This window comes from Miscanthus floridulus, chromosome 14 (genome assembly GCF_019320115.1).
Source record: "Miscanthus floridulus cultivar M001 chromosome 14, ASM1932011v1, whole genome shotgun sequence".
NCBI classification, from domain to species: Eukaryota; Viridiplantae; Streptophyta; class Magnoliopsida; order Poales; family Poaceae; genus Miscanthus; species Miscanthus floridulus.
Genome location: NC_089593.1, coordinates 90,544,665 through 90,616,753, shown reverse-complemented (window position 1 = coordinate 90,616,753; position 72,089 = coordinate 90,544,665). Strand labels below are relative to the sequence as shown.

At 45.7% G+C, this 72,089-nt stretch overlaps 1 protein-coding gene across 2 annotated transcripts; it reads right to left on the bottom strand.

Annotated features, from left to right (window-relative positions):
- Positions 1-30,494: 30,494 nt before the first annotated feature.
- Positions 30,495-37,604, bottom strand: LOC136505264 (uncharacterized). 2 transcript variants are annotated; one of them, XM_066500412.1, is made up of 10 exons: positions 37,409-37,604; positions 35,981-36,101; positions 35,169-35,215; positions 32,736-33,217; positions 32,012-32,172; positions 31,721-31,886; positions 31,435-31,521; positions 31,173-31,310; positions 31,021-31,077; positions 30,495-30,913 (listed from the first exon to the last, which is right to left on the bottom strand). In XM_066500412.1, exons 1-10 carry the CDS (start codon positions 37,507-37,509, stop codon positions 30,585-30,587), a joined length of 1,689 nt encoding a protein of 562 aa, XP_066356509.1. In that variant the 5' UTR covers positions 37,510-37,604; the 3' UTR covers positions 30,495-30,584. The 2 variants fall into 2 exon arrangements, with proteins under 2 accessions (XP_066356509.1, XP_066356510.1); XM_066500413.1 differs by having other exon boundaries at positions 37,382-37,507.
- Positions 37,605-72,089: the final 34,485 nt, after the last annotated feature.

Genomic DNA, 72,089 nt, shown 5'->3' with positions numbered 1-72,089 from the left:
TACTTTTGCAAGATATATTAGCGCATCAATAGCACGGAGATAATGGACCACATGTCCCAATATCTCATCTCAATCACTATAGCATAAAACAATCTTCCTCTTTCTAGAGGTAGAAGAACCATAGGATACCTTCATATTGACTCATTCAATATGATCTGGATATAGATAGCTTTTGTACAAAATTCTAAGAGAAGATGCTTGTATCATAAACACAAAATGAAATTTTGGTTTAGTCCATATCTTCAATCTCAAACTCCGTCTTTAGATTACCATGTACTATTAACAGGTGCTCATCACCAATGATGTCAAGATTATTGACCATCATATGACACTATGAAATCCAATCAAGGACTTCAAAATGAACACCCACGTGTAATCAATTTTGTATCCCTTTAGTTTAAGGAATACACACAAAGTCGATTGTACCAAATTCAACTTAACTGCTTTAAGCCATATATTGACTTAAGCAACAATATGTCGGGTTCATAAACCCGGGGTCCCTAATGGGCCTGCTTCCCAGCAAAAAGCTCGGCCTAGCAGATGACGTTGCGGACGACGCGCAACTCCTTGGCCGGCCTAGATACCTAACGACAGGCTGGAAGAGCGATACAGTCTCCGACCGGAAGGCCAGGCCAAGGAGGGGACGACGCTCGCTTCTGACTTCGACCCGCCTCTCCGACCGGAAGGCCTAGCCAAGGAAGGAACGACGCCCACCTCCGCCTCTGTCCCGCCTCTCTGACCGGAAGGCCTAGCCAAGGAAGGAACGACGCTCGCTTCTGACTCCGACCCTCTTCTCCGACCAAGACTACATCGAACCTCTACTTACAGCTCTTCTCCGACCGGCGCGGTCAAAGCCAACTGGGAAATGACCGAACGGGGACGCCCGCTCGCTAGGGACCCAAAGAATCAGGCGGAGCAAGTAAGATAGGGTGCTCAAGTCAACCGCAATACCAAGGACCCTACCCTACACACCTATAGGACAGTACTGTCAGGTCATGTTGGAAGGGTACTTTATAACCTTCTAGACATGTCAGAACAACGAACAATATTGTGGGCTCCGACAAACCACCTTGTACCCAACGGCGTGGGCAATAAGACTAGGTAGCGCACACTCTCTCTCTCTCACTTGTAAGGTCGTCCCCTTCATCTATAAAAGGGGATGCGTTCTCTCCCAATGAAAGACAGATGATCGACGATCTATTCAATGAACAATAGACGGATCATTCTGACTCACTCCCTACTAAGCTTTAGACTTTCTAAAGCTACACAGAGCGCCCGTTCCAAGACTTAGCGCACGTAGGAGCTCCCGTCACTCTCGGCCCTTTGGTCTAGAGTCTGACCAGACCTCTGATGCCCCCCATCTTACTCCTATTCGTTTGTAACCCCACAGCAAACTTCCAGCACTTGGGCTCAGGAATAAAGTCATCAACCGACTCAAACTGGACATAGGGCACATTGCTTGAACCAGTATAAACCCTGTGTCATTGAGTGCTAGGCCACATCCGATCACAACATACGGCAAAATGAAAAATATTTACTAGTTGGTCACTTTTCGCACCAACAGTTGGCGCCGTTCGTGGGGAGGACGCCGTACGTTCACGCTTTTGGTCAACAGATGGCCCATCTTTCCGCCATCTTCGGCATGGTTGGCTCAAGCAATATGACTCGCTTCAGCTCGCTGGAGTTTCCCACGCTCCCACCTGTTGGGATGTGGGTTCCTCCCGTCTTTGAGCCATCCTAGACCTTCCTCTTCGGAAGCTTAGACTTCATCGCCGACCAGCTCGGCGTGCTTTGCCTTCACGAGGAGGCACTTGTCCTAGCACCGGTCGGAGGAGGAGCGCCCTCCATCAGCTAAAAGACACCCGGCGACCTCAACGACGAGGCACCTATGCTTCGCTCTGAGCCTACGCTGGGCTCAAACCCCACTGTGAGTAACGTACATATTGTTCTTTACTCGCTATTACTATCTTCCGCCGACTCTCTAGAGGGACCCCGTTGTCCCCGCCGCAACTGCCATGCAACTGGTTCCCCTACGGCCTCACGTCCCTCGCGGACGCATACGCATGGGGGCTCTGAAAGATGCTGACGCCGCCCCCTCTCACATCTGAATTCGTAGGGATGGCGGGCTACGCTTCCGCCTCTTTAAACAACCTCATGGATGACGAGGTTGAGAGCGACGACTCCAGCATCGGTGACGTCATGGCACCTAGCCTCCCTCTGTCCTGGGAGTATGCTATGGCGGACGCTCTGGGATAGCCGCCGGTGGTACCGAAGTCTCTATAGACCGACACCCCTCTAGACCCTCGTGCGGAGGCCCTCGCATGTGCGTAGGAGCACGGAGAGGAGCTATGACAAAGGCAGCAGGACCAGCTGCCACATGCGCTGGAGCGCTCGGGGCAGCACGCTGTGCCACGCGCGTGTAACTCGTCGAGCAGCGCCCGAGGTCACGCCTGTCAGGTCCAGCACAACAACATGGACGGGAGGAACAATCCCCCATAGTTCACTCGGGCTGGCCAGAACATCGCTGCTGCGGCGATGCTTCTGCACGGCCTTCCAGAGCCTGTCAACCCCCAGGAGCAGGCGATCCACCAGAACCTCCGGGCGCTGGTGAAAACCACCGCCGTTCAATAGGCGGAGAGCTCCGCGTCTCGACACCGACTCGTGGCCTCTCTCCCCACTAGGGGCATGGGGCTACACCAGTCGAATCGCTCCATCTGCTCACCACTACAGCCGTTAGGTGTGGAACAGGAGGCCGCATCTGCACCACGGCCTGACCCGGTGCCCGGTCCACACCAACCACCTGTGATCGAACACCTCGGGTCGAACCGAGACGCTCACAGCGTCATCAACAACCAGCGTCAGGCCCAGCATGATGATGACGTCCATCATGCGGCGGTAAGAGCGGGCGGTATGGGCCCCGGCCGGACCATCGAGGGGAGCAGAGAAACGCACCCCAGGCATGGTCGCCATCCAGACGACTAGAGTACCAGCCTAGATGGCCCGAGACCACGGGCCTTTGGCCATTGCATCCAGAGAGCGCCGTTCCCACAGCGCTTCCGACTGCCTACCAACGTCACCAAATATACCGGGGAGACGAATCCCAGTATATGGCTCGAAGACTTCTGTCTCGCCTGTCGAGCCGGGGGAGTGGATGATGACCACTTCATCATTCAGTACCTCCCCATCTGCGTGGGGGAACATGTTCAAGCATGGCTCGAATTCCTCCCGCATGACAGCATTCGCAACTGGGCGGATCTCAAGAGGATCTTCTTCAGGAATTTCCAGGGGATCTATGTCCATCCTAGGAATTCCTAGGACCTCAAGAGCTGCTAGTAGGAGCCCAATGAGTCCCTACGGGATTACATCCATAGGTTCTCAAAACAATGCAACTCCGTTCCTGATGTTGTTGACACAGACATCATCAGCACGTTTCTCTCTAGGACAACCTGTGAGTCTTTGATTCACAAGCTTGGCTTTCTAAAGCCCTGGACCACCCACGACCTGCTCGACGTCACCATGAACCATGCTTCCAATGAGGAGGTAGTCAAAGTGGTCTTTAACGGAGGCCAAGACAAGGGCAATGCCAAGCGTGAGGACTAAGACGAGGGCCCCTCCATATAGAGGGGTAAAAAGAACAAGAAGGATCAGCGCCGACCGGCCAACTCCGTGTTGGTCGCCGTGGCTGATCGCGTGGGCAAGCAGCCCTAGTAGGGCCTACCTGACCACTTCGACAAGCTCATGGAGAGTCCATGCACCAACCACGCCTACCCCGTCAAACACCTTTACCAGGATTGCGAACTCCTTAAGTGCTTTCTACGATAGGTCGGCGGGCCGAAAGAGGGAAAGGGCAAGGAGGCAGCGGCCAAGAAAGGAGGCACGGTGGGCATGGATGGGGATGGTTTTCCTAATCCCGAGGAATGCCTCATGATATTTTTGGGGTCTGATGCCGTCTACTCCAAGCGCCAGCACAAGGTGCACTACAGAGAAGCATGCATCGCTGAAACAGCTGTCCCCTCCTTCCTCAGCTGGTCAGAATCTTTGATCACTTTTGATCAGAGGGACCATCCTTCCCATGTCGCCAGACCAGGTCGCTACCCATTCATTATCGACCCCATCATCCGCAAGAAGCGCCTCAGCAAGGTGCTGATGGACGGAGGCAGCGGCCTCAACATCCTCTACATCGACACCCTCGACGCCATGCACATCACCCGGTCAGAGCTCCACCTAGTGAGCTCTCCCTTCCACGGCATGATCCCGGGGATGCAGGCGTACCCACTCGGGCAGATCGACCTGCCCGTCACATTTGGCGACCGAGCCAACTTCCGCTCATAGGTCCTTACCTTCGAGGTGGTGGACCTCTCGGGGTCTTACCATGCCATCTTGGGGTGGCCATGCTATGCCAAGTTCAAGGCGATCCCCAACTACACCTACCTCAAGTTGAAGATGCCAACACCGAACGGCGTCATCACTATGGGTAGCACCTTTTCACACGCCTACACATGCGACCGCGAGCATTACGAGCTCACCACTGCCGTCATCAACTCATCCGAGCTCCCTCATCTCGGGGAGTTGTCTACCCTAGCAGTCCCGGACTGCAACAAGCCAACCTCCTCAATTGCCTTCCACCCACTCGAGGAAACTAAGGCAGTAGGGATTGACCCCACCGACCCAACCAAGACGACGCGGATTGAGACCCAGCTCCCGGCCAAATAGGAATGCGAGCTTGTCGACTTTCTATATGCCAATCATGATGTCTTCACATGGAAACCTTCTAACATGCCAGGCATACCATGGGAGGTCGCCAAGCACGCATTATGCTTGGTCCTAGGCTCAAAGCCTGCCAAGCAACGCATGCGTCGCTTTGACAATGAGAGGCACATGGCCATAGGCGAGGAGGTCGCCAAACTTCTGGCAGCCGGATTCATCAAGGAGGTATACCACTCTGGCTGGCTTGCCAATCCTGTTCTTGTTAAAAAGAAGATAGGGAAATGGAGAATGTGCGTTGATTATACTAGCCTCAACAAGGCGTGCCCAAAGGACCATTTTCCTTTGCCACACATAGACCAGATAGTTGACTCCACCTCAGGATGCGAAATCCTCTCCTTTCTGGATGCCTACTCAGGCTATCACCAGATCACGATGAAAGAGTCCAACCAGCTCGCAACCTCATTCATCACCCTGTATGGTTTGTACTATTATGTAACCATGCCTTTCGGTCTGAAGAACGCTGGCGCCAACTATCAACGGTGCATGCAGCAATGCTTCACCGATCAAATCGACCCGCTCGACTAGCCTGACCAAGTCAAGCGGCCAAAACCAACAATCGCCGTCTATGTTGATGACATAGTGGTCAAAACGGCTCAAGCTTGTGACCTGATCACAAACTTGGCCGCAACGTTCACGAACCTTCGAAGGTTCAACATCAACTTGAATCCCAAAAAGTGTGTTTTCGGGGTTCCAAAGGGTAAGCTGCTTGGATACATCATGTCCGAACGCGACATTGAGGCCAAACCCAAAAAAATCATGGCCATCTCCAATATGGGCCCTATACGCAATGTCAAGGGCGTATAAAGGCTCACCGGCTGTTTGGCCGCCCTAAGCCAGTTTATCTCCTGGCTAGGCGAGTGGGGGATACCTCTCTACAAGCTTCTAAAAAAGACGGACGTGTTCATCTAGACTGAGGAAGCACAGCAGGCTTTGGAGAGCCTCAAAGCATCACTGACATCGACACCAATTCTCATCCCTCCCAAACAGGGAGAACCCCTCCTCCTCTATGTCGCGGCAAGCAACCACGTGGTCAGCGCTGCCCTAGTCGTCGAAAGGGAGGAGCCGGGACACCACCTTAAGGTCCAACGACCCGTATACTTCGTCGGGGAGGTACTCACCAACGCCAAGGTTTGGTACCCCTAGGTGCAGAAACTTCTATATGTCATGCTGATGGCAACCCGAAAGCTCCTTCCCTACTTCACCGACCATGAAGTCCTGGTCGTCACTTCATACCCACTGGGAGACATCGTCCGCAACCACGATGCCATGGGTAGATCTCCAAGTGGGCACTCAAACTAATGGGCCACGACATCAGGTATATCCCCCGCACCGCTATTAAGTCTCAAGCTCTCGTGGATTTTGTCACCGAATGGATGGAGGTCCAGCTACCGACCCCAGACATCACCCACGAGTACTGGATGATGTACTTCGATGGGTCCATAATGGCACCTGGCTCGGGGGCTGGAGTGGTTCTGATCTCCCTGGACGGGAGTAGGCTCTGCTACATGATCTACCTCCACTTTTTGGCCTCAAACAATGCCGTGGAATATGAGGCCCTCATCAATGGACTGCGCATTGCCATCGAGCTCGGCGCTATGCGGCTCTACGTCCGTGGCGACTCGGAGTTGGTCATCAACCAAGTCATGAAGGAGTCCTCTTGCAAAAGCCCCCTCATGGCAGCATACTGCCAGGAGGTGCGCAAGCTCGAGGACAAATTCCAGGGGATCAAACTACATCATGTCCCTCGAAAGGACAACGATGCCGCCGATTTTCTCGCAAAATTGGCCGCCAGGCAGCTTCCATCTCTGGATGGGGTCATCATCAATGACCTTCATGAGCCGTCTGCCCACATCCTGGATGGTCCAATCCAGACACACCCCGATGCCAACCTGGCGGTGGGCCTTCGTGATGACGTCGCCCACCAACGTCACCGTGGTAGCACTCGATCAAACTGACTGGCAAGCACCGCTACTTGTCTACCTCCTCGAGGAGGTTTTCCCACCCAAAAGGACTGAAGCGCGATGGATCGCTCGACACGCCAAGACGTTCGTCGCATTCGGTAACGAACTTTACAAAATGAAGTCCATCAGGAGTACTCATGAAGTGCGTCCCTACCAACCAAGGGAAACAGCTCCTCCTCGAGGTCCATGCCAGAATCTACGAACATCACGTGGCCCCAAGGTCGCTGGTCGGAAAAGCCTTTCGCCAAGGTTTTTATAGGCCCACCGCGCTACGAGATGCAAAGGAGGTCATTCGCAGGTGCGAGGGATGCCAGTTCTACACTCGATAAACTCATTTGCTGGCACAGGAGCTTCAAACCATCCCTATCACCTGGCTATTCGTGGTCTGGAGCCTTGACATGGTAGGACAACTCAAAAAGGGTTTAGGCAGCTTCACTCACCTGCTCATAGCAGTGGACAAATTCACCAAGTGGATAGAGGCAAAGCCCATCACCAACATTCATTTGGAAGAGGTGGTCAAGTTCTTCCTTGACATCATCTACTAGTTTGGTGTTCCAAACTGTATCATCACTGACCACAGAACTAACTTCACCGGCAAGAAGTTCCTGGACTTTTGTGATGGATACAGTATTAGGATCGACTGGGCCTCGGTCCGACATCCATGTACCAATGGTCAGGTCGAGCGGGCCAATGGCATGGTCCTCTAAGGACTCAAGCCACGCATCTTCGACCAACTCAATAAGTACACCGGGCGATGGGTTGTAGAGGTCCCAGCGATCCTCTGGAGCCTGAGAATGACCCCGAATCGATCCACAGGGTTCACACCCTTCTTCCTGGCCTACGGAGCTAAAGCAGTGTTGCCCTCCGACCTCGACCATGGCGCCCTAAGAGTGAAGGTGTTCGACCATGACCAAGCTGCTGAGGCTCAGTAGGACACAGTCGACCTGCTCAAGGAGGCCCGCGAGATGACCGTCATCCGTTCTGCTCGCTACCAGCAAACTCTCCGCAGGTACCATGAAAGAAAAATTAGAGGGTGGATCCTCGAGGTCGGAGACCTCGTGCTTCGAAGGTCCCAATCAACCAAGGAGAAACTTAAGCTCTCTCCACCATGGGAAGGACCATATATGGTGACCGAAGTGATCCGACCGGGCACCTACCGACTCAAGGATGACAACGGCAACATTCTCACCAACACTTGGAACATCGAACAGTTACGTCATTTCTTCCCCTAAAAAGTTTGGTCTTACCACTTTCTTTCATTTAACGTTTGCTCTGACAAGTACCCCACCCTGAACACTTTCGGCCCGGGTCGCTCGGGGGCTCCACGAGGGTGCGATACCACCTCTCTTTTTTGCTATCATATAGTAAAAACTTTTTGCCCGAACGAAAGGGTAGTCCGTTCCTTGAATTACCCTACATAACTTTGTTTTAAACTCCCGACTGATCACACCCCGCCACGACCTACGGTTATGAGCAGCTGAGCCTCTCAGGCCACGCCTGGGTTCTTAAGGTTGCAGCCTACGGGTCAAACGGGCGGGTGCAGAAAAGAAAGGATAAAAAACAGAGCTATGCTAGGATAAAAACAAAGAACGGATGTGACATGCTTCCCCTTAGAAGTGATTCCATCACAAAACAAAACTGATGTATTCATTAATATGAACAATTGTTCACATGGGGGCTCCCCCATGAACTTATCCCTTACATTTGCTGACTATTTCTACCCTAAATTCTATTATGGCCGCCCGGCGGCATCGGCTGATGGCGCGACCGACGAAGATAAGGGCTGCTCGCTCTCCGATGGGGTGATGTTCGGTTCGGTTGGAGGCGGGATGACGCTTGCTTCTGACCTAGCCTCCACTCCATCCGCAGGCAGGATGATGTCTTCCTGGCGCGCGCCTTCAGCCACACTCGCACGGCAAGCCTCCATCACCCACTGCGCGGATACTTGCTCGGCCACCATCTGTGCGCATGTCATCAAGCTCTCCCCAAGCGCATGGATGGTGTCTTCGCTCTAGCTGTCGGCATAACCGCTATAGATGGCGGTGAAGTCTAGGTCCGGGTGGTGTGTCGCCACTGAGGTCAGCACCCCCAATGTCCTGTAGAACATCCCGTCGGAGATGAGCACCCGAACCTCGTTCGGGACCTCCGCTAGCTAGATGGCGGGCGTGCTGGTGCTTGGCACCGACCCAAACACCTCCAAGACAACGACCTAGGCGACATTGCGGATCTAGTTGAGCTCCCCCTCGAGAGCACACCGCTCCTCAAGGGACTTAGCCAGCGCCTCTACACTCCGACCGATTGTCGCCTTGGCTGTCTCTAGCTCCCGCTCTAGTGATCCAACCCTTCCGCCCAGTTTTGGAAGAAGGACGACAAGCTCAGAAGCAAGGGAAAGGAAAAACTAAGGCATCAACCAAAGGCAGAACAGATACATACCTAGGCGAGTGTTCTCAAGGATGGAGAGTCCTTCCTCCTACCGAGTCACCTTCTCGCGCAGCCGAGCGTTCGGCTCCTTCGTCCCAAGCACCTATCCCTGGAGCTCGAGCACTTCCTAGTCGACCTCCGACTGGGCCTTCCGCGCTGACTCCAGAGCCTCTAGGGACTTCTAGAGTGCCACCTTTGTCTCCGCCAGGGACTTCTGGAGCACCTCCTCTGTCTCCGCCTGGTGGACCTTTGCCGCATCGAGTCCCCGCTCCATGGCAGTCGCCCGTTCCACTATGAGCAGTTCCACTGCCCGCGCTGCTGTCGCCTCGGCCACCCGGTCTTGGGACTCACGATGGGTGAACTCTAGCTGGCGCTCAAGCTCGGCAACCCGCCATGACATCATGGCTTCCCACTCCATCCGACCATGTTCCTCCTGGAGGAAACAAGACTTGTGGCTCGACATTTCCTCTAAACCCTGCAAAGCGAGAAGCAAACACACTAAAACAACCAGCGAAAGACCAAGGAGTCAAGGAAGAACGCTAAAAACATAGAAAACTTACCTCTGCGATGCAGGGAAGATCGACCATAACTACCTGATGGACAGACTCAACCCGCTCCAAGGCCTCCTTGAGCCTCGCCTTGGTTTGGGCGAGATCTGACTCCATCGCGAGTCCTCTCCCCCCAAGTAAGTCCCAGAGCTGCACCTCCTCCTCATCCCGAAGGATGAACTGAGCCTTCCTCGGGTCGCTAGGGTAGGGCCACACCAGCTCGCAGGTCGCCTCCACCCCGTAGGAAGGCCTAGCCAACAACCGGACCACCGCCAGCTCCTACGATGGTAGGATCACCGGTGGCTCCACCCTAGCACCTGCCTCGCTGGGGGAGGGGATCTCCATTGCCTCGACCCCACGGCCCGCCGGTGGAAGTTCTGCCTCTGGCCTGGCAGTGTCGCCCCCTGACACCTCTAGCTCCAACCAGGAGGGCGTGCAGTGCATCCCTCCACTGGGTGAGGCAGGGAGCTCAGTCTCCCTCCTCTCTTCCACTGTAGCCGGTGTGGGAGGGATTGCGAGGGTCACCTCTAACCCAGCCTCCGCCGTGGCCACCGGGATTGCCGCCATCACCACCGCTGCTGCTGCCGCTGTGCCCGGGACCAGCTAGGAGGGCACAACCCCTAGAGGGGAAGGTCACACCACTGCTAGCCTGCTTTCCCCGCTGCTCATCATGACTCATTGCAGGCTGGGTCTCCACTCCTCCCGCACGGGAGGTGGGGCGATGCTCAATCCAGTCAGTATCTGGCCACTGTAAAAAAGGTACAGGTCAGTAGCGCTCGAAAAACTCAAACTATGAGATCAAAAGAAACATGGGTACATACCTAGACAAAAGGGGTAGGGCCCTGAAGCCCTAACCCACTGGTAACGAGCCTGCCAGACGAGGACCGCTCATGGGTCATGACCCACGCCCTCTCACATTGACCGAGGGGGGAGTCGACACGGCCGGTTCCCGATCGGCCCGTGAGCCGCCGCGACCGCTGGCTTGTGACGCGCCCACTGGAGCAGCTGGCGGGGCGTCCCCCCATTGTAGGTCCCAAAGATGCGGGGGTGCGAGCCCGCTCCTTCGATCGGCCATCCTGCCCCGCCATGCATGGAGAAGGGGAAGGCGATGCCAGCGATGTCTCCGAAGGCTACGGTGACCGCGTCCGCTTCGCCTCTCGCTCGGCGGCGGCCTTCGAGCTCGCAGCACGCTTCCTTGACATGGGAACATCGCCACGCCTCTCCATGTCCCACCCACCACTGACGGATGCGACCACAGGCTCGCGACACTCCACCGAGGTCACGATGACGTCTCGGCCTACTCCATCCTCGAAAGAGCTCATGTCGCCACCCATCTCCGTGGGTTCCTCCGACTCGAGCTCCGCCTCCACGTCGCTCCTATTGTCCCCAGCCCACACCCACCAGGTGATCTCCTTCTCCTTCTCGTGCCACCTCCGAGCCTTCTTAGCTCTCTTCTTCTTCTTGGCATCTGCCGCCTCCTTCAAGGTAGCTTGTCGAGCCATGCCCTCCGGCCCCCTCGAAACAGATGACTCAAAGTTAGAACAAAGGAAAGCAAGAGAAAAAAGGTCATGAGAAAGGAGGAAGGGAGCATACCAGATTGGATAGCTTCGTGGCGTGGAGAGGTCTGAGCTTCCCTTCAAGGGACTCCTTATTCCTCAGTTGCAGCACCCGGTCGAGCCGACTCTAGACCTCGTCCTTCGCCAACTCCTCCGGTGATGCGCGGTCGGGATCCATTGGGCTGGAGTACATCCACATCGACTGGCTCCTCTCCGCCAACGGGGCGACCCAATGGTGGAAGAAGGTGTGGAACACCCGCAGCCCATCGAGGCTATGCTGCACCAGCTTCTGGAGCTCTGCCTCGATGACCTCTAGCTTGTTTTGCCGACTGGAGGGCCCCATGACCAACTCTCCTGCCTCTCCGGCCTCCTTCCAATGAACGGCGGGAATGGCGCCTCCGCTGGGTTCTTGATATAGAACCACTCCCCATGCCACCCCCAATTGGAGTCACAGGGGGAGTACGTGGGGTAGGAGCCTGATGGCCTCGACTTCTTCTGTAGGGCGAAACCCCCCACCGACATGGTCCTAGGCGGCTTCCCCTCCGACAAAGCTCATCTGATGAAGATCCACCGGAAGAGGTCCACATGCGGCTCCATCCCAATGAAGGCCTCGCAGATGGTGACAAAGCCGGCAACGTGCAGCACCCTAGTCAGATTGAGGTGCTATAGCTCTAGGCTCCACTCATTGAGGAGCCCACGCAGGAACCAGTGCGTAGGATATCCTAGCCCTCGCTCATGGAAGGCGAGGATGGATACGCAGGAACCAGTGCATAGGATATCCTAGCCCTCGACTTCCCCTGTTGCAGGAACCCTCCAGTGCGCCACCTCCTTCGGTAGGAGTAGCCCCTTCTCGGCAAAGGCGGCCAACACCACCTCATCCACATTGGTTGGCCTCTAGCTCGACATTGCGCTTCGGACTAACGAACAGATCTATGAGTTCTCCTCTCCCTCGCTTTATCCTCTCTCACTTAGGAACCGCCACAGCATATGAACACGCTTGGCGAGAAGGAAGAACAAGGAGAAGCAGCAGTTGGAGAATAGGCGAAGGATTGGGGCAAAAATCCTCTCCCTTCCACTATTTAAGGAGGAGACGCGACAGTTAGAGAAAGACAAAGGATTGGGGCGAAAAACCCTCTCGCTTCCCCCATTCAATGCGGATGGGATGCGGTGGGACGCGTCCTGACTAATGGGACGCGCCCTGCCCAACAAAACGACGCCTGGTTAGATGGGACATGGCCTGGGCATGGCCCACCACTACCACACATCGGGCGTAGGAAACAAAGTGCAACCACACGCAAGCGGCCCTCTGCCTTCCCAGGCAGGACTTGGAAGGGCCCAACGACGGGATCTCCATCGAGGAGAGACCAACGGACTTCCTGAGTTGATCAGATGGCTCAGGCAAATGCTGAGAGACAGGTAAGGGGCAGAGGGATGCCCCATGCGGGCTATGCCGACTCCGCCACGAACGACGGACATAGATCCTGTTCGGACATATCCGATAAGAGCTCCACAAACCCGTCACTCGAGTCATCAAGGTAACTTTACCAAATGTTCTTACTTTATTTTCTAATGCATGATCATTCATTCATCCATTCTCATTCAACGCATTCACAAATGCATTCATACCATCATTCATTCATCCCATACATCCAAAGCATTGCATATGCAAATTAATGCATCACAACGCTTTGTGTTGTGTCACGAGGCGATAGTTGCCTCATTCAACATGAGCAACGACCGACCGGGGTTCGAAGGCCAGCCCACGAAGGGCTTGAGGCCACCTCATGTCAAACAGAGGCAGGGGAGAAAATGCAGATGAGCCCTAGCGGCCCTCGCCTAATCTGCTCAGAAGCAAACAGGGTCATCTCAACCTTCTCGTTCGATCCTAACCTCGAGCCATGCCCACATAATCTCCATCAAGGGGAGGCCAGCGGGCCACCTAAGTCGGTCTCCAAAATGACCCAGGCATCTACCAGGAGGTGGGTTAAGGAGCAGCGAAATGCCACATGAGGGCTATGCCGACCCCATCATGAATGACGAACCTGGATTCCGCTCGAACGCGCCTGTTAGTAAGCTCACCAAGCGCGTCACTCGTGCCATCGAGGCAAGCGACATTAGCTCAGCCCTTCTAGTTGCGAAAACCACAGACAGGGTAATGCACAGAACTAGACCTACCCCTACCAAACCCAATAGGGCTCAGGGGCTCAGGTCGCTCGATGCCGACCCGGGAAATCAACCGACCGCGTAGGTCGTGGGTGGGACGAATATGGGCGAACACCACGAATGATAGAAACACAGAAATCCATGGCCCTAGGAAAGAGTACCAAGATGCTTAGCCTCCAACCAACTCACCAATCGGATGCAGGCTCGGGGGCTAAACCCATCGGGTGCGCTCGTGCGCACCCGCTGGCAAGTCAAAAACCCCCAGACGATTCTACCCAAATCGCCCGGGAGCTTAGGGGCTACACCCATCAGGTGCGCTCATGCGCACCCACTGACAAATCGAAGAAATCCCCTAGATGATTCTACCAGAATCGCCTAGAGGCTCGGGGGCTCCTGTCGGGTTCATAAACTAGGGGTCCCTAGTGGGCTTGCTTCCCAGCAAAAAGCTCAGCCTAGCAAATGATGTTGCGGATGTCACGCAACTCCTAGGCTGGCCTAGATACCTAACAATAGGCCAGAAGAGTGATCTAGTCTCCGATCGGAAGGCCTGGCCAAAGAGGGGACGATGCTCGCTTCTGACTCTAACCCACCTCTCTGACTAGAAGGCCTGGCCAAGGAAGGAACGACGTCCGCCTCCGACTCTGACCCGCCTCTCTAACTGGAAGGCCTAGCCAAGGAAGGAACGACACTTGCTTCTGACTCTGACCCGCTTCTCCGACTAAGACTACATCAAACCTCTACTTACAGCTCTTCCCCGACCGGCGCGGTCGAAGCCAACTGGGAAATGACCGAACAGGGACACCCGCTCGGTAGGGACCCAAAGAATCAGGCAGAGCAAGTAAGACAGGGCGCTCAAGTCAACCGCAATACCAAGGACCGTACCCTACACACCTGCAGGACAGTACTGTCAGGTCATGTAGAAGGGTACTTTATAACCTTCCAGACATGTCAGAACAACGAACAGTGTTGTGGGCACCGACATTTGTCCTACAATATGGTAGGCGCTGACATTTGCCATACCAGAAGAACACGATGAAACCAACCACATGCATCTGGGCATCAACAATATTGTGGGCGTCGACAAACCGCCTTGTACCCGATGACATGGGCAACAAGACTAGGTAGCGCACACTCTCTCTCTCACACACACTTGTAAGGTCGTCCCCTTCATCTATAAAAGGGGATGCGCCCTCTCCCAACGAAAGACAGACGATCGATGAAAGATGATCGATTCAACGAACAACAGACGGATCGTTCTGACTCACTCTCTGCTAAGCTTTAGACATTCTAAAGCTACATAGAGCGCTCGTTCCAAGACTTAGTGCACGTAGGAGCTCCCGTCACTCTCGGCTCTTCGGTCCAAAGTCCGACCAGACCTCTGATACCCCCCATCTTACTCCTATTTGTTTGTAACCCCATAGCAAACTTCGAGCACCTGAGCTTAGGAATAAAGTCACCGACCGACTCAAACTGGACATAGGGCACATTGCCTGAACCAGTATAAACCCTATGTCATTGAGTGCTAGGTCACATCCGATCACAATGTACGGCAAAACAACAAATATTTACTATTTGGTAACTTTTCGCACCGACACAATATATGTTGTGATTTTGTGTATGAGGATTGGGTATGTGGAGTCCTTCCTGAAAACTTCACAAATACACCAAATCAAGTGATCATATAAATATATGCAATCACTACATCTATCAATTATCAACTGTAAAGATATATGCTTTTGTACTGCCAATCAAAAGATAGTATTGGAAATTCATAACACTTACTATGGAGAATAATTTGCATTGAAAATCAATGCCTGGGCTTTGCATAAATCCCTTGTGCTATTAGTCTTGCTTTGTATCTCACCACCACATTGTTCTCAATCCATTCTAGGATGAAAACACTTTTGTATCCCACAGTAAAGATACCTTAAGGTGTTGGCATCACAGCCCCAAAACACCTATTTTCTGGAGAGCAAGATTATCTCTGCATGTATTACATCACTCAATAAGTTCTAGTAAGAGTGAGAAAAGCACTCTGCCATGGTCTTATTCACTGGATCACTTGGAATGTTGTATAAAATTTATTCAGAGAAGTATGTGTCGACACATGTAGCCTTTCTATCATATAATTCTCTGGTATATCAAAACTCAAAATACCCTGAATGATTCATCGTGACTTCCCAAAAATGAGAATCAGTGATTTTCGATATCCTAGCATCAGTATTTAGATGCACCTCTGAGGTAGGTTTGTGGATGACATCCATCCATTGGGTAATAATCAATATTTACCCACAAGGTGTCGCCAACCATAGGTTGATCTGGATTTACTTTTTTAGAAGGAAACCTTCTATTGCTAGCATGAATAGTCCTGCTTTATGGCCATACTTCTCCCCCTCTTATATACAATTGGGAGTTGAGTGGTTTTACTTGGTACCACTACTCTTTTTTGCACATACTTGTAATGGATTAACAAGTTTAAAAGACATCTTAGTAAGTAGTAAATGAATTTGACAGTTTATTTGCAATATTATGCAAATCAACAATTCTATGAACCCAAAGTTCAGTACATTAGTACGTGATCCTAAGCCTAAAATGTCTTATGCATTCCAAATAATTTTCTGGCATTATATATGGTACTTCAAATCTCCCCCTAATGCCTGGAAATACTCATTATCTAAATAAAACCAGCATACGGGTCATAAATAGATCCTCCATAACATATCTAGATACTTAACAATCGACGAAGATTGAAATCTCACATTGATCCCTAGTTTTCTGTGTGTACCCATCAATGTATGATGTGGTGGTGAGATTGGTACATATACAACGTACTCAATCTTACGCAAATAAGTAAATCTTCTTGGATTCCCACGTACTAAATGCATATAGGGGATATGCAGTTAATCACAAATCAGGAGTGTGTAAATGTGCCTGACCCCAACACGATGTTGGCAAATAGCAATTCACTAATAGTGGTCCTACTATGATTATGGGGGTACTACCCCAGATACCCATGGCAGACCACATGGGCCGCACCATCAGAGGTGGCCTAGCCCACAAGATCAAGACGTGCATGGCACTGGTCGACGTGCACCGCAAGATATTGTATAGTACCAAATATGATACTTTCCTTGTAACCCTAGCCCTCCAGAGTATATAAGGAGAGGTAGGGGTCCCCTAGTGGACATCGATCTACATGGTCATCCAGATCAATACAATACACCAAAGACACAGGACGTAGGGTATTACGTCGATCAGACGGCCCGAACCTATCTAAATCACTGTCTCTACGCCTTGTGTCACCATCCGGTTCCTATCACGCGCACCTCCACCGATCAATCTACCTTCGTGGGATACCCCTCGGAGGACTGCCGAGCATCTTTTGTCGACAGTTGGCGCCCACCATGGGGCTCGTGCGTGCTGATCCTTGGTGAACCAGATGGCATAACTCAAGATCAACATCCTTCGCGTTAACTCGGTTGATCGCATCGACATCCTTCGACAACCACGGTGCACGCCTTCGTACATGGATTGACACCGCCAAGCTCCAACTATGTCCGTCCTACTCCAACACAAGATCAACTTCATTCCAGCCATCAAGTGAGCTGCCCGCATCGCCGACCAGATAACGCCATACACCGCCGACTAGACATTCTATCTAAAGCTAAGTCACGCTTTAATATTTTTCTAAATATTCTCCGATCTTCATATATCGCCACGATGTTTCTCTGAGCTGTTTTCTCCATGTTTGCTCTCCAAACGATTTTCTTTCATGTATACCATCTTAAAGATGACATACATCTAAGTCTAAGGCAAATCCCCAAACAGTCATGTTGATACTTGGATGTCCCCAGAAACGGCTCTGTCTATGGCTCCTCCCTACACGTGCATGAGCGTCTACCCTCTGCGTTATGGGTGGTGGGCAGTGGCTCTTTAGCGATGCTTTGTTCTTCCTACATGCACACGGGCTCCGCGCTCCGTGTTATGGTTAACGGGCTAGCTAGGGCTACAAACTTAGCTACACACTAACTGGTCGGGTGGTTTATATTAAATATAAATACATCTTTAGAATAACACTAAGTGTTCACACCAACCGATCGTCGAGCTACATACGCTATTTCATCACCATTGCTGATTCTTCTCCGGAGTTCATATATTTTTACATCATGTACTACCCGTTCTACATATTTGTATTGCAGGATCATCATCCAGGTGATCGGACCACCTGGTGCTCAGACTTCTCCATCGATCAACTGGTCAAACTGCTAGGTTCATGGACTTCATCACCGACCAGTTGATCGGACTGTTCGTCGGTCGCTTCTACTCAATGTTCGCTTCACCGTCGACCAGATGACCAGACTGTTAGTCGCTCGTGCTTCATCACTAGCTACACCGGGGACTCTTTGGTGCTCGGACATCTCCAGCTACGCCAGGGACTCCTCGGTGCTCGGACATCGCCAGCTACGCTGGGGACTCCTTGGTGCTTGGACAACGCTAGCTACACCGAGGACTCCTCGGTGCTCGGACATTGCCAGCTACGCCGGGGACTCCTTAGTGCTTGGACATCGCCAGCTATGCCGGGGACTCCTCGGTGCTCAGACATCGCCAGCTACGCTGAGGACTCCCTTGGTTGTCGGATCTTGCTACATCTCATTGGTGTGCTATCAAGCTGCTCCATGCTATTTGGATCAGGGTGCTGATCTTGGGTAGCACGTCTGGGGTCTTGATACACGCATGTCAGATGACGTCATCAAGCTTTCAGACTTCTTTTCTTTGACCTTGCTACAAGATTCATTCTTCATCTTCCAGCTGACTTAGGACTAAGTGGCTACACTTCACCTGGCGGTGAATGTAGTGCTTGTTTCTTGATTTACCCTCCTTATTAACGGAGTCTATGTGGCTACACTTCTCCTAAGTCGAAGAATTTTCAGATTTTGAACTTGAGCTCCTTACATCCTTATGGCAAGCCTAACTTGGGATACGCTGCTCGGTGATGGTTCACACTGCTCGATGATGGTTCATGCTGCTCAACGATGGTTCACACTGCTCGGTGATGGTTCACTACTGCTCGACAACTTAACACGGCTCGGTTTTGTTTGCACCTGCTAGGACAAGCTCAAGACGGCGTTGCACAACGAATATAAGATGCTCGAGGACTAACCGTGGGGGGTACAACCCCGGATACCCACGACAGACCACATGGGCCACACCATCAGAGGTGGCCCAGCCCACAAGATCAAGACGTGAATGGCACTGGTCGACGTGCATCGCAAGATATTGTATAGTACCAAATATGATACTTTCCTTGTAACCCTACCCCTCCAGAGTATATAAGGAGAGACAGGGGTCCTCTAGTGGACGTCGATCTACATGGTCATCCAGATCAATACAATACACCAAAGACATAGGACGTAGGGTATTACATCGATCAGACGGCCCGAACCTATCTAAATCGCTGTCTCTACGTCTTGTGTCACCATCCGGTACCTATCATGCGCACCTCCACCGATCAATCTACCTTCGTGGGATACACCTCGGAGGACTGCCGAGCATCTTTTGTCGATAGTTGTGAAAGGGAACCACGCGGCCTCAAGAAACCTGGTCGGCAAAGCTTTCCGAGCAGGTTTTTACTGGCCCACGGCCATTTCCGATGCAGAAGACCTCATCCGATGTTGTGAAGGATGCCAATTTTTCCCCATGCAAATCCATGTGCTGGCATAAGAACTGCAGACCATCCCAACTTCCTAGCCTTTTGCATGCTGGGGACTGGATATGATCGGGCCCTTCAAGCCAGCGCCAGGTTGTTTTCGGTATGTGTACGTCACCATCGATAAGTTCTTCAAGTGGATCGAATACAAACCGCTTGTTTCAGCTACTGCCAAGAAGGCAGTCGAGCTATTTGAAGATATCATGCATAGATTCGGTCTCCTAAACAGGATTATCACCGACCTTGGAACTACATTTACTGGTCATCATTTTTGGGACTTCTGCGAAGACCGATGCATCTCCATCAAATACGTCTCCATTGCCCATCCTAGTGCTAATGGCAAGGTCGAGCGGGCGAATGGCATGATCCTTGATGCCCTCAAAAAGAGGCTATATCAGAAAGAAGAAAAGCATCTCAGCAAATGGCTCAAAGAGCTACCAGCTTTGGTCTGGGGACTACGCACTCAAGCTAGTCGCAACACCGGTGTGTCTCCATATTTCTTGGTCTATGGCTCAGAAGCCATACTACCAGTGGAAAATTATGATGAAGAGCAAGCCACAACTATTCAGACAGAGGACGTCGACAAGGACAAGAAAGAATGCCTGATCACTTGTATCCACATAGCCAAGTACCTAGAAGGCTTGTGAAGATACTACAACCGCAACGTCAAAGGTCGTTCATTTGCTGTCGGCGACCTCATTCTCCGCAGAAAACAGAAAACTGAAGGGATGCACAAGCTCTCCTCCCCCTAGGAAGGGCCTTACATGGTCAAGGAGGTTACCCGACCAGGGTCCTATCGCCTTTGTGACTTGGATGGAATCGATATCCCCAATTCATGGCACATCGAGCACCTTATATGTTTCTATCCTTGAAACGCTCTAGATATGTATTCTCCACTCCATGATGAATAAAGTTTTGGTCGCCATAACTTGTCTCCATTATTTCTCCATTACAGTTTAATCTCCATTTACGGTCGCCAGCTGTAAGCTACTCCTTAATGAACTCCAATATGTAATCTCCATAAATGCTCTGCCATGTTTCTCCATATCTCCAAGATATTTGCCGACCACCAAGCAACACACGTTCTGTTATGTGCTCTATGGAGAAGACCCAGTCTCCGATCTCTCCCTACATGTGCTATAGGCTCCACGCTCTGCATTATGGGTGGTCGGCTGTGGTTCTTTGGTTATGTCTGTTCCTCCTACACGTGCACGGGCTCCACGCTCGACGTTATGGACTATGGGCTAGCCAAGGCCAAGAGCTCAGTAAAAAGAACTAACTGCTTGGACGCCACTTATACTAAGTATATCTCCAAGTTAATTCGCCAACCGCCGAGCAGCACACGTTCCGCTCTGTTCTCTATGGAGAAGACCATGTCTCCGATCTCTCCCTACACGTGCTACAGGCTCCACCCTCTGCGTTATGGGTGGTCGACTGCGGTTCTTTGGTCATGCTTGTTCCTCCTACATGTGCACAGGCTCTGCGCTCGATGTTATGGACTATGGACTAGCCAAGGCCAAGAGTTTAGTAACGAGCTAACTACTCGGACTCTACTTATACTACGCATAATTACGTTAGGGTTAACACTACAACGATTTTTCACCGTAATACTAGCAAACTGCATAAACATGCACTAGTTACTTTACAACATTTATACATATCCATAAATGTTTATCTGCGCCCTTGCGCGTTCTAACTACTCTCTCCAGTAATACAGCATACTCTCCAAGCAGATCACCGGGCTCCGCCATCACTGTCCATCTTGCCGAACAGGTTGACGTCGCCGGCTAGTTTCTTTGCCGCGTCTTCCACCTCATCTTCCAGCTGCTGATGCTCCGTTGCCTCTATCCCTCTGGCGAATCTGGCCCCTATCGCTTGAAGGTCAATGGCCGGGTAGTGGGACTGGACCACCGCTAGGGCGTGTGTAACGGCAGTGACGATGGCATCGCGGTTGAATCTTTTGAAGTTCTCCCATGCCGCCTTGCACTCTCGATGATGGTGTTCGGACACGGTGGCCTGCCGTCGGGCTGAGGGGCCACCTCTAGGTCAACGCAATCGAGTACCGGCTTGACTCCAGCAACTACAGCGTCGAGCTTGCTCCACTAGGTTCTGGCCACCTGCTCTAGCACATCAAACTACGCATTGACCCTTCGACGGTAGTTTGTAGGCATTACAAGGTTCCATCAAGCAAGGAAATTACTCCAACAGTAACTGTGACCATGAAGTACTCACCTTTTAGCTCCTCAGCCAGCTTCTATGCTCGCTCTAACTCCTTCGCCTTCTCCTCTTGGAGTTGCCCGATGGTTTGGCGTAGCTGGCCGAGCTCCGCATCTTGCTATCCAAGCACAACAGTTGTCAACAACAATATGACTGTTTCAACAATACAAAGCACATTCGCCGATACGCCATACCTGCTTTCTGCTCAGAGATGTTTCTGAGCTACTCGAATTCATGCTACAGCTCCTCAGAAAGACCCGTCAGCTGCTCAGAGCTATGTTCTAGCTGCTCAGACTTGCCCCGCAACTGCTCAGACACCGTCGCCAGCTGCTCGGATAGGACTCCCTTTTGGTATTCTAGATCCCGCGCATTGGACTCAGCAAGGTCTCGCTCGTGCTAGGCCCTCTGGATATTCTTCTCCATAAGCTTCATCGCCTCCTTGAGTTTTTCATTCTCCTCCACGAGGGGCTCCATCCTCTTGATTAGTTGTCGCCGCTGTTCGGCGGTCCGAGCAATACCCTACAAAAGCGCCAAGATTATGAAGAAGAACAATCTCCAACGTCAAAGATGAACATTGTAGATGTAGTACTAACCTTGATCTGCTTCATCACTATGGACAGGGCAGACTCTAGCCTCCTAAGCTCCTAGGTGGTGTCCTCCTCTTCAATAATCACCACTTCATCGCCTTGCTTGTGGAGGATTCGGATAGCTTGAGGTTGCGATTCCTCACGCTCAATCTCTTCCACTTCGTCCTCCTCCGCAGCTAGAGGCACCACCTAGGGGCTCGGTGGCCAGACAGCGTGTCTGACTACGCCCTCCGATACTTCAGGGAGCACCGTATGTTCCCTTGGCACCGCAGGCTTCTCCGTTCTAGACTCTGTTGTGGCATGGGATACTCCAGCCTCCGCTCCTGAGGACCCGGCAGCTTTCGCTGTTGCCTCAGGCACTGCCACCGACCCATCGGCCATCGGCGCCAACCTTTCGCTGCCGCCAAGTCCACCAGCAGGGGCGGTTGACTCCGTAGGCTGCCGAGCACCCGGGGACTCTAGGACGGGGGCTGCTGGCATCGCCTCCACGTCGAGACCAGCTCTTGGCTGCTCGTCGGTCCGGACAAATGGATTCAACTCCTTCATATGCCTCGCTCTGCATCAGATTAGCTCGTTAATCGCCACAGCGATAGGGATTCGATAGCAAATTAACTCCAAGACAAGGATACTTACATGTTGGCTTGCCTGTATACTTTTCTGAACCGGCGTTGCCTTCTAGAGCCCCCAGGCGCGGCCTTGGGGTCGACTTGCGTGCCCTGGGGTGGAGATCTCGTGGTCTCCATCATTGGCCTCTCCTCTACCTGACGCTCAGGGACTCCCCACGCCTGCTGCTCGGGGACTGCCTTTGCCCGCTGCTCGGGGACTCCCTCCCCTTACTTCGATTGCTCCTCCACGCGCATGTTGCGTGGAGGTGCCTTCGTGCTTGGAGAACAAGCTACCGGAGCCCCGTCGTCATCCGACCACTCGAACATCGCCGCACTTCGTGTCCGGGTGGTCTGGTCACCGTCAAGCGAGATGTCGCCCGGTTTGTGGGGAACAACACATGCCGTCTTCCTCTTCTTTCGGGCCGGCTCATCTACCACTGCCCTCTTCCCCCGGACTTTCTCCGACACGGGGGGGGGGTACTCTCCGTCTGACTAGCGTCTGTGCCTTCATACTCTGACGAGGTGCTGGCCGCATCTTCTTTAGGCTAAGCCGATGGTCGGGCATCTACTGCCTACGGCCAATCGCCCCTCAGCATGCTCAAGAAGTATACTGCTCTTTCCTATGAATGGTTCTTTGCATAAGTGAATCAGTTCACTGCTTGGCAACGGTAATGGATAAAAAGCATCATGAATAAGACAATTGGGATGGTTACCTGAGGAGGTGGATTTATACAGTTGAAGGCCCTCGTTTGCCTTGACACGCTGAACGAGGCATTTGGAGCGAATAGCTCTGTGGCCTGCTCTAGCATGTCATCCTTCGACAGCCTCCCCGTGATCTCCCGGGTGCCATCGTTGCCACCATTGAAGTCAAAGCCCGGGTGGGCCCTCTCCTTGCAGGGCTGGACGCGGTGCACTATGAAGCTCGCCGCCACTAGTCCACTGTTAATCTCCATGCCTTTTATCAAGTTGAGGAGTTCCCTCACCTGCTCCATGTCAGCACTGCTCAGCTTCTCCGACCAGCTCTTTTGGCTCTCTAGGATGTGGTCGACGTCGTAGTGGATTGTAGGATGGCTCTACTTCATGTAGAACCACCTGGCGTTCCACCCCTTCAGCGAAGTATTTAGCGGTACAGTGATGTACTCGCTCGCCATCCCGTCCCGAAGTTGTAGGTATACGTCGCCGACCACCTTGGAACCACCGCCGCCCTTCTTCTTCAACCAGAACAAGGTGTCTGAAGAGGTTGATGTGCGGAAGAACCCCTAGATACGCTTCGCAGAAGTGGACAAAGATCAAGATGTGCAAGATGGTGTTTGGGTGGAGATTGCACAGATTAATTACCTAGAACTCCAACAGATCCCTCAGGAAAAGGATGAACAGGAAATCCCAACCCGCGCCAGAAATAATCCTCAAATACCACTACTTCATCAGTATGAGGCATTGGGAAGGGCTCACCACTGGCTGGCCGCCATTCGGCGGTGACCCAGTCAGAGAGAACGCCCACCTCCACCATCCTATTGATCTCTGCGTCCCCCATCCTCGATGGCACCCATTCCTCATCATGGCTGGCTACGACGGCCTCCTTCTTTGGTTTCACAGCTCCCTTCTTCGGCGCCATTTCTTAGATTTGATTTGGGATTGGCGGTGGAAGCGTGTATGAATCTGGAAGTGTGAGGGCTGAGGAGGAAGATAAAGTGGCAAAGTGGCAAAGGTGGGAGCATAGGGTGCGGCAGCACAGTTATATAGCACTCCCCCCACTCTTTCGCATTCGAGGGTTTTTGAGAAATCACTCCCACGATTTGCGCCTCTCCGAATTCTCCGCAACAACGTGGTGGGCCACTACTTGGGCTTTCGCGCAACTACGGCCCATATCGCCCATTTATCGCCGCAAGTTGTTACTGCTCACCTAATATTCACCGACATCTCCGCCATCTGTTACGGCTCAGTAATTACTATTGTACAGCCGTTACTCTAGTTTTTTCTCCGTGATTTGTTTTCTCCAGGATTTCCTCTTGTGGCTCGGGGACTGCGTCTGCACTACGTCTTGGTTCCTCACCGCACTAGGGACTTTCTTCTGTTGACTACTGTTTCTAACCCTGGCACCACGTGACCACGTCACCTACTATCAGGCTCGGGGACTAAGTGGGCACACTTCACCTTGCGGTGAATGTGCTTTTTCTCATCTCAAGGCTACACCCAGGGACTGGCTGCCTACTCGGCTGGTCTTCTACTTTTCTCCTACTTTGGACCCTAGCACCACGTTACTACGTCACCTACTATCAAGCTCGAGGACTAATTGGGCACACTTCACCTTGCGGTGAGTGTGTTTGCTTTAATCTGGAAGACTCCGCACCTCTTGAAGCTGAAGAAGATTTTCTTCCTTTCTCATGGCCGGACTCTAAGTGGGCACACTTGGTCCACTGCGAAGCAATTTTCGATTCTGAACTTGAGCTTCTTACATCCTTATGGCAAGCCATACTTGGGTCACACTGCTCAGCAATGGTTCACGCTGCTCGGCGACGGTTCACGCTGCTCGGCGATGGCTCACAACTGCTCAGAAACTCATCACGGTGGTCGGACCATGAGTTTGACTGTTCGGCTTTGTTTGCACCTGCTCAGACAAGCTCAAGACGGCGTTGCACAACAGATATAAGGCGCTCGGGGACTAGCTGTGGGGGTACGACCCTGGATACCCATGGCACACCACATGGGCTGTGCCCCCAGGGGTGGTCCAGCCCACAAGACGAAGCCTTGCGGGGACGACGCTGCTCAGCACCTCCCACAAGACACCGGGAAGATATCCTGAAGATACTATGAGATCTATTAGGATAGATATGATCATATGATTTCTGTAATCTGTTATTACTTTTCGGTTATCTCCTAGATCTAACCGACTTGTAACCCTGCCCTCGGACTATATAAGGCGGGCAGGGACCCCCTCCAAACACACGCAATATCATACGATAGCCAATACAATCCAACAGACCATAGGAGTAGGGTATTACGTCATACTGATAGCCTAAACCTGTCTAACTCGTGTGTCTCTGTTGCCTTCTTATTCTCCATTACACGCATCTCTGCCGATCAATCTACCGTCATGGGATACCCCTTGGAGGACTGCCGACGTATTATGTCAACAATGATCTTGATGTCTTTCTCAAAGATTCCACTTATCCTTTCGGATATGTAGCTGAATTCTAAGGCCAAAACCATCGTCATTGTAGACATAGAAATTCAGTAATGCTCAGGATAATGAGCTCACAACATATGAGGCATTATTTACTAAATGCATGGTTGACTGTGGATCCTTCACACACTCGAGATCACCTTATAGATGTATCTTCACAACCATCAAATGCCTAAACTGTCCATACAATCTTTGTATCGGACCTACACATATTCTCTTGAATATGATTATGGAATATAAGACATTCAAATATTATTTTAAGATAAGAGGGTCTTAAAATATGTTTCCCTGTGGAACTTATCGTATCCGCGCTTTGGGAAAATCATGACCAATAGAATTGCCAATAATTTTTCACTCAGCCCTTTGGATCATTCCAAATCCGGAATGCATCAATAGTGTCAAAAATTATCTTATACGCAACATGTTGTACGGGACGGATGTATGTACAATACAACCAAGAGAGAGTTTTTTTATTTACCTGTATGTCATATCCATTGTTGTCATGATGTATGGATATGTCTATAATTTAGTAAGGTATGACTTCAAGTATGACGTAATTAAATATCCTTAATTGCTAACTCCGTATCCATAGGAAGAATGATATTGGCAAAATAGGCCAAACTATCATTGCATCGCATCAGCGATGGCCAAAATTATTCCCTCTTCTTGTCATAAGAACCAGGAACATTTTGCTTCCCTAATTATAGAATTTGTTGTACAAATCTCCACTAGGCACATACCATTCCACATTGGAATGATTCCCATACAATCTATATATGACAAGAATTCAATGAAATTCTCGTCTAACATATAGAGATCCATAAATAATGTTGAGTATCAAATACATCAATATGATACCCACAATAGTTATGCATTGACAACATCAACTATTATGACATCTTTCGATGGACAGTAGCACATAGTATTGTAGGATCATGAGATTATTCTAAATTTCAAAACAAGTCATTCGAGTCATATTCGATGATCATGTTTTCCATCTATGTGAGATTCTCTTACAAGAAAAAGTGAAGTGTTGTTATGTGATCCCATAGGATCTAGCAGTGAACAACCAACCTCCTAGGTAGCTTAGATTTTAAGATTGAAAACCCCTTCATATCTTATTTCTATGCTCCTGTTTCATCCCTTTATATACTGTTGATATAGATCAATTAATAGCTTTAAGAGTACGACATTGCTTAGCACAAATGCTAAACACAACCACATGTATGACATCGCTCTTTGTCATCCTTGGGTTCACATTGCCATTACTCATTTGCACATTAGGCCTTTTGCTTCCGCCATTGGAAGCGAATTGTATGAACAATATGATCATAGTCTTCCATAGTTTGAAAACTAGAGACATGATCCACTCATGGTTAGCCTCAAGCTATATGAGTATATTTATTGTTCATAATACTCCTGAAGAGTATGCCATAAAGTATTGCATTTCCTTCCATAAGATATTCTTATCGAAAATCTTTATGGATGTAGTGCCTTAACGACAATAAGGCACCATTTACTTTGATCTATAACGATAGTAACCTCTAATTGGGTTCATTAAATGCTCCCTTCAGTACATGGGATAAAACCAATTTTAACGTCCATTGTCCATGTGGGATAGTGATACCATCTAGAGCGAGTTCATCAAATTCCTCTGAAGTCAGTATCGACAACATGTGACAAACCATTGATTTAATTAATTTACACCCAAGGTAAACTAAAAATCAATATGGCGATGTTATAATATCAAATGCAAAATTATAGGGGATTCCATATATTGTCACTTAGTTTTGGATAGTTGGAGGTAGTCACAAAAATTGTAAACCTCACAACAATTAGAGGTAACCACAAGATGTGTAGACCTCACGAACAATCATTATTAATGTTGACATACACATTGTAGATAATCTCAATCTCCAAAACATAGAGTAGATCTTTCAGTAGTAGGCAAATAAATTGCTGCTATAAGCACGGTCTCTAGGCTGATATATTTCGTATGAATATGCCGCAGCCAATGCCTAAGACGCTATTACCTGTGTGTATCCTTTAATAATGAATGATGGTAGTCACCGTAAAGGTGTACCATTCACATATTTCCAAAACACTTATTTGAGACAACACAATGTAGGTAATCATCAAGTTGAAACAAACATGATATACACCTCTTAGAAATGGGTGAACAATCGCTGCCATAGGCACGGTTTCTAGGCTGAATAATTCAAGATGAATTAAGCGCAACCAATGCTTAGGACTCCATCACTTGTGTTATGATCCCAAATGTATCCAAGATATGCATCGAATAATTTTGCATTTAATCCATCATTAATTAAAAAAGCTTGATTAAGAGATTTAACATTGTTAAAATGCAATTTATAGAAAAATTATTAAATTAACAAGGTTAACAAAGTACAGGAATAAACACGCTATTGTACTAAATTTACTAAGCATATAGTGCTATAGTTGGGTAGTGGCATAGTTAATGCAAAATCCGGTAGGATCAAAGCAAAAATATGCACTTCCTATGTTAGCCTCACAAGCAAAAATGGTTTGGCTGCCATTTTACTTTTTCGGACTAGGCCAACGTTGGCCTAAATTCATCCATCCTTAATTAACTATCAATTAATGAAGAGGATCGAATTTTATTGCAATTAAAATTAATTGCCAAACAACAAAACCGACAAACTATGTATGTTTAGATATGAACAATTTTCTGGTCTCAAAACAAAATAATGTATAGGAGTAAAAACTCTACCATATTAATACTGTTAGAGTCCATGACAAACAGAAGATCATAGACATAGAAAACATATTTAAATATTACAATAGCAAATTTATCTACAATTATATATCATGATGTAATTTCAGAGGACTGATATGTCTAAAAAATCATCGACTTACACCAGGTAAATATTTTGCATCGTAATTTATTTAGATATAAGGTCTAAAAAGAGCATTTATAGAATATATAAATGCAATATATTGCAGTCATGCATCGAGGACTAAACATATATAAAAACAGAAATACAATAATAATCTTTTTAGATCATTAAGTAATTCATAGATATGGTAAGGATTTATGTGAAAAAACACAACCTTATCCTCTTACTCTCCGATTCCCAATCCCACGTACAGTTTGCCTTCGGGAAACGTCGCTCGGCCTCCTTGACCGTGAGGACGCCGCCGCTGTCCAGGCATGCGGCCGCTGCCGCCGGTTAGCCACCGTCGCTGCTATGGGGCCCTGACTGGGCCTGGCTGCCGCCGCTCGCCAGCTTGGCACGTGCGGGCGCAGGCCGTAAGAGAGAGCCGCCGGTGCCGACCTGGCGCGTGCGGGCCCCGCTGCCGCCTGGTGCGGGCGAGCGCCGCTGCTGCCGAACTGGCGCGGGCGGGCGCCGCCGCTACCTAGCGCGTGCGAGCTCCACCACTGCCAGCCTGGCACGGGCAAGCGCTGGTGCTGCGGGCCCGGTGCGAGCAGGCGTCACCGCTGCCGGCCTGGAGAGCGGTCACCGCCGCCGTCCTTTCCTGACGCAAGCGGGCACACTGCTGCCGGTTGGGCGCGAGGTCGTAGCGCCGGCCTGGATGGGGATACCGCCGCCGCCTACCGGGCCCATGGAGTCGTGGAACCATGGCGGAGAGATGCAACTGCCACCACGCCGCGAAGCCTGGCACGCAGGCAGGGCTCCGGCCGGAGGAAGGGGATGGGGCATGCGACAATAAGCAGATCGACTGCGACTTCTTTTCAAGGTAAGAATATCGTTGATTAATGAAAGAAAAATCATGATATTTTACCACTCTATACATGTTCAGCGACGGAGACCGCTGGCAATTTCTCCTGAGACTTTGATGCTTCAGTTCTTATCTCTGATGCATGCCGACGTGCAGGATGCCAGAGACGATGCCGGCGGTGTTGCAGTGATCTTGGACAGCGCCGGCGAGGCCGGATGCATGGCCTTCAACAGCAACAGGGACGGCGAATTCTTCCTGGGCGAGTCCTCTAGCGAACAGAACTGCGTCTGGCTTCTCAATATGCAGTTACAATAGTCTGAGAGATGATGAGAAGTCACCCTAAAAAGGCATCTTTTGGAATTAATACCATCATTAAATAATAATTCTCAGCGAGTTTATTCAAGATGCTTACATCCTATATCCCGCTTGGCCATCCGAGTTTGCTAGTAGTAGTACGTCATACATAGCTATATTTATCGTTGTTGACGATGGATTCGACTTTTCTGTTCATGTTTGACGTCATGACGAATCCAGCTCCGCTCCAGCCTCCAAGCATCCACAAGCGGAACCTACTCCACACTGCAGCGGCCACGGATAACCTCCATGCATGCCCACGGGGTAATGCCCTGTTTAGATCCCACCCAAAATCCAAAAATTTTTAAGATTTTTCGTCACATCAAATTTTGCGGCACATGCATGGAGCATTAAATGTAGGTAAAAAGAATAACTAATTGCACAGTTTGTCCGTAATTGGCGAGACGAATCTTTTAAGCCTAAATAGTCCATAATTGGACAATTTTTATCAAATACAAACAAAAGTGCTACAGTAGTCAAAAACCAAAAAAATTCGCATCTAAACGGGGCCTAACACGAGCACATACCCACGGCCCAAGTTGGAATAGCAACAGGACGCCTCTATCAGGATCGAAAAGACCCCTGGAATTACGGATCGGAAAAGAGCAGGAGAAATAAAGACCACGAGTGAGAAAGAATCCGCACATTGGGATAGGAAAAGGCAAGAGAGAGGGAGGCGATAGAGAAAATAAATAGGAGAGAAGTTTTAGCTTTTTAATATTAAAAAAGTCTACATATTGGTGCATCAACATTGTCTTTCATGAACTATACATCATGTAAATGAACTTTTGCTAGTACTCCTCATCTAAATCTAAGAGACGGCGCCGTAGTTCTTCATCCGTGAAATGTGCAGTTGCATTATTTATGTTGTCAGCTCCCCAAAACAGTGGAGCTGGATGCGTCTGGTAGCTGCTACTGCTTGCACCCCCTGTAGGTGAAGATTGAAGTCTTGGGCACCCTTGACCGCGTGCACCCGTGACAGGTGTGCCTGCTCCACAACTGCCCGCTTCACTCGCAGGCCTGCATCCCGCAGATTGCTCGAATGCACTGTAGTAACCTCCCCATCCAAAATCATAATCTTCAGTGACGGGTACATCGGAAAGAGCATCCTTCGAGAAATCTTAACATGTAGCAGTGCAGAAAAGAAGACGACGCATGTGAGCTTCAGAACAGTTATTTCAAAACATGAAGCAAGAGAGATAGTAGGACAAAAATTTAAGTTGTTACCATCATCAAGACTTGTGAAGTGAGCGGATGAATGTACTTGCTGTAACCTAGACCATTCTAGTAATGTATCAAGACGACGCATGTGAGCTTCAGAACAGTTATTTCAAAACATGAAGCAAGAGAGATAGTAGGACAAAAATTTAAGTTGTTACCATCATCAAGACTTGTGAAGTGAGCGGATGAATGTACTTGCTGTAACCTAGACCATTCTAGTAATGTATCAATTACTGACGGAACCTCATTTCCTGCGCCTGAAATTTGGTCCTCAACTTGGATGCCCACTTGTTCTCCTATGGAGTGCGAACATGCATAGTAAAAACAGACAGTTAACTAGGACTTCAACACAAAGAAAATGGCAATTGCCGCCGGGCATCACACGGTCGGGCTTCAAGTGTGCTTGGAACTAGGACTTACTTGGAGCATCCTCCAACGATGCACCGGATGATAGTTCTGTATATGTTGAAGAACTTTGCTGGTGCATTCCTTGGACCTGAAGTTGTTCTGCAAAATGTTGAGGAACTAGTAACTAAAACTGTAATCCAGCTATCCACAGGTACAACATAGAATTGATGTTAAAAAGAGAAACAAGGCAGAGTTCAAGTAGCATTGTTATTGAACACGAAGCAATTATCACAGGGAAAGTGGAAACTATGAAGGGATAATATAATAGGAACAATAAAAATTGCCTGACAAAACGTACTTTGTGGTGCTGAACTTGTTGGTTGCATCGAACTTGATCCCTCGAAGTAGCGACTTCCATCACTTCTAGAAATTACCTGATGGTCGTGATTTCCTGGTCTTGGGTTACATTTCTGAGCATGATCTATCACCATATCCCAGTCTTGGTCAGAAATCTTTCTCAAAATCTACATGTATATTAGACAATTGTATCAGTCACATTATATGGAAGAACAAAATAATAGAAGAACTAACAATCCTCAAAATTCGATCTTTCGAAAAAAAAAACAATCCAAAAAATTCGTTGGCATACCTTACGCAGATCTTCCTGACTCTGATTGTAGGACAGTACAAAATCCTCCACCGTCTTGATACCATTCTGCTCTAGTAATTTGTGCCTATCACCATCCTTAGCAATTCTTCTAAGTTTGTACACAGGATCTTGGGGGGAGGGATACAGATTCTTCTTTGTTGCTGTAGAGAAAGACAGCACATATCAAGAGAAGTAGCAGCCTTGATTGGCCTCACCACTAGATTTTTATTGCAGATACCTCTTCCTAAATCATTTAATAATAATGATTTTTTTTTCTGAAAGTAATGGGTGATCATTAATCTGAAAGGTTTTACATTTCACAGACTACTACCGGAGAAGGCAAAAAAAAAAAATGGTGCCTTATGTGTTTTGGAGAAAGAATAGGCCATATTCTGGGTTGATAGAGTATGTGGAGAATAAGAGGGTAAACATTAGCCCAAAATAGACTATCACTGCTTGTGACCTAGAGGAACTAGATGGCATGGGACGTAAAGAATGGAAATGACTAAAAAGAAAAAATAATAAATTGAAAATATTCCTGATAAACCTTAAATTATGTGTCTACAAATTCTGTGCATGCCTTCAAAATAAACAGATGTACATAGTGTTGAAAGCTCGCACACAAGTTAGGGTTAGGGGAATAGTATAAACAGATGTATGCCTTACCATTGAAATTTTGCAAAGAGGATGGTTTGGTAATAGAATAAAAAGAGGAGTAACTTACAGTATCCCCGAATGTCCTTTACAGAAAAAGATTCAGTTATCCCTTCTTGTATTCTCTGTGGAATTCTTATATCAGCGGCCATGGCCCCCAACTTGAATGTTTTGCTCGCAACAAAACTAGAATTGTCTTGGAATTTGGCAGTATTGAGATAGCCCACACCATCTTTCAGCCTAATATACAGATCCCCAAACAGCAAAGGTTCTTTTCCAGATCGTCCACTTACTATTTTACTAAGAAAGTACTCTTTTGTCCATTGTCCTTTCTGATCATTGTCGAAGTCACCTTGAATGGGTACAATATGAACCCTCATCGAAGAAAATGGTTCACTTGTTATGATCTCGTTGTTATTACCGTATATGACAACCTTAAGGGGGGTCTTATCATCTGCTTCTATTTTATGTTTTGAGTATTTATCATTCTTGCATGAATTCAGAAATCTTAACTGAAGTGGTATGCTGCAGTGCTGATCAGATAATAACACCCTGAAATGAAATTGGAAGAGATTATTATAAGCATAAGGCACTGAATTTACATTTATTAAAGCTGCTTGCATCCTATATTAATACAAAACAATATGTGGTATCAAGTCACCAAAGAATTCCTAAAATCAAGAAAACAGAGAAAACTTAATCGGGGTGGAAATAAAAGAATACACTGTTGTACAAGCAAGGAATGTGCATATATAGGCAGAAGATGTAGCTCCTAAGCTCTAGAAAAAAATTGTGAAGAAATATTTGTAGGCCCATCGTTGGCAGAATTTGCGACATTATTTTTAAAATTATAAACATAGAAACTATATCGTTAATTAAAGATAGAAAGATATTTATATGTGCATATTGAATGCACTATGAAGCTGAACAGAAAACATATTCTTGATACTAACCTTGTTTAGAGTGTATGGCAGGCAGTCCAACTAATACATCCTTAGATAGACCAATGTTGCTATTAAATGCCTTAAGTAGACATATACAAATTACAAAACACAGTGTCCTAAATAGAAACATAGGGTCTGTTTGGGTAGCGATCTGGTAGACAACTTGCTGGCCAGGCAGCCATCCTAACCGCGAGGCGCTCAAAATCGATGGCCTCGATTGCTGCCTGGCCAAGCAACCTTGCCTGTGCTCTGAACAAAAGAAACTTATAGTGTCTAACTGTGCAAATGTGCAGGCAATTTGGCTACTTAATAGACATGGAAAAAGAGAGATATAACTCAGGCCACCATGGGCATGTATGTACATAGGAATCATGATTCATGATATGAACTCCTTAAGATGCTTGGAAGGTAAAGTACCTCCAATTAGAAAAACAAAGTAAGAACCTCATTTTGCTAATAAAGAGTACATTAGGTATAAAAGTTTCTTTACAACAAGCATTTTTTAACTAATACCTCATCTTCCGTACTTGCAATATCCGTGGCCTTCAAATTTGAATCATTTTTAAAATTATAATTTGAATTAACTCCTAGAATTTTTTTGTAGAACTACAATGTAACTGTTAGGCAAGCAAGCAAGACAATCTGAAGATCAATGAAGTTGCTGGATGGAAGACAATCAATGCTTCAGAGAATGGAGGGGTTAAAGAAATGAAGATCAGTGAAGTTGCTGGAACCTTTTTCAGAAAAAGCATGTGCCACAGCACCCAAAAGTTTCAGAGTGAGTAGACTCTGAATCTCCCAAAATAAACTCTTAGCATCCCAAGCGAAAAAACATTTGACCATTTTAGTGGACTCCTCTTGTTTTTCATGTGTTAATTATTATGAGTTTAAGAGCATGTACAATGTGTACTAACTCTAAGCCATCACACCACAACAATGAACAGATGTCTTGACTTCAAGCAAAAGATTATAATATCTTGTTTGGATGATAACCAATGTAGTAGGAAAAAAAAGGAAAAGGGTAGCAGGAAACTAAAGATCAGCTACCATATGCTTCATGAGCTCTTATATGGCATTTAATAGTTCTATTCAATTTTGATTTAGTAAAAAATAAATTTTGAGAGAATACACCATGAGAATTCATAGATGTAAAAAACCGCCACCGGTACTGAAAGCTACCACACAAGATGGAACCTACAAAGGGAATTAACGACAGCTTTACCCTTGCATACATAATTCTACAAGGAGATTGGTTCGAACCCAAGGCCTTCAGCCCACTGTGCCAAACTCTCCCTTAGTATAATTTATAGGAGTATATTTATTCATCATAAATATGCGAGATGAGAAATTAAAAACTAAATGAATTATCCATCTTCTTTTGTCAATAAGTTTATACAATAGCATTAGTTAAAACGTCATAGATTTTTTTTGCTGGTATAGGCATATATAGCTCAAATTTATAAAAATTACAGCTATGTTGTAACTCAGTTTACAGTTCAAAATGCATAATCAATGAAAAGAAATAAATAGACCTGTAGTATTCTCAGAACATTACCAACCTAGGAGCAGGGGATTGCTGAAGGTAGCCATCAAGTCTGCTGATGTCCTATGAATGGAATTTATAAAAAAGGACTTAATATTAGTTTAACATTAGTGAAACACAAGTCAATCATAATAGTAAGAGAAGCATGCTGTTGGAGCATTTCTTGAGTTTAGCGTCAAATCGACAATTTTACTCTCGAATGAAACATTCACATAATACATACTCTGCAACAAATTTACCCATACAGAATTCTAACAAATATAATTCTTGAGATGAGTCCTAGAAAGCATCTATGCAAACTTTTTTGGAAGGTCGATCTACCGGAGCAAAACCCTTACTATTATTCTCAATCTACTAGGACACCTTCAACAATAGAGTCAATTTGCTAGCTCATTTGAAAAAAAAAGATAAAAATAAAGTAACCTAACGTGTTAGTACATAAAAAATGTAAAAATAGGTGAGCTTAGCTTTTCATCTAAGTTATTATTCTTTCTGATTCTTATTGAATAAAATATTTTATGACAAAACTCTTTTAAAATTGTTGGAGCTACCATTACCAAACAAGATATCCACCGACTCCACGCGAACGCGACGATTGCAACAACGCAGATTCACCGCACCGGCGTCCACGGTCCACGCGATCACTAGGGGGCAGGGGCCCGCAGTGCTGTGCCGCACCTGTGTGGCTGTGTTACACATGAACGCAAAGGGAGGACCACGCCATGTGGCCGCAAGCAGAGCTGCTAGTAGTGCCGCACCAACGAAGGTTCATTAAAAAATGGTTCATTTATGCTTTTAAGAATTGGTGCACAGAACTGTCTTACTTACTGCGGTTAAGCTTGAAACTTTTGCTTTGAGATACTGATTTTCCTGGAGCATGGATTCAATCTTCTGGTTCTGCTTCAGTAACATGTTTTGTATCTCCTCGAGCAGCTCCATCTGCTTATCGCTGTCATGCACGCAAGAAGAATAAGAAAACAGCAAGCATACGATTCGTTATCTTACTAGCTAGCTGGCAGATAGCAACGTTCCATCTTAGTTTTTAGCGAAAAAGAGCGGTAGGTAGGTATCATCTGTATCTAGAATGTATATATGTCCAGTTTTGTCCTTAGAGTAGGTACAATAATGGGATTATAGCCAAGCTAATGTTGATGTGGAGAAGAAAAGAGAGGAGAGAGATGAGAGCTTGGCTCCCATGCAAGCACCAAGCTGGACACGGAAGCATAGGTATTAGTGGGTCCAAGTAGCAAGTGTTGTGAGGAGGAATATGAGAGAGAGAGACTTTTTGAAGATAAATAGGAGACACTTATTGTATAACTTGGCTCTTATAGCTTGTCTTATAGCCCAGCAACTTGGCTCTATTATTGACCTTGCTCTTATGCGGAAATGAAAGATGTAGCTGCTACCCTGCTACTTGAACATTGAGCTATTATTACGCTGCATCATTTAATAACAGGGGTGTATGGGGTCCTATACCACTAAGAAAAAAAAATACTACTTTACCTATATATAACAATTCTATGAGCATGCAAGAAACTTGAGTTTAAGGGAAGGGAATTTTTTTGGGCTCGTCAACCAATAACATAGTTAGCATCTCTAGCAAGAGCCTTCAAATCAAGCCTTCTATTTTTGATTTGAGGACTTCCTTTATTTTTAAGGACCCTATTTTCTAGACTGCACTCCAACAGTGGCTCATAAAATAAAATAAAGTCCTCAAATTCCTTCTAGTAGAGAATGACACGCGCGAGACCCGTTTGTCATCCTTTATTATCATCGCCATGTGTCAACAACTAGCCTGATAGAAGCTATAGAGGAAGGCGAGAGGGGCTCGCCTGAGAGTAGAACCACCGGAACACGACTGGGCACGCTAGATTCGGGCGTGGGGAGAGCCGCCGGAGAAGGGAGCCACCGAGGAGGACGGTGGCAGCCATGCTCGGAAGGGGGGTCTCGCCGGGGAGAGAACTCGTTGTGGAGGTAGCCGGCCGGGGAAGTGACAGTGAGGAAGGGACACACTGCCAGGGGAGAGGAGTCGCGTAGGAGGACGGTGGAGGTGCGGGAGGAGCTGCTGGCAGGAGGTAGGCATGTAGCTACTGAACCACAGAAGTTAGCTTATACTCCTACTAATGTTGAGCAATCGTGTGGGCGTACGTTCTGGGGAAAAATAAAGAAAGCAACGGCCGGTAACACAATAAACCTCTCTGTGGATTAATCGATCTAATGTGTCGTTACCGTTTAGTAGAGAGGGAGAGGGCTCACTCGCGGCAGCTGGAGCACCGGAGTCGCTTCGCCGGCTGCGATCCTTGGCACCCGTCGTCACTCTCATCCCGATCGTTCGGCTGCAGCGGCAGAGACGACATTGCCACGATGCACGAATGTTAAGTTTAGGCGTGTGGGGAGAGGGAAGGCCAGGAGCGTCGCAAATGGACCAGTGTGTTTTTGTTTCGTGGTGGAGATGTTGGAGTAGGCTGCTGGCCGGGGGCGGCTGGCTATAATATATATATATGCATGCGGGACGAACGCGGAACAGACTAATGTGCAATGCTAGGGGGGATCGGAGCAGTTAAAGGAATACTCGTGTGATCTTCCTCTCGCAAGACCACCGTTTTTCTCTTTAAGGCCCGTTCGTTTCACACGGAATGGCTACCAAGAAAAATTTCGGACGGGATTGATAGTTAATTTATACAAGCTTTTATTAACTGGAATGATTCCTGGCCACATTCATCTCTAACCGAACGGGCCCTTAGTAGTCGGCAGGGGAACTTTCCCATGGTACTTCAGACGACCACGCGTTGTTCCCGTTTCTTTGGTGGGCCAAGCTAGCTACCATTATTCTTTGCCAGAGTACGCGTTGCGCATGGGTCCCGAGGCTTGGAACCAAAGAAGAAAAAAATTCGTGTGCGGATGATGCTAGTTGCTGGTGGCGAGAGGGATGTGTGGAAAGCGCGTGGTTGTGTTTTTTTTTATTAGTTTGTTTTTATTTAAGAGAGAGTGGAAGGACTTAATTTCTGTCGTGCGGGATCACTGCCATCCTTGCGCTCCTCAATCCGTGACCATTCACATTTCACATTGTTGGGGAAGACAACCCCTCGCCCGAAGGATTACTAATCACCCCCTTTTAAAGCGTGTTGCAGGATCAGGTGGGCAAAAGCCGAAGGCTCCACAAGGTCGGCGAAGGTCCGAGACGAGGGAAGCTTCGCACGTCGAAGGTTGGCAAAAGCCGAAGGATCCACGAGCACGGCGAAGGTTCCAGACGAGGAAGCTTGGAGATGGAAGACTCCGCTCCCAGATCGAAGGCTCTGAGAGGTATCTTCGTGAAGGCTCGAGGAAGCTACGCAAGGCGAGGATGGCATCGAGTTCTTCGGAAGTACGTGGCCTTTGATCGTGAGGCACAGTTGAAGGCAGCAGAGGAAAATAAGCGGGAGACGATCTGGGCCCCCACGCAGGCCCAAGAAGGGTAAGGCCGGATAGGGGTAGGTAGACAATTGTGGAAAAATGACCAGGGTGCCCATGTGTAATGACTCTATGTAAAAGAGAATATCCGGAGAATAGACCTCGGCTGTCCAGGGGCTATCTTGTACTGATAAACATGTGTAACTGTGCCTATAAAAAGGGCAGATCGAAACCATAATGGGGGAGACACTTTTCACTCTCATAGTACATCCATCCTGCCCATATTGGCGTGATCGCCTCTGTATCAGTCCTCCGGGTTGCGGTGTGCAATCACGAGGCCAACATTGGCGCCCACCGTGGGGCCTTCGCGAGGTCCGCTTGGGGCAGAACCAGGCGCAATGCCCGAAGCACCTATGCATCGACCACAGGGGCTGCCGAGCTCCAAGAGCCCGAACCTGAGGGCCAACCAGACCCCGGTGCCCAAGAACCTTCGACGGAACAGCAACCGCCGTCAGAAGTGAACTCAGAATAGACACTTCAACAACTGCACGCGGACCTCGCGAGAGCTCAGCAAGAAAGAAACAAACTCATGGAAGCCGCTGAGGCTAGCCAAAGATCGATCGCCGCAGCTCAGCAAGCAGCCGAATTGAGACATCAACTCGCGATACTACAAGCAGAAATCCAGAGTCTATAACCATCGCCACCCATGCCAGCTAACAACTCTAGAGCAAATATGCAAACAACCTTCTCAACCATGGACAGCTCCCACTTACACCTTCAGCCGGTCAAATCTTTGGCACCCCATTCAACTTAGGGAAAATTGGTTTCATAGCATAGAAAGATCACAAGATCCGGAAAATACCATCGAAAGAACTTTGTTACATAAAATACCACTAAAAGATGGAATCGTTATCTCAAAGTAGCATTCCGTCATATTTGAAGGTAACAGCGTCAGCACCGTCGAATCATGCCCATCTAAAGGCAAAAAAAAAAAAAACTAAGAGCTACCCGAGCCGGACATGGACAGAGCTCACACGCGAGCGCCTCCTCCTCAGCTTAGCTCACACATGCACCGCCGCCGCTGCCCTGGCCGAGCTCCCCTAGCCCGTGCGCTGCCGCCTCCGATCCCTGGCCGAGTTTGCACGTGCACCACCGTCGCCTCCCGGCTGGTCGAGTTTGCGCGCGTGCCACAGCCGCCTTTGCAGAGCTCGCACGCGTGCCGCGGGAAGTTGTGGAGCTGGTCCTGGAGGAAGAACGCTAATAAGCACGCCGCCAGCCTAACCATGTGCGCAGCTGCATAATCGTGTCTGCTCGTGGCCTCGTGGGTCTGATCAGCTAGCTACCTTCCATAGTTCCATGCAAGCAAGAAAAGAGCGAGCAAGATGCCTAGATGCATGCGTACTACTGAGAAGGACGAGATCCTTCCCGTCGAGCGTCGAGTCCGTTGGCGTAGAATTTGGGGCGGAGCGCGGACTGCTGCGGCGTCGGCTTGCCACCCCGGGTATGGTCCTGAGGACGTCGCAGGGTCCGTGGCCTTGATGCCGGGCGCGCGAAGAGGCACGGGTGCCCGCCGATGAGGGTTGCAGCGTGTCCATAGCAAGGCACGACAGCTCTACCGCCCAAGCTACAAGACATTTAAGAGGCTCGCCACCGCCCAGCTCAGCCGGATCCCTTGCCAGAGGCTGTGCTGATCTGTCAGGACTCCATTCTACAGTGGATCCACCTACGCCGGAGCTGAGGAAGACGAAGGGGATAGGATTTCCACCGGTGCTCACGTGGGAAGAAAGGAGGAGCAACGGTGGACTCACGTCGTTAGGTCAAACCATGACGGAATGGTAGTTTCGGATAACTGATCATTCTTTCGGTGGTATTTCACATGGCCGTGATATTTGAGTGGTATTTTCCGAATCTCATGATCTTTGGATGCTATGAAACCAATTTTCCCTTGATTTAAATGATTGAAAATATGAAATAGGTTTAAAATTTGTTGAAACTCTTCCACAACAACATATATGTAGGCTATTGCTTGTTCAAAAAGTTCTGAAGTATGAGAGTCATTTTTCCTAAGGTAGTTTCACAACGATCATTCCATATTTCCTTGAGAAATAAAATGACCGACAAACATCAACATAAAAAACAGTAAGAACACCAAACATTCATAGAGCATGATTTTAGGAACTTTTAGAAAAAAATTCATCAAATTTGAAGTTAGTATGAGGGAGAAAGACTAGTTACAAGTTTCATACATAGATTAAAAAGAGAAACCACACTTGTTCTCCACATCAAATTTTGAAATTCAAATAATAATTTTAATCGGTAAATGATCTTAAATGAAAAAGTCATCAACACCAAAGTTGTAGAGCACATCAAGATCTACAACTTTTATTTTGCTCATTTCTCCATCTGAATTTGTTTGGAGAACTCAAATTTTAACAACTTCAAACATCAATTTGGAATAGTGAATGATCTTAAATGAAAAGTCATCAACAGGAAAGTTGTAGATCACATCAAGATCTACAACTTTTATTTTTCTTATTTCTCCATCTGAATTTGTTTGGAGAACTCAAATTTTGAATTTTAAATTTTGACAACTTCAAACAACAATTTTGAATAGTGAATGATCTCAAATGAAAAAGTCATCAACACCAAAGTTGTAGAGCACATCTAGATCTGCAACTTTTATATTGGTCATTTATCCATCTGATGATATTGTAGTATATATTTGTTCATATTTTGATACATCTTTCGTATTGTCACATAAAACTATGAAAGAGGTCTATCAACGTGTGAACAATCTATACTACTATATCAGTGACGGTTTTTGAATAAAGCCGCCAGTGATGTGATGGGCAGTATCACTGGCGGTTCTAAAAGAAAACCCGTCACTGATGCTCCTGACGTTGCATGCATGACGCAATAAAATGACACTGCATGCATGCAGCAATAAATGTGTTTGATATTACGTTGAACAAACATCAAAATATATATAGAGAGTACAGAAATACAACGCAAGATAACAAATTAAAAAGCCTTAGAATAAAATTACATATACGATAACAAAGACCTTACACTAAAATAAAATATACGATAACAAAGACCTTTTTTCCGACTATGTCAATGTTACAATGGAAGTGTACAAATACATTATAAGTTAACCACCTCAGAAACATTCTTCTGGCGCCAAACTAGGGTCCAATAGGCGACAAAAGAGGCAGGAGATGGCTGACGAGCTACGCCTTATGGAGACCACGGGGGCAGCTGCTGGGCATTGATGAACCAATGCCTCTCCGGACAGACAGTCCAGAGCACACCGGATTGGATGGATCCGTCAACCTCGCGATCAGCCCATGCAATAATTACGTTGCACGAGCATGACACCTAGCGTCCCCATGCTCCTGCGTGACGCTATCTTCAGAAACATTCTTCTAGCACCTCTTGTGTGCATCATTGCTGACTACACATAATAAAATTTATATGTGGAGGGCTTTCTCGCAGAGAGAGCCCATATCTGTGGATACCTCTAAATAGCCAAACATCTGGAGATTTTGGTTGTGGAGCTGCTCCTGGGGCGTGTCCTCCCCTTTTTATAGCCAAATGTCAGGTGTCGTGGTAGGTGGAAGCCTGCATATGCTGTTGGTGTAGGTGAGAGCAGTGCATATGCTGCTGCTGATCAGAGGTGACACCATTAAAATGCATGCCATTTTTCACATCACTGGCGGTTTGCAGTTAAAACCGCCTGTGATGAGCCACATCACTGGCGGTTTCAAGTGAAAACCGTCAGTGATGTGGCACCATTTTAATGGCTGCCAGCAGCAGTACTAATGCTGCCGGCAGCAATATTTTTTATTAAATTAAATTAAGTACAATTATATTTATTTTATGTAACTATATTTATTCACTTTTTGTGATAGTATTATATTATATTTCCACAAAATATTTGTATTAAATATATTTATAAATAATTTTGCAAATATTTTTCTAGTACCTCTTGTGTGCAGCATCCTTCACTACAACTACACATAATAAAATTTGTATGTGGAGATTAAATTAAAAGTAGCCTAATAAATTAGATTGACACAAAATATAAGTATATTAAGTGGAGATTACCGATACAACATCATAATAAATATTACATCATAATCTAACTTTCTGTCAGTCTTCTTCGTCCGTCACTCCTTCGACACCGACAATCTTCCTCTTCCCTTGCATGACTACTTGTAGTTTGCCTTTTGTCTCATTGTCCCTGCATAGAAGATTTGCATTACATCTTTTGCAAGGACGAAGGGGTCGTATATGTATGCGGTCTTGGTTAGATCAATGGTAGTGAAACCATCTTTGTCGGTATGGACATACCCGAGCTAGGCCCACTGGCACCGAAAAAGAGCGACCTTCAATCGATCGTAGTTTAGCTCCCATATCTCCTCTATGAATCCATAGTATGTCCCCTTCATGTTGCCGTTTTCGTCCTGGGCATCGAAACGAACACCACTGTTTTGGTAGCTGCTCTTTCCATCTTGCTTTTTTGTGTAAAATGTAAATCCATTTATGTCATACCCTTGGTACTTCAGCAATGTAGTTGAAGGTCCAGGGGCTTAGAGATCCAGCTGAGAACCGGTCACTATTCCCATCAAGCGACATCGAAACCAGTCTCCGAATTCCTGCTTATGTTTTTTGTCAAGCCAAGCCTACGAATGCCTCGAGTGCTAAGTTTGCAATGACTGTCTGTGCTCGTTAATGTATGGCATCACATCCTCAACTTGCTAGAGAACAGCGAAGTGTGCTTTTCTGAAAGCAACAGCGTCATCTACTATGATAGATTTCTCATTGATAGTTCCCTTGCCCCTAGTCTTCCCTCGTGACAAGATTCTGGAACTCCGACCCGATTGATTTCCAGATAATATGTGCAGAACTCAATGGCCTCCTCCGTTGTCCATCCTTCAACCATGCACCCTTCTGGTCTAAATTTGTTCCTAACGTACCTCTTGAAAACTTTCATCAACCTTTCAAAATGAAACATATGATGTAGGTGCATTGGGCCAAGGGCTCTAATTTGGTCAACGAGATGAACAAGTAGATGCACTGACATATCAAAGAAAATCGGTGGGAAATGCATCTCAAGCCGGTAGAGAGTTTCAGCTATGTCCCGCTGTAGCTGGTCTAGCTTGGTCACATCAATTACCTTTTCTGAGATCACGTTGAAGAACGAGCAAAGTTTTAAGATTGGACCACGGACCTTGTCGGGGAAGATGCCACGAAGGGCAACTGGGAGCAGCTGAGTCATAATGACATGATAGTCATGGGCCTTCATACATCCATAGTTAAACTTGAGTTCTCTCATATTCACTAGCCTCTTTGGGTTAGCACAGCATCCCATCGGGACTTTCGTGTCATTGAAGAAAGAACAGAGCATTTCCTTTTCTGACTTTTTCAAGGTCCATGATGCAACCAGAAGTTCTAGCATGCCATCCTCAAGAATTACGGGATGCAGCTCCTTCCTGATTCCCAACTCTCGCATGTCCAAGCGTGTTGCGAGTGAATCCTTCACTGACTCCCCAGTGTTCATCAAGGTGTTAAGCACCTTACCGCACATGTTTTTAGAAATGTACAAGGGATCAAGACTGTGACGTACACTCAATAGTGCCCAGTAAGGTAGTTTCTAGAAAACTGATTTTTTCTGCCATAGAGCATCAAGTGGCGCTGGTACAGCCCCTTCCCCCTTCCCAAGAACAACTTTGAGTGGCTTACTTCTTTAAGTATATCTTTTCTATATCAATATTCCGGTGGTCCATCTTTCTCAATAGTCCCATCAAATGCACTTTTGTTCCTACGGTAAGGGTGATCCATAGGTAGAAACCCCCATATAAGCCATCTTCTTGTTGTTATTTAGAAATACTGTAGTGGTCTCGTCCAAGCACTCGACACATCCAGTATATCCTTTTGTCTTCTCTCTAGACAAGCAGCCTTGATCGGGCAGGTTGGTTATTGTAGCGAGTATTATTCCCTTGATCATGACATGCTCTTTTTGTACTCGTCCCAAACATCCTTGACACTCACTTGAAACATCTCTACTAGTTCATCTATCAATGGTTTGAGAAACACATCAATGTCATTTCCAGGTTGTTTTGGCCCTTGGATCAGTAGTGGCATTTGGATGTACGACCGCTTCATACAAAGCCAAGGTGGAAGGTTGTATATACAAAGGGTCATTGGGCAGGTGCTATGATTGGTTCTAACCATGTCAAAAGGATTCATCCCATCTGTGCTCAAACCAAACCAAAGGTGCCTTACCTCTCCACCAATGTTTTTGAAGCACATAGTATTGACAGTCCTCTAGTTCGACCCAAAGGGTCACTGGCCAGGTGCTATGATTGGTTCTAGCTTTGTTCTTAGATTATCAATTACTAACATAAGCTCTTTATTGGTAGCATTATCCCAATTCTTTAATTTAGCTTTAGTGCACTAATTTTTAAGTTCACTAATCTGTTTTCTTTGTTTTATGCATATATCATTAAAGAATTAGACTTGTTCCACAAGTTCTTCATAAGAAGGCTTGTCATCATCATCATCATCATTATTAGTCTCACTAGAGGATGAGCTTTCTATGTTACCTTGTGCCAAAAGACACATGTGAGAAGAGCTTGATGATGATTTCTTGTGGTCGCACCTCTTGTGTTGGGCTTCATCTTCACTAGATGAATCATCCCATGTCTTGATGGTGGTGCGTGCTTTGGCCTTATATGCCTTCTTTCTTTGCTTTTGGGCTTTCAACTTGTGGATCAACTTCTCCACTCCTTGTATAAGTTCATTAACATCGAAGGAAGAGGTGGAGGATTGATTATCATATTCAAACAAGCAATTGTTAGTTCTAGCAAGATGAATTTTATTTTCATCATTCCAAACACCCGAGTTGATCTCCTCAAGGTGGCAAGCCATTCTAGCACAATAAAAGGGAAAGTTAGTGCGGTCAAAGTGTGGAGGTCTAGAGGTATTCAGCCTTCTCTCTCTTTAACTAGCGTCGGCTCATCGACGGTGAAGCCAAAGGTCTAAATTGAGCCAACCGGCTCTGATACCACTTGTTAGGGGACCGTGATGCCTAAGAGGGGCATTGAATTAGGCAACTTAAAAGTCTTCTCTAACTATGGCCTCTAATCCCAACCTTATCTAAATCTATGCAATAAGTAAACTATCTATATGTGTGACTAAGGTTTTGCTAAGTGTGTTTTTATCTCTACCGCAAAAGAGTTATGCAACCTAGGTTCCAATCCTATCAACTAGCCTATCAACATAGCTAGGAAAGGTAAAGCAAACACCCAAGGTAGCAATATAAATGTGAAAGCTAAAGAGTAAGGTAGAGATGCAAACTCCCATCAATGACTCTAATATTTTTACCGAGGTACCGAGAAGCGCGCAAGCTTCCACCTAATCCTCGTTGAAGCCCCTCGCAAGGATGCCCACGCGAGGGCCAAGCTCCTGGCCAGGTAACTCCTTGGATAGCCTCGGGCCTTCCCCATGCGTAAGTGGGACTCCGATGTGCCTTCCGACAAGCCTCTCCTAGACCACTCCCCGCCATCTTCACTATCAAGCTTTCGGCCAAAACGCCACGGGCCTTGTTCCCTTGGTACACGGTGGTGGCCACACCACAAATGCAGTTGGTGTGATCTCGTAAGACTACAAGCCCTGCCGATGTACAACTATGGTGCGCGCAGGCACCTTTTCTCTTGAGGTATGCAAACCTCACTAAACACTAGGCCTAAACCTAGAGCAAGCGCAATAGATCGTGGTCTAACTAACCTAAGCACTTTGCAAAGCATGTACCCTAATCACCAAGTGATTCTTTAAGCCCTATGGTTATGGAGAGCCTCAATGTGGTGTATCAACACTCTAGTATCTTCCTCTTGCTTCTCTTCTCAAATGGCCGGTTGGAGCCCATATTTATAGCCCGAATTTAAGAACTAGCCATTAGAGCCATGCCGACTCTAGACAGTCTTCGGATGCTATCTTTGTCCGATGCATCGGACACAATAGTGTTGTTCGATGTCTCACAATGGCTACTGTGTCAGAACTAGCCATTGCCCGACCGTTGGGGTTGTACTGTCATCGGACCCAAGAGTATTGTCTGATGCTCCTTATCGGATTTGTCCGATGCCCCAACACCCTCTCTAGAACCGCTTTGCTGACCATCGAACACAACTTCAATTTGTTTGATGCTCATGGGCTGGCTTCGTCCGATGCCTTGTGCGCCAGCTGTGCTGAATGAACAGTGATGTCGGATTGTCCGATGTCCTATTCCTCCTTCTGTCCTATGCCCTCTGCCATTCACTGGTGGCTAGGGTTATCCATCGGATTTGTCCGATGCTCGTTGTCCGATGCCCTCGGTTTTGTCCGATGCTCTCAAAACCCTTCCTTGACTTGTGTTCTTCACGATCCTTATGTCCGGCTTGGTTCCATCTTGTGTCTTGGACTTTTGCTTGGTCTTTTAGGTCTTCAACAATGCTTCTAATGTCTTGCTTGAGGTGTTGATCATCTGGATCACCACTTAGCCTAAGTCCAAGCCACTCTTGCACCCTATTGGACTACAAAACAAACACTTGCAAATACATTAGTCCAATTTGGTTATGTTGATCATCAAACAATAAAACCAAGCTAAAATGGGCCAAGGGTTCATTTTCCTTACAATCTCTCCCTTTTTGGTGCTTGATGACAACACGACCAAAACAAACAAATAATAATAGATACCACAAATTAAAAACTATCTACTTGCTAGGATGCAATGTGAAGGCAAGTTTATATGATGCTAAAAGATACCACATGTAAACTACAACTAAAACTTATCTTGCCCTTGCTATTTGTCCCCTTGTGTGGCATTATGGACTTAAGCCTCCCCTAACTCCATAATCCACTTCCTCCCTTTCTTGGACCATCTCCCAAATAGAACTCTCCCCCATACAATACCCCTTGTACCTAATCAAATTTTTGAATTTTTGATTTTGGTATTTGTTTGGTATTTGTTGTGGGTTGGGCTTGCTTTTGGTCCCTCAAATTCTCCCCCTTTGGAATCAAACTCCAAAAAGGAAGATATTAGTAGCACAAGGGAGGGTCAAATTTTGTGATTCTTTGTATGTGGACAGGAATTGATCACAAAACTTAACTCTCACATTACATGGACTAAGCTCCCCCTAAGTGTATGCATACATATCATGGATGGCAAAGAATATGCATAACCGATAATTTAATGCTCAAAGGAGTTTATTCTATACTCCCTCCGTTCCTTAATATAAGCCATATAGTTTTTAGCACCAATATTAACGCATGGCTTGGGGAATGATGTTAGACCGAGGAAAAAAAGAAAAATCAGGCCATCTTCTCTCTTCCAATCAGATTGCTTTCTAAATCTAAGGGATTGGTTGGGGCATGTGTTATGTACGGTGGGAAGGTTTCCAAACTAATCGGCGTGGGAGCTGATACGTACCTATATTTTGGAATTTTCTTTAGAAATCTATATGGCTTATATTAAGGAACAGAGGGAGTATAATATATGGAGAAAGCATAAAAGTACCAATTGAAATGCAACATAATGACATCGGTTTAGTGATACCACATGTAGAGACCAATTGGATTGACACCACTTGTTGTAAATGGTGATCTTCTAAAGTTGTGGTGCTTATCTCTAGGACTCCATTTTCCTTGCAATGAGACAACTACACACATAATAAACTTGTAAAGGGTGTTAGTCTCAAAGCTTCCCCCTTATAGAGTGACCTCCCCCTAAGTGTGTGCATGCAAGCATAGCATACTTGTAGGAGACATGCACATTGACTATTAAGGTCATATATCACTTGTTAAATGATGCCACTTGAATTTTGGGGATCATTTTGTGTGTGATATTAGGGGTGAATCATCTATAATTTGGACTTTGGCACATATAAGATACTCAATTTTAAACTAGAGCTACGTGTCGTGCTCCTAAGCATTTTAAACCATGTAGGTTTGCTCCAAGGATAAGAGTGATACCAAGCAATCCTACCATATGATTTACCTAGTGTATGCATGATAAAGATTTAAACATGCAAATGCAAACCTAAGCATGATAGGAATTAGATGCTAATTGAAATTGTATGAATTAAAATCTAGTTACCTAACATGGGTGGGGGAATTTGGGTCCACAGTATTCACTAACTCACTTGGCAATGGCATGATCCAATATGATGCACCCCACGATATGCATCCCAACTTTGCCAAGTCTCCAAATTCCCCGAAGTCCATTGGACTTCTCACTTCCCCTTCGGGATCTAAACTTTCTTGGTGCTCTTCATGGTTGAAATAATTTCCTTTGGCACCCAAACTTGTTTGGCCCCTCTTTGGTTGGCTTGCATGTACACCTTGATGGCCACCACTTGTCATTTTTCTTCTTCTTCAACAAGTATGGTGTAGTGGCCTTCTTGTTCACCTTGTTGGTGTAGATGATGGAGAGCTTGCTTGCTTGTTTTTTGTTTTTCTCTTTTTTCTTTTCTCCCCCATTCTTCACCTTGCACTCATAGGACTTGTGGCCTTCTTTGTGGCATACATAGCAAACCACGGTTGCTCCCTCATCAAGCTTCTTCACTCCCTTAGTGGTGTTAACTTGATGAGGTTGGGTTTGCTTGGTCTTGCCCTTTACTTGAACCAAGTCCTTGGTGAGGCGAGCCACTTCTTACTTTAATTGCTCATTTTCCATTGCTACTTCTTGTATGCATGAATCTACAATGACATTCTCAACACAAGCTTTGTCGCATATGGGTGAGTCTAATTCAATTAAATCAATGCAAGAAGTAGAGGCATCATTTTTAGGCATATCAAAGATTAATGCTTTCTTTTTAGGTGCCTCGAGGGTGCTACCGATAGCTTCAAGTTTGCTAGCTAGCTCATTATTTTGTTCTTCAAGGATTTTCATTTTAATGAGCAAGTTTTCATTAGCATTTTGTGAGCTATCTAGCTTTATTCTTAGATTATCAATTACTAACATAAGCTCTTTATCGGTAGCATTGTCGCAATTCTTTAATTTAGCTTTAGTGCACTTATTTTTAAGTTCACTAATTTGTTTTCTTTGTTTTATGCATATATCATTAAAGAATTGGACTTGTTCCACAAGTTCTTCATAAAAAGGCTTGTCATCATCATCATCATTATCACTCTCACTAGAGGATGAGCTTTTGATGTTACCTTGTGCCATAAGACACATGTGAGAAGAGCTTGATGATGATTTCTTGTGGTCGCACCTCTTGTGTTCGGCTTCATCTTCACTAGATGAATCATCCTATGTCTTGTTGGTGGTGCATGATTTGGCCTTATATGCCTTCTTTCTTTGCTTTTGGGCTTTCAACTTGTGGATCAACTTCTCCACTCCTTGTATAAGTTCATCAACATCAGAGGAGGAGGTGGAGGATTGATTATCATATTCAAACAAGCAACTATTAGTTCTAGCAAGATGAATTTCATTTTCATCATTTCAAACACCTGAGTTGATCTCCTCATGGTGGCAAACCATTCTAGCACTATAAAAGGGAAAGTTAGTGCCGTCAAAGTGCAAAGGCCTAGAGGTATTCATCCTTCCCTCTCTTTAACTAGCGTTGGCTCTATGGCGGTGAAGCCAAAGGTCCAAATTGAGCCAACCAGCTATGATACCACTTGTTAGGGCACCATGACGCCTAAGAGGGGGCCCAAATTAGGTAACTTAAAAGTCTTCTCTAACTATGTCCTCTAATTCCAACCTTAGCAAAACCTATGCAATAAGTAAACTATCTATATGTGCTACTAAGATTTTGCTAAGTGTGTTGCCATCTCTACCACAAAAGAGTTATGCAACCTAGGTTCCAATCCTATCAACTAAGCTAGGAAAGGTAAAGCACACACCCAAGGTAGAAATTTAAATGTGGAAGCTAAAGAGTAAGGTAGAGATGCAAACTCCTGTCGACGACTCTGGTATTTTTACCGAGGTATTGAGAAGCACGCAAGCTTCCCTCTAATCCTCGTTAGAGCCCCTCGCAAGGATGCCCACGCGAGGGCCAAGCTCCCGGTCAGGTAACTCCGTGGATAGCCTCGGGCCTTCCCCACACGCAAGTGGGTCTCTAATGTGCCTTCCGGCAAGCCTCTCGTGGACCGCTCCCTGCTGTCTTCACTATCAAGTTTTCGTCCGAAATGCCATGGGCCTTGTTCCCTTGGTACACGATGGCGGGCACACCACAAAAGCAGTTGGTGTGATCTCGCAAGACTACAAGCCCCGCGGATGTACAACTACGGTGCACGCAAGCACCTTCTCTCTTGATGTATGCAAACCTCACTAAACACTAAGCCTGATGAGGACATGACACCCATGCATATGACCATGTTTGGCACATGGTATGGAGGGGTAGGAGGCCAGCAAGAGTGTCTAAGTCAAGAAGGAGGTCCGAGGCTAATTTGGATCGAGTCCCCGAGGTGGAGGCCCAAAGCACCTCAAGTTCGAGTCTGCCTCGGTCTCCAGAACCAGTCTGCCTTAAACTGGTCACCCAGGACGCATCTGGACTCCGTTTTCGATGACCCACATATGGTTGGAAAGCTAATTTGATAAGGAAGCCAATCCAAGTGGTTTCACATCAAAAGACCTTCAGAATCAACAGGAATCGTCGAAACAAGTCAGCATCCAGAATCTATCAGGGTGCTGCAACACCGTCTTTTTGTCCGTTGGACCGTGTATCGTGTTTGGGCCCATTAGGGGGCGCATCCAGGGGGTGACGCCCAAGACTCTATAAATAGCAGCCGTCGCTCTCCTTAGGGTTTGGGTTTTGTTTAGTTCTTGATTTCCTCGTGAAACAGACGTCGTTTTGCTGCAATTGTCGCCGCCAAGGACGCTTGCTGTGAACCAGGGCCCCAGTTCTTGATCTTGTTCTCCTGTGGCGATTAGTCCTTTCGAATAAAGACTTGAACTCTTTCTCATTATCATAAGCCTCATATTTATTTGCAATTTCAGATTGCGTTTATCCCGTTCTTGCTTGTGTTCTCGATTCGCTTGCAGGAAAGCCTTCTCGGCGAGGTCAATCACGTTCGCGTGGTTGATAACCAACGGAGCAGTGGTATAACGGTTGCGGGGGTCGGAATCAGTCTTGGTTCGAAGCCTAGATCGTGAACGTCGAGTCTCCACCAATCGACGCTATCATACCTTTCAGAAGATCGGGCCTAGTCTACATCAAGTGGTATCAGAGACCTTGTTGCTCGTTAGGTATAACTTTGTTTCCCCTTTAGATTGTTACTGTTTTTGCATTACCTATAGTCCACAAAAAGCCAAAAAAATATACATCGTCACATATTTCCTGTCCTATAGCCTCATTGTGCCATGCAATTTCGTCTCTATTTCGCATTGTTGAGTTTGTGCCCTAGGTCAAGTTCTGGTTGCTGGTTTTAGATCGTTTTTTAGTCCAGTTTGTGTTTTTTCCTTTGTTTTTCATCATAATCCGTGAACACCTTTAAGTCTTGCTGTGATTCCTTTATATCCATCAAATCCTAGTCCACACCATCTTATTTGTTGCACTTGTCTTCACTATTTCCATCAAATCCTTGCTGTCGTGATCAATTTTGCGCGCATTGTTCCCGTTTTGTCCTCTAATTCGGAGTGCGTTTGTAAAACTGGTCTAGTTTTCGCATATGAACTCGGATTTTGACGTTCCATATATCAAAATCGATAAAAAAAATTTTTAAATCCGTCCATCCCTCGTACTCTTGGGGTCGGAGATTTTTATTTTGGTCAAAAAGTGGTCACAAGATCCTCTTTTCGTGGTCACAAGGTCTTTGTCGATTTCGAGCACGTCTTCTGGAAATTCCACAGGCCACGTCTTTCACTTGTTTAAGCTCATATTTTCTATGGTTACTTCTTTTGTGCTCCTAAGTGAAGAAAAAATATCAAAAAAAGAAAAAGTTAAAATTTCTCAAAAAAACAACAACAGCCCAAAAAAAATAGAAAACGAGAGGGGCAAAAGAGGAACAATTTCTAGAGGAGCACATAGAGAGCGCCATTTGAGCTGTGTTTGCGTGTGCTGATTTCTACCTTGTTCCTAATCATATTCTTGCTGTTCACATCACTTGATACATCTGGTACTTGGAACGTGAGTAGGCCAGCAACTAAGACAAGTACTTGGGATACTTATTCAGCTTTGCTATTCAGTTGCGAATTTTTCTATTCCTTGCTACTATATTGTGTCTGTCCAAGCTCCACTTTCTTCTAACCAAGTACAGGTTCGTCTTGCAACTGCTACACTCAAGCTACAACGGTATCACAGTCACCGACCGATTGCTCCGCCTGTTACTTTGGTAAGAACATTTATAAGACCGTGGTAAGACGCTTGAGAGTTGAGTGCCTTGTTTTTCCTTGTCCACAACCTAAGTAGTTGGTAGGGATAATACTATTTGTGTTGTCTTTTGTTGTCTTCTAACAATGACAGGTTGTTCGTATCCACCGACTTATGATGGTATAGGTGCTGATGAGTACATGGAGTGGGAAATTGCCATCGATAACATTTTTGCTACTCGCTTTATGTGTCCAAGGAGGAAGGTAAAAATGCAGCTAGTGTTTTGCGACGTTCTGCTTTATCTTGGTGGGAGTCTTTAGATCCTTCTAATAAACCTCAAACTTGGAATGATATGAAACTTCTTATGCGAGAAACCTTTGTTAATCCACCTCCTGTTTTGACTTCATATGATGAGGTGAACCATTTAGAGGAAGAGTCTGTTATTATTTCTCTTGCTATGACTAACCTTCTGTAGGATAATGTACATAAGCGAGAGGATGACATGGAAGAAAATGAGGAGCTCACAACCTCATATGCAAATTCAGAACCATCACTTCACAATGCACATATTACTCCTACTGAAAACATAGGTAATGCCCATGGTGCTACACTCACGGAAGGTGAAAATTGTCTTAATGTACTAAATTTGTCCACAAACCATGCTATCATAGAGCAATTGTTAGTGGAACCCTATCTTGATTTATCTTTGTTCCATGATAATTTGCTTGATGTTCCTTGTGATAAAGATGCATTGGTTGATGATGCTTCAGTTTTACATGTTTTGGAACCAGTCACTTGTGCTAGAAATAAACATGTTATTCATATTGCTACTAAAATAGATGAGCTCAAACTGTTGTCTTCTTTACATACTTTGGGTTACATTGAATTTGATGTTTTGTGTAACCTAGATTGTTTGGAGGAGAGCCTTTTTAAATGTGCTGATTTTCCTTGGTTTTCTAAACACACATATCATGTTATTGGCAAATATAACAACAAGAGACAATATATGATACATCGAGTATACATTCGTAGTAATATGAATTTTCCTTTTGTTGTACAAGATTATGATCATTTAGAGGGCAGCCATAATAATACAAACAATTTCTCATGTTCCTCAAAGAAACAAGTTCACTTACAAGAAGGGGACCATTGTTGGTTGCTACCTATGTCTGCTAGACCATCTATTCCAGCATTGTCTTTGGTTAGTTCTAATCTTTTGTAGGATAGTGTTGACATACATCGTGTGTATTCGGATCATGGAGTCTACATGCTTGCTAAAATTTTTATGCGAGATGACATGCTATAAACTTGGAAACATGGTCACATTCCTTCTCACAATTATTTCAGTTCCCTTTGTTTTCGCAACCCCGTTCTCCTTTATGTTGTGCAGGATCAGTTTCAAGCACAATCGACGCCGATGACGGCTTTTTGTCAAGAAGGGGAGGATGATGAGGACATGACACCCATGCATATGACCATGTTTGGCACATGGTATGGAGGGGTAGGAGTCCAGCAAGGGTGTCCAAGTCAAGAAGGAGGTCCGAGGCTAATTCGGATCGAGTCCTCGAGGTGGAGGCCCAAAGCAACTCAAGTTCGAGTCTGCCTCGGTCTCCAGGACCAGTCTGCCTTAAACTGGTCACCCAGGACGCATCTGGACTCCGTTTTCGACGATCCACATATGGTTGGAAAGCTAATTTGATAAGGAAGCCAATCCAAGTCGTTTCACATCAAAAGACCTTCGGAATCAACGGAAATCATCGAAACAAGTCAGCATCCAGAATCTGTCAGGGTGCTGCGACACCGTCTTTTGGTCCGTTGGACCGTGTATCGTGTTTGGGTCCATTAGGGGGCGCGTCCAGGGGGGGTGACGCCCAAGACTCTATAAATAGCAGCCGTCGCTCTCCTTAGGGTTTGTGTTTTGTTTAGTTCTTGATTTCCTCGTGAAACAGACGTCGTTTTGCTGCAACTGTCGCCGCCAAGGCCGCTTGCTGTGAACCAGGGCCCCAGTTCTTGATCTTGTTCGCCTGTGGCGATTAGTCCTTTTGAATAAAGACTTGAACTCTTTCTCATTATCATAAGCCTCATATTTATTTGCAATTTCAGATTGCGTTTATCCCGTTCTTGCTTGTGTTCTCGATTCGCTTGCAGGAAAGCCTTCTCGGCGAGGTCAATCGCGTTTGCGTGGTTGATAACCAACGGAGCAGTGGTGTAACGGTTGCGGGGGTCTGAATCAGTCTTGGTTCGAAGCCTAGATCGTGAATGTCGAGTCTCCACCAATCGACGCTATCATACCTTTCGAAAGATCGGGCCTAGTCTACATCAAGGCCTAAACCTAGAGCAAGCGCAATATAGCATGGTCTAACTAACCTAAGCACTTCGCAAAGCACCTACGCTAATCACCAAGTGATTCTTTAAGCCCTATGTTTATGGAGAGCCTCAATGTGGTGTATCAACACTCTAGTATCTTCCTCTTGCTTCCCCTCTTCTCAAATGGCCGGTTGGAGCCCATATTTATAGCCCCAAGGTGAGAACTAGCCGTTAGAGCCACGTCGACTCCAGACAGTCACGAACACTGTCTTTGTCCGATGCATCAGACACAATAGTGTTGTCCGATGTCTCACAACGGCTACTATGTCAGAATTAGCCATTGCCCAACCGTTGGGGTTGTACTATCATCGGACAAAAAGAGTATTGTCCGATGCTCCTCATCGGACTTGGCTGATGCCCCAACACCCTCTCTGGAACCGCCCTACTAACCATCGGACACAGCTTCAATTTATCCGATGCTCATGGACTGGCTTCATTCGATGCCTTGTGCACCAGTTGCGCTGAATGAATAGTGATGTTAGATTGTCTGATGCCCTGTTCCTCCTTCTGCCCGATGCCCTCTGTCGTTTGCTGGTGGCTAGGGTTAGCCATTGGATTTGTCCAATGCCCTCGGTCCTGTCTGATGCTCTCAAAACCCTTCCTGGACTTGTTTTCTTCACGATCCTTACATCCGGCTTGGTTCCATCTTGTGTCTTAGACTTTTTCTTGGTCTTTTAGGTCTTCAACAATGCTTCTAATGTCTTGCTTGAGGTGTTGATCACCCGAATCACCACTTAGCCTAAGTCCAAGCCACTCTTGCACCCTATTAGACTACAAAACAAACACTTGCAAATACATTAGTCCAATTTGGTTATGTTGATCATCAAACACCAAAACCAAGCTGAAATGGGCCAAGGGTCCATTTTCCTTACACTCACTATACCTAGCAAGTCATTGAGGCTTTTATCGCTCAATCTGTGAGTAGATTTGAACTCTAATAGCATGATGTCAGCTTTGAATTTGCTCACTAGACAACTCTTATACAATGGTGTCTTCGCATCCTTTCTCATTATCTCTAGCTTTTTCAACTATCTAGCAATAAGGAATCCTCTCTCTACATCATGTAGGAGCTGGGACATGCCATCGTCGTTATGCTCAGTGTCGTCAGCTAACGTATTCCTATACACATCATTGGTAGGCACAGTTTGCGTGTTCACACCCGTGTCCTCGTTAGGAATCGACCCATGGGGAGCTACGTCGTCAGTCATGATGACATCATGGAAGGTTTCTTGTGGAACATTCTCACCACCCTCCCCATGCTTACTCCATATAGTGTAGTCCTTCATAAACCCCCTGGTAATCAAGTGACATCGTATCTGCTCCACGTTAGCAAATTTCCTGAGATTAATGCAATCTTTGCATGGGCAAAATACGAGTTGTCCATTCCCAGCATCCGCTACGGCGGCCATGATGAAGGTGCTGATACCCACCAAGTACCGCATGTCTGTAGATGCAAGACCGTACATCCAACCTCGAACCATCTCTGCACATAAATTTGGGGAGAATAATTATATGGTGCCATGAGAAAAAGTTTGCACAAGCCCAACAATTGTAGCTCCAAACAATGAGTTGCTAGGTGTCACATGGATTTTCTCATCAAAATTGTACAACAATTATAGCTCCAAACAATGGGTTTCTAGGTGTCACATGGATTTTCTCATCAAATTTTAACAACAATCATAGCTCCAAACAATGGATTTTCTCATCATAATTGAAATTGGTACCCTAATGAAAACCACCATCACATACTAACAATCTTCAAAACCACCATGTAATTTGCTAAGAACTAAAATGGTTCAAGACACCAACATTTTGGATGATTGATTCACCACTATTTGGATGCCTTCCTCGAGACCCAAAAAAATTGCTCTCTAAAATGGAGAAATAACTAGAATGAGAAATCAAACAATCTAGCCATCAATACAATTGGAAAGCTACAAATTTAAAGAAATGGATGCTTGTTACTAACCTTAAATCAAGAAGATTATGCCCATGGATGAAAATCCAAGACCTTCATTGAGCATTTTGGTGAGGAGCGGCCGCAATAATGGAGGAAGGGGAACACGCTCCTTGCTTTCCTGAGTGTGCACTACTCAGGATGGGAGGGGGAAGGAGGAGGTCGACACCTTTTTTACTGTGCACTATCATGGCCGGTTCAAGCAAAACTGGCAGTGATAGCTCAACACCACTCTTGGCTTAAGAAAAATTGGCAGTGATAGAACAACACCACTGCCGGTTCAACACAAGAACTAGCACTGATGACATCACTATCAGTTAATACCACCAACTGACAGTGATATGTGACTTCACTGCCGATTTTTGGGGACCTCCAATCATTTTCTGGTTTTGAATCTAAAAATCGACAGTGAAGAGTAGATCACAACTGGTTTTTAGAAACCGGTAGTGATAGGCCGGTAGGGAAGTACAGTTCTATAGTAATGACTATGAGGGTGTCACCCCTATGCCTCGAGGGCCCTGCATTGGTTATGAACTTGAACAACTTCTTCGAATCAAATTCAAGGACGAAGCGATTCTCCGTGAGAGCCCATGCCTCCATGGTGTCTTGCAAGCCCCAAGCGTGGCTCATCTCAGTAAACAAAACTTTGACATTGTAGGGAAGGCCAGAGTAGAAATAGGCAATGGTGAGCCACTTCCTCACCGAGCCCTCCCCTCTATCATCAAGATCAAACTCCTCATCGTCTTCAGCATCACCATCACTGCCGATCACTGGCTTCTTCACCAGCAGCAGGGCTAGTTGGTCGGCCAGGGCACCCCCATCACCAGTCCTGAAGCCCCATCCCTATCACCGTTCCCGCCAGTCTACATCTGGAGCATCTCCACCAGGGTTTCCTTGCCATCAATCATCATCCCTTTGCACCATGTCCATCATCAGCGCTCCCATCAAACCTACCAGCACACCGCTCGTGATGCCTAGGCTTTGGGTGGGCAATATCCTCACCGGAGGTCCCTTGTCACCCCACCTAGAGGACCACGAGGCAGCAGAGGCCGGTTTGGCTTTCTACAAAACAATTTCTAGGGGCAGCTGGTGTTAGTATCGCCTCTACAAATCTGTTTTCTAGGGGCGGCTAGGCAACCATCCCTAGAAATCTTCTAGAAGCAGTTTGGTAGAGGCAGCTGGCCCAATTGCCTCTTTAATAGCTCCTTAGCTGGCCTTACAAAGCTTGGGCCTAGTAGTGACGAGCCTGTTTTGCGACACCGCCATGGGCCGCCGTCTCTTGGTTAGTGGTGGGAGGCAGCGCTTTCTAAGTAGCCAAGCAGAGGCGAGAGGTTAATCAATAATAACATGTTTTTTATTTGTTAGAACTCGCAGTACAAGTTGTAGTATCTAATCACACACCCAAACACATGCCACACATAACCCACGCACACCAACACACACTACTATACAAATAATTTTGCGAGACACTACACAGCCATTAAAGGAGGCGGGCACAATAGGATGCCACCTCCGTTAATGGTCAGTGCGGCTCTAGGAAAATGGTTGTCTCCAAAAATTATTTACGGAGGTGGACATCCTAAGACGACTGCCTCCTAAAATTATCGATTAACGAAGGCAGGCGTCTTAGGACGTCCGCCTTCATAAATTAATTTTCGGAGGCGGGCAACATAAGACGTCCGCGTCCGTTAATCGATGATTTTCGGAGGCGGCCGTTCTAAACATCTGTCTCCTAAAATCGATTTACGGAGGCGGACGTCTTAAGATGTTCGCCTCTGTAAATGATTGTATAAAAAAATAATTCATAACTTTTCATATGAATTTGGATGAAGATAGAATTTATATCAAAATTTTAGCTCTCGACGGGATCTACAACTTTGTAGTTGAAAAGTTTTTGAATTGAAATTATTTATGATCCTAAAATATTGTTGTAAGTTTACAGATTTTAAAAATTTAAAATTTAAATTATCAAATAATCTCGGATGTTGATATGGTCTATATGAAAGTTATAGTTCTCAATACGATCTATAACTTTGTCGCTGATAAGTTTTTTATTTAATGTCGTTTAGTGTCCCAAATATTTGTTCTAAGTTTATAGATTTTGAAATTCAAAATTTAGTATTCCTAAGTGATCTTGAATGTTCACATAGTTAATACCAAAGTTGTAGTGGCCGACCTGGGCTGCAGGTTTGTTGTTGACAATTTTTTTATTTGAAGTCTTTTAGAGTCTTAAATATTTGTTTTAAATTCATATATTTTGAGATTCAATTTTTTTGAATTTTTTAAACAATCTCATATGAAAGATACATCCTATACCAAAGTTGTAGTACTTGACAAGATTTAAAACTTTGTAGTTAATAGTTTTTTCATTTAAATTCATTTAGTAGCCAAAATATTTAATATAAAATTACGAAATATTCATATAAAAAGATAGCATATTATATATAATCCGAAATGAGTGCGTGGTACAGTGGTAGAGAGATATTGTTGCTAAATAACAGGTCGTGGATCGAGCGCATCGCCTCCCATTATGTCCATAGGTATATGAGGATACTTGTAAGAACACTAGGAATCTTTCTTGAGCGGCACTCCAACAAGGATAGATCTGGGAACGCCACTCATCAGAGTAGGGATGGAAATGTGGAAATGGATATCTGAATTATCCGAATCCTTATCCACTAAAACGACAAATATGGATATCCATATTCATATCCTAATTTAATGTGGTACTAAAATGGATACATCCGAATTCATTTTTCTTAATTTTCTCTATCCGATTCCACATTCGTATTAAAAAATATCCGACACCATCCGTATCCGACCATATGAAACTATTAGTTATCACTATAACTAATGATAAATGATGTTACTTTAAATATTAATAATGACAGTATATCATTAAAACTATTCAAAATTTATCTTTATAACTAATAGTTAATTATATTAATTTTATTATTACTAATATTGTACCCATAAAACTATTTAAAATTTATCTCTAATTTTAGTGACCAATGTCATTAAATTTAATAATAAATATATGTGAATATTAATTTTATTTTTAAATACTCTAGTTTATCTATTTATTAATAAAAACATTTTTATACAATTTTTATTATTCATTAATAAATGTTTATATTTATTGAAATATATATTTATCCATATATTATTTTTTCATAGATTGCACTATTTCAAATAATTATTAATTAATGTAATATTTTCATGAGTGATTTTTGTTTGCACTAGTTAGGTACTCATACTTTAATCTCTACTTGTATAAAAGTTTTGTTATTAAAAACCATCAACAAATAAAATAGGTAAATGTTATCTTCAAACCGAGTAAATATCCGATGGATATCCGAATTCGAGACATTCGTTTTGTATTCGTCTTCGAAAACATCCGAATTCGTAATCGTATTTGACTTAAAATGTGGTAAAAAGTGCTATCCGGATCTGATTCCATGCGAATCCGATCCGAATTCCATCCCTACATCATAGATGCATTTCAATCTACACGCATGTGATGAAATGGCATCACATCTTTAGAAGATATAGAATCACGCGTCTAATATATAATCAGTGAGCCTATATTCCTTTTTGGAAGATATTTAACCATTACACTGGCAGTGGGACATTCCATAGTTCCAAATTTATTAAGGGCTTTCAGAAATCAGTAACACCACTCACACATTTACCCTGCAGTGCTGGGCCCGGACATGGTCCAAAAACTTAACCATAGACCAGCTCTCAGGAATACAGCCTAGCTGCGCACAAGCTCTATGGGCCGGCCCAGTTCCACCATGATTGACCTCGCTGAAAAGAGTTCTGTCCTTTTGGTTTGAAACAATAAGCGCGATCACATTATCAATTGAACCGTAGCCTTTGGGAATCGTTATCTTCAGATTTCTCAAGAAAAAAACGTGAGTGTATCAGTATCACTCATACGAGATTACGAGCACTACTAAAAGGAAAGTTGTGCAGCAGAGACGGTCCAGGTTCCAAAATCAGTATTATTTAGTTACATAAACAACTAAGAGTTACTACCTGGCTAATTTTTTTTATTTTTAATGCTTTTTAAAAACAGTTTCTAAAATTAATCCCACCAGAATTTTAATTCCAAAACTAACCCGTTTGGCCGCGCCAAGCAGGCTGGTGCGACAGGCTGCCAGCTAACGTGGCAGCGGCGTATCAGGCCCGGCAGGGGGATACAGAGCCACGCACGGGCTCCTCTCCCTCCCCTGCTCTTCTTCCTCCTCTGGCAGAGCTCGCCGCTGTCGTGCAAGTCCTCACCACCGGCCGCCTCCCCCACCAGATTTCGGCAGTGTTTTCAGTGAAGAAGCTCCCCCACCTCCTCCCCTAGCAGTAGGGCAAGATATTTCCCCATTTCTTTGCTTGTTTCACGGTTGGTTTTGAATATTAGCCTAGGCACCTAGGGTTTGAACAAATTTTTGCTTGTAATGGTAGATAGTTTTGGTCAATTGAATATGTTTAGAAAGTTGTGTTTATGGTCTGCCCTCGATTTGTACGTGTACATGTATTTGCATGTGTTATATGTTTAGGTTTAGGCATCATTTAGTTAGTATGTGTAAGTTTTAGTTAGTTAGTTTAGATCATATGAGCTTTAATGTACAGATTATAGTAAATTAGTTATATTAGTTTATATTTACCTAGTTTGTTTAGGTTACATTTAGTTAGTATATATAGTTTACATTTAGTTTATATATTAGGCTACATTTAGGTTTCATTTAGTATATATATTAGGTTACATTTAGTATATATATACTAGTTAGTATACATATTAGGTTACATTTAGTTTATATGTAGTTTAGGTTACATTTAGTATATATAGTTAGTTAGTTATATTAGGTTATATTTAGTTACTACGTATATTTTATATTCATTAGAATGATTTGGAAGACTTGATGTATTTTGTTCAAATGCTTTTGTAGATGGATTGTTTAGTCTGTTTGTTTCATGGAGGAAGTGTTAGAGAAGATGAGGAGTTTGAGAATATGGAAAATGAAGTGAAAATGTTTGACATGTCACCTAGTTTTAGTGATCTTGTTAGGTATGTCAAGGAGAAGTTTTAAGGTGATTTCACATTGAAGGGGAGGTTTGACAGTGGGAAGAGTATGGCACATTATGTGTTGTCCTTGTGCAATGGGGCTCATTGGTCGCGCTACAAAATGTTAGTCCAAGAATCAAATGTGACATTGCTTGAGGTATTGGTGGAGAATGGACATAGGATGGATGATTTGCCATCCTTTGACTGAGTTGTAGATGATGAACAGCAATTTGGGTTGCATCTCAAGCCACCAGCGGATCGTATGTTTCTGAACAGTCACTTGACGCAGGAGCCGGTTCAGCCTACTCCGATGACAGTTGATGAATCTACGTGCTATTCAAGAGCCATTCTGAACAACGACTATAGGTTAGTTTTAGAAATAAAATTCTGGTGGGATTAATTTTAGAAATTGTTTTAAAAAAAGATTAAAAATAAAAAATCCTGGAATGTAAGGAGTGAAAGAAAAGTTGTGCAGTCATAATCTCGAGGACAAATGTATGAGTGTAAATGGAGGACAAGTGGCTCTTGATATCACCTTTAGAAAAGCTCGGTACCTCTGCTGCTACCCTTTGTTCTCCATGTCCTGCGTTGCTCAAACTCGTAACAGGCACGTTTCTAGATTCGCAGCAACAGTGTCAGCTCAGCAGTTTTTGGATTGTTGTACATCCTGAACGTTGTAGCAGCTGATGCCTGATGGCCTCTGCCCCTTAATTTCTGAATCCTGACGGACGACTGAACCTATGCCAATTAGCGCCAAGTGATTATATCAGTCAGTCTGGTTTCAACTTGCAGAAGATGCGCACAGGGAGACATGTCTGAAGCTCGGAGGAGGACGCTCCAAGGCTCGTGGGTGGGCGGAGTATGCTCTGCTTGACGTCTGCGATGCGGATCAGCCGCCGAACGCCTCCCCATTCCCCTACCTCGACGTTGTTCGTTGGGGGCAGCAGCCGCGGGGGACATCACCGGTGCCTGAGAGGGCCAGGCTGCGTTCCATCGTCGTCGGAGGCACACGCGGCGTTGCTGCCGTTCAGACGGGCAGCCAGGTTGGCAGCGGCGAGGGGCGGCACAGGCGCCCCACCCGTCGTCGGCCACACCGGCAGGTCCTTCACGGGCTTCCTGTCCGTGGCAGTGACGTGGACGGCGAGACCAACCGGGGGGCTGCACGCGATTGCGCGTGGCGCACGCGGCGCGTTTCGGCCCATCTAAGGCTCGGAACACAGCCTTCCTCCGGCGCCAGCAAGCGCTTCTCCGCTCCGAAGGCTGATGGCTGGCGCGAGGTCCTGACACGAGGGCCGTTAGGTGGCCGCAACAGGTGATAAGGTCTAAATGGCTAGAGAGGGTGAATAGTTCATAAAAATTTCTTGCAAAGCACTAAAGTAAGGTTGATTAGTAATTAAAATGGCGACTTTACAACTATTGCTCTAACTCTATATCACCACAAGTAAGCCTCCTAACAATTCTAGTCACTATGTCTCCAAGGATGATTTACACAATCACACTAACACTAGAATCCTTAGAAAGCTACCTAGAGAGCTAGTTACAACTAAGAACAATTACTCTACTTAGCTACTCTAGTTATCACACACAACTACCACACTAGCAAGAATACTAAGAATGTAAATGCAAGAGAGGTAGAATTTTGCAAACCGAAACCGGGAAAGTGATAGACAATATGAACACAAGATATATCTCCATGGTTCGGTTACTTGCTGACAACCTATGTCCACGTTGTGGCGAGTCCAAACTAAGTATTTCGCCCGCTAGTTGACATTACACGCCAAACCCACAAAGGGTGCCTCAAGAATCACTAGAGAGGTACTCCAACTAGCCACGATTTCACTAGAGTTACCTTTCGCGAATCTCTCACGGGGAATAGGCACAAGAACCCCTCACAATTAACCGATCGGAGCCGGAAACAATCACCACCTTCAGCTCAACGATCCTCCAATCACCGGGCCATCTAGATGTCGGCAAACACCAAGAGTAACAGGAGATGAACCAGCCCGAATCGCCCAACTAGTGCCACAAGATGCAAGAACTACAAGCAATGCACTAGAGGCTCTCGATCTCACTCCAAATGATGATCTCAAGTGAACAAGTGAGTGGATTGTGTTTCTCAGCTCTCAAGAGAATTGCACAACTGAATAGAAGTCCAAGAGATGGCTCATGGCCGGCCATGGGGTCTAATTTTAGCCCCAAGCCAATGATCCAACCATTACCCCTTGAGTCACTTTCTGTGGGAGCACTAGACGTTACACCGGACACGTCCGGTGCCTTCGAACGGTTATATTTCAATGGCTAAAAAACTAGCCGTTGGCGCCTATCAGACATCCGGTGCAACCACCGAACAAACCACCGGACACGTCCGCTGAGTGTTAGAGCTGAATCGACTGAAAACAAGCTCTCTGGAATCCCAATCCGGAACGGCGTCCGGTGCTAGCACCGGACACATCCGGTGAGCCAATTCAAACTTCGTACGGTCGGGAATGGCCACTGTTCAAGTCCGGTGTGTGCATGTCCGGTGTACACCGGACTCCACTGTGCTCCGGCCGTGCTCTGCTTGTGCTGTGCGTGCATTGTTCACGTCCAGTGTTGTGTCCCGTGCTACACCGGACACGTCCAGTGATCTCTGTGCAGAACCACTAAGTGCACATCACCTCGACCTTGTAAGCGAGCTAACTCTCAAATGTTTTCACAAACATGTTAGAGCTAGGTTAGCCTTTTTCAAAGTGTTTTTCATAAAGTTTTTCGCTTGCTCTCCTAGTGTGTCACTAGGCCTAAATGCAATGCAATTAGATCCAACACTTAGTGGCACTAGATGACCAAGTCGTCCAGTTAAGCTCCCCTCTTAATAGTACGACCATCTATCCTAAATCCAATCACGCACTCTATTGCGTTTTGACGGGCAAAACAAAATCCCAATTTATTCCTTTGCCTTGAGCTACATAGGGTTTTGTTTTTCTCTTTCTTATTTTCCAACTTGAGCACTTGATCACACTTGATCTCCACTTGTGGCCATCACCATCTACCATCATGGTTGCCATCCTTTGCTCAACTTGGATGTGGACTTAACCTACTCAATCACAACACTAGAGTACAAGGTTAGTCCATTAGTTGTCTCAATTACCAAAACCAAACATGGAGCTTTCAATCTCCCCCTTTTTTGGTAATTGATGACAACCATACAAAGATAGTAATTAATTTTAAATTCTCAAGCTAGTAACTTAACACAAGTGCAAGCTACTAACTTGGTTTTGGATTTGTGTTGCTTGCCCAAGCATTTTGCTTACTAGATAAGAATTGGACAAGTTTCACAAACCCAATTTGGTAGACTTGCTCCCCCTACATGTGTGCACTAAATTGTTTGGTTTCAAATATCGCACACATGTTGGATTTGAAAGTTTGGGAGAAACATGGCTACCAAATGATGCTAAGGTGTATAGGATAAACCTTTGAAGCATGATACTAATTAGAGTTGCGCATATGAGTTCATCCTTAGCACCATGGTTAGCTAGACAACAAAATACTAGAAAAACTCGTGAGATCAATCATTAAAGAGCAAGGTTTTAGTTTTCATTGAAAGCACAAGTCTAGTAATTTTCCTATGCATGCTAGTACTTCATTTCATCAATCAAGTTCTATTACTAGCATACACCACACAAGCATGAATACCAATTTAAAAACTTGTGCAAATGCAAGCAAATATATGAAAATTCACATTTCAAATGGAACAACCAAGGTTCATGTTGCTTTCTCCCCCTACTTGTGTGCTTCCAAGAATTTTGATCCCCTTCCATCTATACTTCCAAGAATTTTGATTCCCTTCCAATGGTCCATGTCTTCCCTTTTTATCCAATCTCTCACCCTAAAAGTGCATCTAGCCCTTTAGTGGGTTTTGGTGGAATGAGAAGTGTATAAAGGTTTAACAAGAAGGCAAACTTGATGATATTCCACATAATGTTCAAATGAAGGATAAATTATGTATTGTTGTGTTAGAAGATTATGGAAACAATCTAGTTCAAGAAAAGACAACAATGCAAAGGGAGTTGATGAAATGGCTTGTTGTGGGATATCATAGCATCATGCGAAAGCAAGCATATTTGGCAAATAGCAAATGAGACGTGAGTTGATGATCATGAAATGGTCTCATATAGGTGGTTTGCTTTTCATGAATAAGAAGAGTTTGATAGTGGATTAGCTTTGATCAAGGTTGAAGAATGAATCAAGAATGCATAAGTGAGGAAATGTCAAGCAAAGGTCAAATGACAAAGGACACAACTCATATTGGATATAAGTCGGTTTCTACATTGGTTTGCTTATATGGACAAGGATTTGGAAAATCACTTTGCATTGATTTGATCAAGCTAGAAGTATGGAGATAGGTATTGAAGTGAATCAAGCTAAAATGAAGAGGATATAAGGAACCATGAATTGGCTTGACCATATTGATGTGGATTCACACATATTGAAGTTTGATTGATCTCAACATTCCTATCATGAAGATATTCAAGCAAGGATCACAATATTGAAGAAATGATTTTCAATGGATGCTTGATATGATGTGACTTGAGTATGGCTCGATAGGGTGAAGATAGCAAGGAAAGGGATTTGTGGGGCTAAGCAAAGGTGAAAGGCAAGCGACGGCTTGAGGACCGAGGTACCATGGCTAAGGTGAAGAAGAGAGTACTTGCATTGAGTCGAGGTACTAATCGAGCTATGACGAGTCATATTGTGTTGAGGATCAAATCATCAGTGGAAGTGACTTGAAGCCATGGATTGAACTCACACGTGTTGAGATGGTCCAAGTCACATGCTCAAGGTAAAATGAAAAGAAGGTTAGTACATGCGATGGTGGAGCCCCCAATTACTAAAGCAAGCGGCAATCGACTCAAAGGCATTTAAATTCTTTTATTTTGAGGTTGACTTTAGGAAAAACCGTACTACAAAGGGGGATACAATGCACAAGATTTAATGTGAAACTAAGTGCTCAGATTATCCACCAAAATATCCTCAAATCTTCAGCCTTGGCAGCAAGCCATTTTAGTCCTTGTTTGTTGGCTGCCAGGCTAGAGTGGCACATCCACGCAAGTAGCAGCACTGCCACGCCCTGGCACTACCGTGCAGGGAGCGGCACTGTTGTGACTTGCTTTGTGACCGTTGGAGTGAAGGGGTATATTAGTTCATCCCCTTCCTCCTCCAAACAGTAACCTCGACTATTCCCTTCCCAAGTGCGACCAGAAGCTCTCTCTTCCTCTCTCTCACTCCATTGGAGAACCTCAAGCTTCTCCATTTGATTTCCACTTGTATCCTTGAGAGATTGAGCCTCCAAACTGCATTAGAGTGCTTCTCCACCTGTTCTTCAACTCCTAGAGCACTTGGTTCGCGTTCAAGCTGGTGGATTGTATTTGTTACTCTTGGAGCTTTGCTCCTAGCCAGCTAGAGCGTCGCCCATAGAGCTACCAACTCGTGTGGCAGCCCTAGGATGTTTGTAATCACCCTCTACAACTAGTAAGAACCTCTCAAATCAAGAGACTTGGTCTCTTGACTTGAGAAGAGAATAGGGTTGAAAGAGACCCAAGCCTTTGTGGCTTCCTCAACAACGTGGACATAGGCAAGCCTTGGTGGCGAGCTAAACCATGGGATAAATACCTTGTCTCTCTTGTGTTCTTGCTTTGTATTGCTCTCTACTTGTGTTTGTGGTGATTCTAGGGTTTGGTCCTGATCTACTTGGTCGTGCACTTCCATCAAAATTTAGGTGGTGAAATAGGCTCATCTCTACTCTAGGAAGCTCAGTAAATTACTCGATCTATTTTCCCCTAGGTAGATTTTGAATTGTGATCTCGAGCTTGTCAGGTGGAACGACAGTGCCGCTCATAGAGTGGTAGTGCCACAGAGCAGCAGTGCCACTCTCAGAGTGGCAGTGCCACATAGGTTACTAACAACAAGTTTGAGTTTTGTTTTAAATAGGCCTATTCATATCCCCTCTAGGTGACATCAAGGTCCTTTCAATTGGTATCGGAGCTAGGCTCTCAATTTTAGGCTTAACTGCCTTGAGAGATGATGTCGACAAGTGAGGAGGTAACTCTAGAACTTCTCTATTTAGATGGTTCAAATTATGCATCTTGGTTTGCTAGTGTGCTTACTATTTTTAGGGCCATAGGTCCTCAAATCGAGCACATTGTAGATGTGAGCATTTCTCCTCCTAGTATTGATTTGGCCAACTTATCTAAAGAGGAGGTGAAATGCTTATAACTCAATGCTGAAGCTACTAATGTCTTATTTAGTGCTTTGAGTGAAGATGTTTTTGATACCGTCATATTTGGAGATGGTGAACCGCTTGAGGATGCTCATCTCATTTGGCACACACTCAAAGAAAGATAGGACAAGTCCAAATGTGATGAGAAGTCGCTCTCATTGGATGGAGGAACCACTTGAGGAGTGCTCAACTTCAGCAACAAATGAAGAGCTTCAAGTGACTCTCTCAAAAGGTAAAAGTGCCACATCCACTCCCTCACCAACATATGTGGAAGAAGCTTGTGATCGGTGGAGGCCAAATGATGAATGCACCTCACCAAGAAGCTCAACTCTCAATGCCACTTCTCATGTGAGTCTCATGGTAAAGAAAGAGAAGAATGCGGCAAGTGAGAGTGAAGATGAAAGTGATGATGATGAGTTCAATCAACACTTTGCACATCTAAGCAAGAAAGACAAGTTGATCATGCTCAAGTTCATAGAGAAAATTGAAGAGCAAGAAGAAGAACTTGACAAGCAAGAAGAGTTTCTCATCAAAAAGATCAAGTGCTTGGAAAATTTGACCAAAGAGCATGAAAAGCTTAAGTGCTCTCATGCTAGTTTGGTCAAAAGTTATGAAAATTTGTCAATTGAGCAAACTCGTATTATTAACTCTCTATCTTGTGTTGCTCAATTAGAAGATAAGAATTATATGCTCAAGGACAAAGTGGAAAGGCTCACTAGTAAGAATGAGACTTTGCAAGAAAGTCATGATGGGCTCTTGTGCTCTCATGAGAAGCTTATGGATTCTCATCTCATGCTAGAAACTGCTCATGAGGTTGTGGTAACTATGGTAAAATCATAACAACCTCACACTCACAAGTGCACATGTACACAAGCACAATCTATTTTACCTTGTGCTAACAATTGTTGCTCTCAAGCAAGCCAACCTTCCATTGAGCATGTATTTGTAGAAATTTGTGATGAATCCATTACAAAAGAAAATGAAGAGCTCAAGGAAGAAGTTGAAAGGCTAAAAGGGTACTTGATTCAATTGAGGGGCAAGTGCAATGCTCAACCTTCTCAAGATAACTGTGAAGACATGGTGAAAAAGCTTGAGAAGGGATCAACTGATGCATGCATCCAACCCCATCAAGAAAGTAACAAGTCCATAGGGCAAGATGGAGAAGTGCAATCTATTTAGAACATAGAAGTGCCGCGTCCTAGCACAGAAGTGCCGCGACGCGGCAGTGTTGCGTCCAAGAGCGGAAGTGCCACACCTAGATAGAACAGGAAAGCCCCTAAGACCACCAAGGTGCAACTTCAACCTAAGAAGACTATCATCACTTGCTTCAAGTGCAAGAAGGAGGGTCACCATGTAAGAGATTGCTCCTTGAAGAAGAAAGAGAATACAAGAGAAGAAGGAGATGGCTCATGTCAAGTGCTCCAACCTTCTCACTTGTTTTCAGGTTCGTCCTGAATGACAGACTCCAACCTCCTCCTCCTAGGGCTGATGGGCCCTCCAATGCTGCACCTACCACCGCCCCCACGCCGGACTTGTCGTCGAACTCCTCTGACTTATACATCGGCGATGATGCTCGATGCTTCCTCCGGGAGTGGAGGGCTACCAAGGATCGTTATTCTGAGGCAACTCGGGAAAACAGTCAGCTTGAGATCCATCTTGAGGCCTCCTAGGCCGCCCTCCTCACCGCAGAGGAGGAAACTAACGCCTCTCGAGCGAGGATGGCCGAGTCCGACGCCATGGTGGTAGGTAAGCCTAGTTCCAAGAAAACCCTCATTCTTATCTTCACTGCCCCTTTCTTAACAATCTTCTTACCTCTTTGATTGCTAGCCCTGATGGTATAGTTAGAAAACCTCCAACTAGCGGCGAATGCTGCTACAGCGGTCGTCAACGCTCGGGGCCCTATGCTCATCAACCGTCTGCACAAAATTCCGGCGCGTGCCCAGGAGATTGCCCTCCACGGCGTTCATCGCGGTGCAGTGGTGGCTCTAGCCACGGTGCAAGTGCACATCGAGCATGACCTCCGTACCATGGAGCCGGGCTTCCCAATGGCTGATGATCCCGACATGCACAAGGAGCTGATTGAGGACTTCGACGATGCCATGGTGGCCGTTGTGGTTATCACACCAGCCCAAGATGTTATGAATAATGTGTTCGATTAGTCGTTACTAGGAGCAAACGATGAATGAATAAAGTTTTTGCCTTTTCCTTATAAATTCATCTCTGAAACTGCCATAATATGAATCATAATTGTCCTTATGTGTGTTTTTGCTCTATAGGCGATACATATCGTATCAGCTTTTACCCCTTCAGTTTAATTTATTTGAACTAAAGGCGATACCCTCCTAGTACTGGCTATTAGAGCCGATGACTAAACAAATCGGCTATCAAGTATTAATCCAAACGCTAGGATAATACTTTTTTAGAAATTTTCCATTGATTGCTCTATCAAACTCCTCTTTCCCTTCTAGCGTTTCCAAAATATAAGCATTGCCAGGTGCACAACATTTAATCCGATAAGGACCTTCCCAATTAGGCAACCATTTGCCAAACCTGCTGTCTCTAGACCCAATCGGCAATCTTACTTTCCAAACTAACTCTCCTTCGCAAAACTATTTGTTCTTGACATTTTTATTATAATGCCTTGCAACCCTTAATTTGTTGGCCTCAATATTTTGAAGAGCACGTAGCCGATGACAACTTAAGTCCTCCAAATCATCGATCATAAGGTTTTTATAGACTTTAGATGTGAAATCATTTTTGCAATGTAACATGTCTTGATCTAGTCTGAATCTCCCAAGGAAGAACTGCATTATGCCCATATACTTAATCGATCCACGGCAAGCCATTCTATATGCCCACAATGCTTCAATTTTCTTCTTAATCAACTTGATCAACTTCCTTGGTTGCTCTTCTATTTTCTTCTTAATCAACTTAATCAAAATTTGATTGGATGCCTTTGCCTAGCCATTAGCTTGAGCATAATAAGGAGAAGAATTTAGTATTTTAATTCCCATACTAGCAGAAATCTCTAAATTCTTCTGATGTGAACATTGTCCATTGATCAGAAGTAATGGTTTGAGGAATCCCAAAACGATAAACAATATGCTCCCTGACAAAATCAACCATATTCTTTGAAGTTACTATTTTCAAAGGAATCGCCTCAACCCACTTGGTAAAATAATCTGTTGCTACCAATATAAACTGTGCCCTCTACTTGAAGGTGGAAAAATCTAGCCAATCAAATCAATTTCCCAGCCTCGAAATGGCCATGGCTTAATTATTGGGTTCATAGCCCATGCAGGTGATTTTTGAACATTATCAAAACGCTGACAATCCTGATACCCCTTGTAATATTCAAAATAATCTTCCAATATTGTTGGCTAGAAATATCCAGACCTACAAATAACCCATTTCATTTTATAAGCCGATTGATGAGCTCTGCATATTCCTTCATGTACTTCTCCCATCAATACTCTTGCTTCTTCTTGACTTAAACATTTAAGCAAAACTCCATCGACTGTTTTGTAATACAACTGATCATCTAACAAAACATACTTAGCTGATTTATATCTCAATTTTATGGTAACCTTCTGTGATGGATTCTTGAG

What these genes read in the sequence shown, in the direction of transcription:
- LOC136505264 (XM_066500412.1), bottom strand. Translation starts at nt 37,509, where the DNA reads ATGTCGTCTCTGCCGCTGCAGCCGAACGATCGGGATGAGAGTGACGAC. An exon ending in ATCGTTGGAGGATGCTCCAA is followed by an intron (nt 31,311 to 31,434) that starts GTAAGTCCTAGT and finishes CGCACTCCATAG; the next exon opens with GAGAACAAGTGGGCATCCAA. An exon ending in CTTCACAAGTCTTGATGATG is followed by an intron (nt 30,914 to 31,020) that starts GTAACAACTTAA and finishes CTACATGTTAAG; the next exon opens with ATTTCTCGAAGGATGCTCTT.